We start from the raw sequence: 72,089 nt of genomic DNA on the forward strand, positions 1-72,089 counted from the left end.
ATCTTAGCTTAACATTATCCCAACCTCAAGGATCCTTTAAATCTACTTTAACATATAAAAATTCCTTTGGAAACTTCTTTTATCTTCCTGTTAACTCCCCCAAGATATATGCTGGCAATCATACTCCAAGCTTATGGCCCCTGATATACATCTGAAGGGTCCCATGACTGAGGTTTTACTATACGGTAATAAATGGCATTTCCCTAGCAACAGCTAACCACTTAAGGTCCTGGAAACCTTGCTTCCAAAATACCTTAGAGACTTATTCTATCCCTGACCCCCTCCCAACCTGAGTGCATATAATCAGTTACCTGTGAAGACTCCAGTGCAGCTCTTCCTGCCCACGGGTCCTATCCCCATGCTTTAATAAAATCACCTTTTTCCAATGACATCTTCAAGAATTCTTTCTTGGCCGTCAGCTTCAGACCACCCCACCATCAGCCCAAAATTTCATCATTATCACTAGTAGACACTGGGTTTGTAATTTGCTCTTAACAACTAACGTATATTTTTCTTGTTTGTATAAAAGTACCCGGTAATTACCCGATTGCTTACTAAGCAAAACAGTCTATATGATGGCTAAGTACCACCTGCTAACAGTTAAGGCCTTAAATGACTCTCAAAATAATGTTATTAAATACTCAAATGCATAAAACAGTTCTATAAAATAGAATGGCATTTTTCGCTGCTGTACAAGGTAGAACTTGAGCTCTTATAAAAACAAAATACTGTGTATACATTCCACATTACCACAAAAAAATCTTTGGATTTCTGCCATTTATTCAAATTGGTGCTTTTAAACAATCCCTCTCTTCCCTTTAGTGATTGGTTAAACTCCTAGACTAGAGGATTTTTGTCAACTACCAAGGGACTTTTATTTGGGCTAATCTTTCTAGTTATTCTAATTATCTTTGGCTGTTTTCTCCCATGTCTCTGTCTCTCTGCTCGGTGCCAAGACTCCATCACTGCAGGAACTTCAAGCCAACAGACCATCCTTTCTACTCAAGAAGGTTCATCCACGTTGTCCGCCTTGGATTCTGCTGCCTCCACCTTAACTCCCCTGTATGTTCCCTGACTGATCACTATTGACCTATACAGGTAGAGTCACCTCTACGCCCTTACTCAGCAGAAAGAAACTACAGAATATGAGACCTTCCACCTTCAGCAACCTTAAAGGTTTAAGGGTCAAAATTGTTCAGGGGGGATATGATGAGGGAGCATAAGACAGGGTGAAGGCAAAGCGCAAGTTAGCACACCCGCCCCCCAGGTGGGACATGTGTGATATTCCTTGGACACTCTGGGCTACCTCAAAACAGGAAAAGGACAAAAAAACAAATGGTTAAACTGGTAAGAGTCTCTACCAGTTTACAAGAAAAAGAAAATCCCATCAATAGCCTGAAGTCCAGGAACTCCCTACTATATTGTTAATGCTTCGCTAAAGGGAAAAACCTTAGCTTGACAATACCTGGGCCTCCAGTAATCTAGGAGTCTTTAGCATATGAAAATCTCTTCGGAAACTTCCCTTTTGACTTTACCTACCCCAGCCACATACTATATAACCAGTCACTCTTCACAAACCCAGTGCAGCTCTTCCTGCCCATGGGGTTTTGCACCAGAAAACAACAAAATGAAAGAAAAAGAACTGCATGCTCTACTCAGACAGCCAGGCACCCCAATAGTTTGATCCTTTAAATTGCTGAGTGGTTGTAGTATTCCACTGCATGTATGTACCAAATAATTGTTTTTTTCACCAGCTGAAGGGAAGTGTGGTTGTTTCAAGTTTTTGGCCATTATAAATAAAACTACTGCATTTACCTACAGGCATTTGTGTGAATGTAAGTTTTCATTCATCTTGGGTAGATTAGGAATGGGATTTCTAGGTATTCTTAATTTTAAGCATACTAAAGAGTCCAAGGTTAATATCTTTATCCTTCTTCTGAACAGTGACCCAAATACACTTATATTCCAAACTCCTTCCATCTTCCATGTTAGCTTGTTTGGCAGTTTAGTGCCAATCTTATTTTTACCTTACCCAACAAAATTAGTTATTTTTACTTTTAGTCCATGCTTAAATATATGAACATTTCAACAATTAATTGGGTCACCATTCCTTCTTGCATCCCACTCATTTCTTCTAAAAAGAACATTTTAATGGTCTGCTTTGGAATGATAAATTGGAAACTAAGTGCACAGAATGTTCTAGTATAATAGAACCTGATATACCCAAAATACATATTCTTGGATGACAGAACCTGACGATCTATTTTATGTAGGATATTACACATTGGTTCGGAACTATCAACTTTTCTAGTTCACTTTAATTATAAGGAAATGACCCTCTACTTATTACTGCCTACATAAGAGTAGAGTGAGAAGGCTAACATGGGGCCCGTGGGGGCCTCATTTCAAGAGACTTGAAAACTTTCATGCTATTCTGGTCTTTTGTTAAAACATTTGGCCCATGTAGATCTAATTTCCTTTTAATCAAATACATGTTAAGCACAATATTTAATATTCCTAAACATATATTTTAAGTTTATGAAAGTCAAACAAAAGGGAAAAATGTTTGTATAATACCTATGTCATAATCAAAGCTCCTTAACTCAAAGAGTAATTAGACCCAAATCTTTGAAAAATGCCCACTCCAGGACTGAATTCCAACTAGTGCTTTAGAATATCATGTACATCTGATACTAGGAAAATTTGCTTTTGCTTTTTTGGTGTGTTATCTTTTTAAAATATAGCAAATTCCATGTTGCCCTTTTAGGTATGTTAACCACCGTGAAGAATTTCCAATTATCTTTTAAAAATGTTTTCACAAGGGGCACCTGGGTGGCTCAGCTGGTTAAACATCCAACTTTGGCTCAGGTAATTATCTCATGGTTCAAGAGTTTGAGCCCAGCATCGGCTCTGTGTGGACAGCTCAGAGCCTGGAGCCTGCTTCAGATTCTGTGTCTCCCTCTCTGACCTTCCCCCGTTCATGCTCTGTCTGTCTCAAAAAATAAATAAACGTTAAAAAAAAAAAATTTTAGGGGCGCCTGGGTGGCTCGGTCGGTTAAGCGTCCGACTTCGGCTCAGGTCATGATCCCACGGTCCGTGAGTTCAAGCCCCGCGTCGGGCTCTGTGCTGGCCGCTCAGAGCCTGGAGCCTGTTTCAGATTCTGTGTCTCCCTCTCTCTCTGCCCCTCCCTTGTTCATGCTCTGTCTCTGTCTCAAAAATACATAAATGTTAAAAAAAAATTAAATGCTTTTAGTTAAAAAATAAAAATCTTTGGGGCACCTGGGTGGCTCAGTTGGTTAAGCGTCTGGCTTTGGCTCAGGTCATGATCTCGCTGTGCCTGAGTTTGACCGCCACATTGGACTCTGAGCTCAGAGCCTGGACCCTGCTTTGGATTCTGTCTCCCTCTCTCACTGCTCCTCCCCCACTCGTGCTTTCAAAAACATTAAAAAAATAAAAAATAAAAATCCTTTCACAAGATGTTAATACACCAGTGATTTAAATAAATCAACAATGAGGAGGAATTAAGATGGCAGAGAAGTAGGGGGACCAGGATTTCCCTTGTCCCTCAAACACAGCTGTATTGAGGCCAGAACACTTGGAATACCCATAAAATCAATCCGCAGGATGAAAGTCTCCACAGGTGGAGGGAGACAGCTTGGTGGGACAGAGGTGCATGTGTATGATTTGGGGGACATAAAACAGTGTGGCCATGGAGGTGATGGAACCCTTTCTGTGGAGAGACAAAAGGGAAAGAAAGAGAGGCTGTGGACTGCAGAACTGTATTAGTGACGAGGGAAACAAAGGCAAGAGAAATGTAGCTTAAATTAAATCTCCTTATAGCTTGCAGCCCAATGATAGACACCTGAAACAGAGTGTGACCTTACTCAAGGAACTCATGGCTACCTCACTTCCTTGATGTTTTTTTTTGGTTTGTTTTATTAAAGACTAAAAGTAACCTTATCTTAGTGTTAGCTAGCCCCAAGGTCCTGAAAACCTTACTTTCAAATTCCTTGGACTTATACTCTCCCTAACCTGCACTAACTAGAAGTATATAGTTACTCCTCACAACCCCAGTGCAGCTCTTTTTGCCCATGGGTCCTGTCTCAGCGCTTTAATAAAATCATTTTCTACCAAAGATGTCTCAAGAATGCTTTCTTAGCTGTTTGCTCACAAACCCCATCATTAAGAGAAAAACTTCTCTGGACCACGGACTGAGGAATGAGAAAGAGGAACTGTTCATTTCTTCTTTGTAAACAGCCTTAGGAGCCAAAGATCGGTTTTCAAAAGTGTACAACTTTCTCTTGATGGAAGCGGCCACTGTGTGCATGTGCCTCGGGGGAGGGAAGCTGGCCTCAGGGCACTGTAGGCATCTCAGGGCTGCACTGAGAGAGAATAGTCCCCGCTCTTGAGTACTGTGTGAAGAGGGTAGAGCGTTTATCGTCCTCCACCGAAGGAAAAAGACCCTGCAGGCACCAGCCAGAGGCCCTCTGTCGCTGGGCGTAGTGACACCACCCAGAACCAGGTGGGCGCGGGCAGGATCCTTAAGACGTCAGGTTTTGAATCCCAGCCGAGGAGCAGGAGACTGACTGTGGAGCAGGACAAGCTGACCGCCCGCGCTGCTCTGTGAGGGCTGCCTGAACAGGGTGGTTCGAGACACTGGGTCTGGGGAGGAGAGACTGGGGTGTCACCATTTTTCTCCCCGACACCAACACGCTGGGGCTTCAGGGAGCAGCACAACGGCCCCCAGGGGAGGCAAGACCTGCTTACACCAAACTCCACCCCTCTGTGTCTGGTGACTGCTTATCTACTGGAGGAACACTGACACTGGGTGAACCAGAGGGCCTCTCTTCCAGGCCATCATAGCCACTGGTCCCAGGCACCAACAGACAACTGTCCTGTGGTTTTGTAGGTTAGTATGTTTTTTCTTTTCTTTCTACCCTCTTCTTTTTTTCCTTTTAGAATCAGGATAATTTCTGATTTGATTTTTATATATAAAAAATTACATACACACACTTTTTTTCTTCTGTTTTGTTTGGTTAGCCATTTTTATTCTATTCTTTTTACACCTTTCCTGTATCTCCTTCTTTATTTCCATTCTCTCTGGAGTAAGCCAGAGTAGTTTCTTTGATTCTCTGCTTGGTCTTTTTTTTTTGCCCCTTTCAACTTTCTCTTTGTATGGGATTAGCTTCCCTACCCTATCCCTTTTTCCAGGGTTACTTAAACAAATCAAAGCACACCTGGTGGAAGGTCCAAACATTCCACCACTACAAGCAAGGAGGATTTTTGCAGAGGACTGACCAGTGGGACAGAGTAGCCAAATACACAACAACAGAGTGCATACAACACTTTCTGAAATGCCAGGCCCTGGACAGTGTATGAACCACCCCCCTTTTTTTAATGTTTATTTATTTTTGAGACAGAGCATGTACAGGGAAGGGGCACAGAGTGAGGGAGACACAGAATCCGAAGCAGGCTCCAGGCTCCGAGCTGTCAGCAGAGAGCCTGACGCAGGGCTCGAACTATCAACCACGAGATGATGACCTGAGCCGAAGTTGGACGCTCAACTGACTCAGCTACCCAGTGCTCCAGTAGGACTCCTTCTTAATATAGTAGTTCTCGCAGGTGTAGTACACATAACAAGCTATTAAAACATGTAAAACACAGAAACCTAGCCAAAATGACAAAACTGAAGAATTCTCAAAAGAAATTCCAGGAAGAAATGACAGCCAGATAATTGCTCAAATAGATATAAACAATATATGTGAACAAAACAATAGATCTGAAGAAGAATTTAGAATAACAGTCATGAGACTAATAGCTGGGCTTGAAAAAAGCATAGAAAACAGAGAATCTTTTGCTGCAGAGACCAGACCTAAGAAATAGTCACATTGAACTAAGAAATGCTATATATGAAATGTAAAATAAACCAGATACAGTGACAGCCAGGATGGAAGAAACAGAGGAGAGAATAGGTGAAATAGAAGATAAAATTATGGAAAATGACAAAGTTGGAATTAAGAGCGAAAGGAAATGAAATTACTAGACCACAAGTGGAGAATTAGAAACCTAAGTGATTCAATGAACTCAAAATAATATCCATATGATAGGAGTTCCAGAAGAAGAGCAAGAGAAAGGGGCAGAGGGTCTACTGAACAAATTACAGCTGAGAACTTCCCTAATCTGGAGAGGGAAACAGGCATCCAAGTCCAAAAGGCACAGAGAACTCCCTTCAAAATCAACAAAAACAAGTCAACACCATGGCATCATAGTTAAACTGGCAATAAAAAGATAATTATGAAAGCAGCTAGAGACAAATGGGCCTTGACCTACAAGGGTAGACGCATTAAGGGTAGTAGCAGACCTATGCACTGAAACTTGGCAGGCCAGAAGGGAGTGTAGTAGGGTCCCCTCCCTATAAAGAAAGAAAAAAACAAAACTTCAAGGCAACCTGGCTATACGTGTGTGACAACATCCCTCACGACCTTGTAACATGAGACCACTTAGACTACATGTTTGTATGTTACCATATATGGGAGACAAAGAAGTAAAAAAATACATAAAAAACTACGCCAGTTGGTGTTCAGGGGTCAGTTCTTCAGGTACGAACCCAACTGAGCAGTGCCGGCATGAATAAAGTTGCTTCCTGGAAAGAAAAGCCTTGGTGTCAAAACTCTGTGCAAGAATCTTGCTACAAGAGTGGCAGGAGATATTAAATGTGCTGAATAGGAAAAATATGCAGCCAAGAATCCTTTATCCAGCAAGCCTCTCTTCAGAATAGAAGGAGAGACAAAGGCTTTCCCAGACAAAAACTAAAGGAGTTCATGACCACTAAACCAGCCCTGCAGGAGACTGTAAGGGGGACTCTGTGAGTGGAAAGCAGCAAAGACCACAGAGGACCACAGGCATCACCATAAGCATGAAACCTACAGATAACACAAAAGATAACAAATCCATCTTTTTTCTTTGAAAGTTTTTTTGTTAACGTTTATTGATTTTTGAGAGAGCGTGAGCAGGGGAGGGGCAGAAAGAGAGGGAGACAGAACCCAAAGCAAGCTCCAGGCTCAGCACAGAGCCTGACGTGGGGCTCAAACCCACAAAACTGTGAGATCATGACCTGGGCTGAAGTCAGATGCTTAACCAACTGAGCTACCCAGGTGCTCCTCTAGATCCATCTTTCAATAATCACTCTGAATGTAAATGGACTATATGCCCCAATCAAAAGACCCAGGCTATCAGAATGCATAAAAAAACAAGATCCATCTAGATGCTGTTTATGAGGGAGGGATTCATTTTAGATCTGAGGATACCTGCAGATTGAAAGTGAGAGGCTAGAGAACCATCTATCATGCTATTGGACTTCTCAGAAAGCTGGAGTAGCCATTCTTATATCAGACAAAGTAGATTTTAAAACAAAGACTGTTAACAACAGATGAAGAAGGGCACTGTATCATAATGAAGGGGTCTATTCATCAAGAAGATCTAACACTTGTAAATGTTTATGCCCCCAACGTGCAAGCACCCAAATATATAAATCAATCACAAATATAAATTAAATGTATAGATAATAATACTGTGATTGTAAGGTACTTTAACACTCCACTTGCAACAATGGACAGATCATCTAGGCAGAAAACCAATAAGGAAACAATGGTTCTGAATGACACATTGGACCAGATGGACTTACCAAATATATTCAGAACTTTTCAAAGCAGAATACACATTCTTCTCGAGGGCACATGGAACATTCTCCAGGATAAATCACATACTGGGTCACAAAACAGCCCTCAATAAATATAAAAGAACTGAGATCATGCCATCACATTTTCATATCACAATGCTATGAAACTTGAAGTCGACCACAGGAAAAAATATGGGAAGCCCCCAAATACGTGGAGGTTAAAGAACATCCTACTAAAGAATGAATGGGTCGACCAGGAAATTACAGAAGCTATTAAAAAATATATTGAAGCAAATGAAACTGAAAACACAACAATCCAAACTCTCTGGGATGCAGCAATGGTGGTATCAAGAGGAAAATACATTTGCAATTCAGGTCTATCTCAAGAAGCAAGAAAGGTCCCAAATTCATAACCTAACCTCACACCTAAAGGAACTAAAAGGCAACAGCAAAGAAAGCCCAAAGCTAGCAGAAAAAGAAATAATAGAGTAGAAATAAGCAATATACAATAAAAAACCGGAACAGATCAAGGAGTCTAAGAGCTATTTTTTGAAAGAATAAACAAAATTGATCAACTCCCAGCCAGACTTCTCAAAAAGAAAAGAGAGGAACCAAAAGATAAGATCATGAATGAAAGAGGAGAGATCACAACCAACACCACAGAAATACAATTAGAGAATGCTATGAAAAATTATATGCCAACAAACTGGACAATCTGGAAGAAATGGACAAATTCCTGGACACACACTACCAAAACTCAAACAGGAAGAAACAGAAAATTTGGACAGACCCATAAACAGTGAAGAAATTGAATCTGTTATCAAAAATCTCCCAACAAGTAAAAGTCATGAGCCAGATGGCTTCCCAGGGGAATTCTATCATATAAGCAGAGTTAATACCTACTCTGAAGCTGTTCCTAAAAACAGAAGGAAAGCTCCCAGACTCATTCTGTGAAGCCAGCATTACCTTGATTCCCAAACAACACAGAGACCCCATTAAAAGGAGAATTCAGGCCAATATCCCTGATGATTATGGATGCAAAAATCCTCAACAAGATACTAGCAAATCAAATTCAACAGTATATTAAAAGAATTTTTCACTATGCTCAAGTGGGATTCATTCCTGGGCTGCAGGGCTAGTTCAATATTCTCAAATCAATCAATGTGATACATCACGTTAATAAAAAAAAAAAAGGGTAAGAATCATATGATCTTGTCAACAGATACAGAAAAAGCATCTGACAAAATACAGCATCCCTTTTTTTTTTTAATTTTTTTTTAACGTTTATTTTTGAGACAGAGAGAGACAGAGCATGAACGGGGGAGGGGCAGAGAGAGAGGGAGACACAGAATCAGAAGCAGGCTCCAGGCTCTGAGCCATCAGCCCAGAGCCTGACGCGGGGCTCGAACCCACGGACCGCGAGATCGTGACCTGAGCTGAAGTCGGACGCTTAACCGACTGAGCCACCCAGGCGCCCCACAGCATCCTTTCTTAATACAAACCCTCAAGAAAGCCAGGATAGAAGGAAAATACTTTAACATCATAAAAGCCATATATGAAAGGCCCATGGCTAATATCCTCCTGAATGGGGAAAAAGTGAGAGCATTCCCCCCGAGATCAGGAACAATGACAGGGATGTCTGCTCTCACCACTGTTGTTTAACATAGTGTTAGAAGTCCTGGCATCAGCAATCAGACAACAAAATGAAATAAAAGGCATCAAAATTGGCAAACAAGTAGTCGAACTTTCACTCTTCGCAGATGACGTGATACTCTACATGCAGAACCCAAAAGACTCCACCAAAAAACTGCCAGAGCTGATACATGAATTCAGCAATGTCGCAGGATATAAAATCAAAGTACAGAAATCGACTGCATTTCTATATACCAATAATGAAGCAATACAAAGAGATAGAAAGGAATTGATCCCATTTACAATTTCCCCAAGAACCATAAAATACCTAAGAATATACCTTACCAAAGAGGTAAAACATCTGTATGCTGAAAACTATAGAAAGCTTAAGAACGTGAAGACAACCCAAAGAAATGGAGAAACATCCCATGCTCATAGATTGGAAGAACAAATATGGTTAAAATGTCAATACTACACAAAGCAATCTACATATTCAGTGCAACCCCAATCAACATAACACCAGCATTCTTCACAGAGCTAGAACAAACAATCCTAAAATTTGTATGGAACCACAGAAGACCATGAATAGCTGAAGTAACCAAAGCGAGAGTCATCACAATCCCAGACTTTAGCCTCTACCAGGAAGCTGTAATCGTCAAGACAGTATGGTATTGGCACAAAAACAGACACATAGACCAATGGAATAGAATAGAGATTCCAGAAATGGACTCACAAATGTATGGCCAACTAATCTTCAACAAACCATGGAAGAGTATCCAATGATAAAAGACAGTCTCTAGCAAATGGTGCTGGGAGAACTGGACAGCAACATGCAAAAGTATGAACTGGACCACTTTCTTACACCACACAAAAATAAATCCAAAATGGATTAAAGACCTCAATGTGAGATAGGAAACCATCAAATCCTACAGGAGAAAACAGGCAGCAACCTCTTTAACCTTGCTGCAGCAGCTTCTTACTTGACATGTCACCAAAGGCAAGGGAAATAAAAGCAAAAATGAACTACTGGGACCTCATCAAGATAAAAAGCTTCTGCACAGTGAAGGAAACAGTCAACAAAATTAAAAGGCAATCAATGGAATGGGAGAAGATATTTGCAAATGACATATCAGATAAAGGGTTAGTATCCAAAATCTATAAAGAACTTACTAAACTTCTTCTAAAAAAGGTATCCAGATGGCTAACAGACACATGAAAAAATGCCCAACATTGCTCATCATCAAGGAAATACAAATCAAAACCACATGGAGATACCACCTCACACCAGTCAGACCAGCTAAAATTAACAACTCAGGAAACAACAGATGCTGGCATGGATGTGGAGAAATGGGAACCCTCTTGCACTGTTGGTGGAATGCAAACTGGTGCAGTCATTCTGGAAAACAGTGTGGAGGTTCCTCAAAAAATTAACAATAGAATAACCTTATGACCCAGCCATCGCACTACTAGGAATTTATCCAAAGCATAACAGGAGTACTGCTTCCAAGGGACACGTGCACCCCGATGTTTATAGCAGCGTTATCAACAATAGCCCAATTAGGAAGGGGCCAAATGTCCATCAACTGATGAATGGATAAAGATGTGCTACATATACACAATGGAAAACTCAGCGACAATAAAGAATGAAATCTTTATCTAACAATGTGGATAGAACTGGAGGGTTATTATGCTAAGCGAAGTAAGTCAGGCGGAGAAAGACAGGTATCATATAATTTCACTCAATGTGGAATTTGAGAAACTTAACAGATGACCACAAGGGAAGCGAAGGAAAAATCAGATACAAAGAGGGAGGCAAACCATAATAGATTCTTAAATACAGAGAACTGAGGGTTGATGGGAGTGGGGGTTGGGGGGATGGGGAAAATGGGTGATGGGCATTGAGGAGGACACTTGTTGGGATGAGCACTGGGTAGCGTATGTAAGGGATGAATCATGGGAATCTACTCCTGAAGCCAAGACTACACTCATTAGCTAGCTTGACAATAAATAAAAAATAAACAAACAATGAAATAGATATACATAATATTAAAAATTGTCTGGAAAATGTCTTAAAAAATAACTTCTATTACATAGTAATTAACAGCAAGAAAATACTTTTATGTACAGCAGGGACTTTTAATTACCACAAAATACTTAAATACGTGAAACAACTCACTCCTTGATAATTATTTTCAACTTCATGCCTAACTGGCTACTTAAGACTGATTTAAGAAACATGAAAAGGATTTTACCTCTATGTTAGTGGACGTACAACGTATAAAGATATAATTTGTGACAATAACTACACAAAGGAGGAGGGCAGAGTTGTATACATACAGTTTTTGTATACTATTGCAGCTAAGTTTGTATTAATTCACACTAGACCGTCGTAAATTTAAGATGTCAATTGCAAACCCCTAACCACCAAGAAAATAACTAGAATGACGGAGAAAAGGAATGAGAAGGGAATCGATCCAGTATACTACAAAAAAAAAAATCAAACACAAAAAACAGTAATAAAGGTGTTGACAGAAGTATAAGATATATAGCAAACAGCAAAATGGCAGTTTTATCAGTCATGTAAAAAAATTAAAAAAAATTTTTTTAATGTTTATTTTTGAGAGAGAGGGAGAGCGTGATCAGGAGAGAGGAAGAAGAGTGAGTGAGTGGAGAGAGAGAGAATCCAAAGCGGGCTCTGCGCTGACAGCAGAGACCCCTATGGGGGCTGGAACTCACAAACTGTGAGATTATGATCTGAGCTGAAGTTGGAAGCTTAACTGACCGAGCCACCCAGGCACCCCTAAAAAAATTTTTAATGTTTTATTTACTTTTGAAAGAAACAGACAAGAGTGTGAACATGGGAGTAGCAGAGAGAGACACACACAATCCAAATCAGGCTCCAGGCTGTCAGCAGAGCTTGGTGCAGGGCTCAAACTCAGGAACCATGAGATCATGACCTGAGCTGAGTCAGATGCTTAATGATTGAGCCACCCAGGTGTCCTATCAGTCATTATTTTAAGTATAAATGGCTTAAAGTCTCCAATTGAAAAAGGCAGAGACTGGAAGAATGGATTAAAAACACATTAACTACAGGCTGTCTACAAGAGACTCACTTTAGACCCCAAACACAAAAAAGGTTGTGAGAAAGAATGGAAAAAGATATTGTATGCAAACAGTAACCAAGAGAGAGCTAGAGTGGCTCTATTACTATCAGACAAAATGAACTCTTAAGTAAAAAACTGTACAAGAGACAAGGAACGATAATATATATTAAGGGTCGATATATCAAAAAGAATAATCAGGGGTGCCTGGGTGGCTCAGTGGGTTAAGCACCAACTTCGGCTCAGGTCACGATCTCACAGTATGTGAGTTCAAGCCCCGTGCTGGGCTCTGTGCTGACAGCTCAGAGCCTGGAAGCTGCTTCAGATTCTTTATCTCCCTCTCTCTCTGCCCCTTCCCTGCTCACACTCTACCTCTCAAAAATAAATGAATGTTAAAAAAAGTTTTTAAAAACCACTGTGAACAACTGTACACCAACAAATTGGATAACCAAAATGAAATCAACAAACTCCTAGAGACAAAACACTGTATCTGACTCAAGAAGAAACAGAAAACTTGAACAGATCTATGAGCAAAGAGACTGAATGAATTAAAAATTTCTCCACAGAGAAAAGCCCAGGACCAGATGTCTCCACTGGTGCAAATATTTAAAGAATTAACACCAACCCTTCTCAAAGTTGTCAAAAAACAGAAGAGGAAATAACACTGTGTAACTATTTCAACTGATAGCAAAGTCAAAGACACAAGATTACTACAGACCAATCAATATCCCTTATGAATATATAACGCAAAAATCCTCATCAAAATACTAGCAACCCAAAATGACAACATATTAAAAAGATTATACACCATGATGAAGTGGGATTTATGTCAGGCATGCAAAGGTGGTTCAACATATGAAAACCAATAGACGTAATACACCAATTTAATAGAACAAAGGAAAAAAGTCACAATTGTCTGAGTTGATGCAAAAAAGCATTGGACAAATCTCAACAGTCTTTAATGATAGGAACTCAGAAACCTAAGAATAAAAGACGATAAAGAGCATTTGTGGAGCACCCACAGCTAACATCATACTTAACAGCAAAAGACTGAAAGCTTTCCCCCTAAGATGATGAACAAGACAAGGATGCCTGCTTTAGCCACTTCTATTCAACATCATATTGGGAGCTCCAGACAGAGATAGTAGGTAGGCAAGTAAAAGAAATAAAACACACCCACACTGGAAAGGAAAAAGCAAAAACTTAACTCTATTCACAGACAATAGAAAATCCTTAAAAATCCACAAAAATATATTAGACCCAATAATCAAATTCAGCAAAGTTATAGGGTGTAAGATAAACACACAAAAAAATTGTGTATGGGTCACCTGGCTGGCTCAGTCAGTAGAGCATGCAACTTTTGATCTCAGGGTTGTGAGTTTGAGTCCCATGTTGGGTGTAGAAATTACTTAAAAATAAGATTTAAAAAAATTGTATGTGCTAGCAATGAACAATCTGAAAAATAAAGAAAACAATTCAATTTGCAAGAGCATCAAAAAAAGAACAAAATACATAGAAATACGTTTTAATGTTCGTTTATCCTGATAGAGAGCATGCTAGCGCAAGCGTGAGGGAAGGGCAGAGAGAAGTGGGGGGAGAGAATCCCAAGCAGGTTTCACACTGCCACCATAGAGGCCAATAAGGGGTTTGACCTCACGAACCGTGAGATCATGACCTGAGCCAAAATCAAGAGTCAGACACAACCAAATGAGCCACCCAGGCACCCCTGCTCTTTTCTTTTTAATGGGCAATTTACTTTGGCAATTTTATGTAGATGATGGAACAGAACACATTTATAACACGTCCTGCCATTCACAGCATAAATCAGAATGGTCACTAAAATAAAAAAAAAAAACAGCTAATGTAAAAAAAGATGTATGGATACTAAGATTAAAAAACAAGCTTTTGAGAATCTTGAGACACAGTTGCCTAAACAGCATCAACTAGTTTCCTGAATTGTACACACATGTACAAAGATAAGAATTTTCAAGAGTATGGCAAGACCTCATGTTAAGACTGTTCAGCAGACTCACAAACTGGGTTCAAAAAAGCTTCCTGATTCCTGGCTTGGTAAGGTTCTTGAGGAGCATCTTAACAGTGAGAGTATATGACCTAGAATTCATATGAATAGAAAAGGAAGATCAAGTGCCGTTACTAAAAACGAAAGTATTTTATCTTTTATTCTTCCCTCAATGTAATCTAGTTTCATGGTGACTTTATGAAACTATTAAACTTTTGAGAATTTGAATGAAACCGTGTTTATACTTGCACTTGATTTTTCTACAATACTGATACTTAAGAATAAATACTCACCTTGAGAATTCCTGAGAATCTGACTCACCCTCCTTCACATTCCTATAGCATTATCACCAAACCACCACAAACATAAAAAAGAGAAAATTTTAAATAACAAAATTGACAAATATGAATGCATGAAGTCATTAGGAAGATGCAAAGTTCTGTGGTTTCATAACTTTCTTACAATACTTCATTTTTAAAGATCTTCTCCAGAAACTTTTTTTAAATAAAAGTTTTATTGGAGAAAAATAGAACCACCACGTACACAGGGAAAAGAGCACAAAAATTTAACTGATACAGAACTGAAAGTCACAATTACCCAATGTTTTTTGCAATTACTTGTCAATTTCTTAAACAGCTCCCTTCAACTTTTTTTTTAATAGTCTTGCCAATTTTTCAGTTGAAACAGCATCAAGTTTTCAAAAAATTAAGAGCCTCAGGGAAGGGACCAGCTTTCAAGATAACAAAAGTGACACCAAGAGTCTCCTCCTAACAGGGACCAATTCTACCTAGAAATTCCCTAAGAGTAATTATTGAGTCTTGTGGGATAGTCTGTATATCTCAGAGACCACCTGGGATGAGTTAGAACACTGACAGAGATGGTCCAGTGTGGAGAGAGGACAAACAAAATAACTGCATTTCCTTGTCAGATGAGCTCATGCAAGGAAACCAGGGAGAAGCTGAGAAAATATAGACAATGGCCACACTCAAAAATAATCAGGAAGGCATTCTAAATACCACATATTGTTAACAGTGTGCAAGTTGATGCAATCAGAGAAACAGGCAACTTTTTAGTAACAGCTGGTCACAGGTCTTGAGAACTCAAGAAAACAATAGTAGACACAAGAGCCAAACGTCTCCTCAGTTGATGGTTAGGATCTAGGTATTTTTTCTAATGGCTCCAAATAGTCAAGGAAATCTACTGTTGCCAAAAACATCAAAGCAATTCTGATTTTTAAAAACCCAAACAAATTTTCTGCTTCTCCTCCAAGATCAATTCTCAAGGAAAAACCAACAAGCAAAAAAAAAAAAAAAGAAAAAAAAAAAAAAACAACAAAAACAAAAAAAACCAACCGATGCTACAGAGAAGCCTTTTTACTCACATTACCAATTTGAATAACAATACTTTTGCTATTTTCTATGTATGAACAATCCTAGGACATTCCCCTGAAAAGTAGATGTCCAGTGGCTGGCTATGAGAACTCTTCAAGAAATTTTGAAAGGAGTAAGATGAACATAATACAGATTTTGGAATTCCTGACTAGGAGGTATATAGGGAAAACAAAGGGAGAGGACCTTTATATCTAGGTCTTTAGGAAGTCAGAAGAAGGATGAAAGGTTTATTTAGCAACAAAAAGGAGTTGGGGTGCTTCCCAAAAATACTCTTGTAGAGAAAATAGGAATGCTAAATCCTAGGAAGCCTGTAACAATCTAACAATTGGTCCAAGTTAAAGATAAAACTGTCCAAACAACATTAAAGTCTAAAGGAAGTTGAAAACTAGTTGATGATTTTTGCTTCTGTAAAAATTTACAAAACACATGGGTTTTGGTCTCTTTTGCAATGTTCATATTGTATTCACTTTTCATATGACTAGTTGGATTTTTTTTCTCTCTTACCATATCTTCCAGTACAGCTGATCAGCAATTTTCTATTTCAGCTATTTTTATAAGTACCTGTTAATCAGAACAGTAAACTCAGGGCTAAGCCATATACACACATCCCACAGTCATAGATGGAACACCTTAGGATGTGTACATACAAGAGATTACATAAGCAACTGTCCCTCTACTTGAAAACTTGTTTCCAAATAAGTTTTTTTTAAACATCCCTTTCAGTGTAACAGAACATTACTTAGTAAAATATCAATAGCTACGACAACTTCTTTTTCTTTTCAAGGGAAATCACAAAACATGTGAACAACCAAGTCCAGGGTGGTTTTTCTATTTGATAAATACATCCAGAACTCTGTACAGTAAATAAAGTTTGCATGCAGTTTAAGTATCTTTAAATGACATTTTAAGCAAATAAACCTTTTGCTTCATAATTAATGGTGTATAAGAACCCCGCCCTTTTTTTTTAATAGCCTTAGGGACCTCTTCCCCAGTTCCAAAGAGGAATCATGAAGACCAGGTACTTTCTTAAGAATTTTCTGCACATCATACTAAATAACATGCAAAGAGTTCAACAACATTCTTCTTAAAGGTTAAGTATTAACTCTTTAAATGGGCATGTTAACCACTGAAAAAGTCGACTCAACTATTTCCATTACACTGCTTCATTTGGTCATTGGTAGTATAAAAGAAGTCAAATAATATAGGATCAACAGGTTAGTTTATCCACTGCTACTGTATATGATACCAAATAATCAGAGGCCAATGTTTATGCAATATAATTGTATTGGTTTGGATTTTCTTTATCTCTTTCCATGTAATCCCGATCAATTAAGGATTCTATTCTCTTCTTAAGATCAGCAGGCTGTAAAAGAAGGCAAATTTTCAGTGCAAACCTCATCATCATTGGCTCAAGCCCATGTACCAACACCCCATTAAAAATTTTTTTTGGCTGACTAATTTAATGTATTTTATCTCCTTACTTTTTTAAAGAGAAAAAATATAATGAAAATAAAACCAGATTAAGAAATGTTTTTATACTATACATATACTGTCACATCTTGTCATATCATTATACAATACTGTTACTTTTCTATTTTAAAGATAGCTTTAAAATTTTTTTTAATGTTTATTTTTAATTTTTTGAGAAAGAGAGCTAGAACACGAGTGGGGGAGGGGCAGAGACAGAAAGGGAAACACAGAATCTGAAGCAGGATCCAGGCTCTGAACTGTTAGCACAGAGCCCGACACGGGGCCCAAAAACTATGAGATCATGACCTGAGCTGGAGTCAGACTGAGCTACCCAGGCAACCCAAAGGAAGTCTTTTAAGAACCAGCTATTTTCAGGGAGCCTGGGTGGCTCAATTGGTTAAGTGTCCAACTCTTGATTTTGGCTCAGGTCATGATTTCACGGTTCATGAGTTCAAGCCCTGCATCAGGCTCTGCACTGTCAGCACGGGTTTGGGATTCTCTCTCCCTTCTCTGCCCCTCCCCTGCTTGCATTCTCTCTAAATAAATAAAACATTAAAAAAAAAAAGAACCAGCTCTTCTCTGCACAAATACAAAAGACTAACATCGTAACTTCACAGGAGGAATACATTACAGTTTAGGAAACCAGAATGCTATTTAGTTTTGCTAAGAGAGTCTGAAAAGACTAAGTAGACCTTAAATTTGGGCAAAAGGTAGTTCTCAAAGTCAGGTTGTATTTTTATAAATTAAGATTTAAAAAATGTACTGCAGAAAACACTATTTACAAAAATACTACAACAAATGGTCTGATAAGTAAATTACCATTTCATTATTCAGGTCTCTGTATTTCAGGTTTAAGATTTACCTGTTATCTACTATAAACAATTTGGATATCTGAACTCTACCTATGGTTGAAAAATCAAGAAAGCTTATAACTTGTTCTCATGTTTGCATTCTTAGCTCTTGGATGACAAAAATCTCATTGTCTTTTGTATCTAGCCTATTAAAAAAAAGGTAATCTTGCTAGTAGTTTTTCAGATTGCATAAAATGGCCACTTGAGAAGGCTGAAGAAGGAAAGTGGTCTGATGGGGAAGCCAAAAAACAGTATTACAGAAATCCTTTAATTGCCATAGCACCAGTGATCTCTTTGGCTGGAGGTGAAATGGTTGTAAGGCAGAGCATATGGGTAAGAGTGTGGTAACAAGAAGGCAGTATTAGATTTGGAGAAGAGAGAAAGCCTGTCTTATTAGCATTAATTGCTAATGTGCACTTACTACATGCCAGGCCCAAAGCTAATAAGTTTTGTACATATATCATACCTCATTTAAGCCTCACAATAAACCTACGATTTATTTTTTTTTTATTTTTTTTTAACATTTATTTATTTGTGAGACAGAGAGAGAGAGAGCATGAATGGGGGAGGGTCAGAGAGAGAGGGAGACACAGAACCCGAAACAGGCTCCAGGCTCTGAGTGGTCAGCACAGAGCCCGACGCGGGGCTCGAACTCACAGACCGCAAGATCCTGACCTGAGCCGAAGTCGGACGCCCAACCGACTGAGCCACCCAGGCGCCCCTAAACCTACGATTTAAATAGATTATCCCCATTTTACAAAACAAGACGAAGTGATTTACCTAAGCCTAAAGGTCATGAGAACCTCAAGAGCCAAGAGTTTATCCAAACTCTATGAAGTCTTTATTATAACAAAGGTTTGGAAATCTTCTAAAAAAAAAAATTTGAAAAATAGGCCAGTAAAACACCACATTGTCTAAGCCTCTTTAATATTGAACATCTACACTGGAACATGTCCATTTAATGACCAATTTCAGGTTGCCAGAACTGCTAAACTTTTCAAAAAGATGCCTAATGATGGCTAGTTATCTGTATAGAATTTTTTCTTTAAAGTTTATTAATTTTGAGGTGGGAAGGGGCAGACAAGAGGGAGAGAGAATCCCAAGTATGCTCCCCACTGTTAGCACAGAGCCCAATGCGAGGCTTGAACTCATGAACAGTGAGATCATGACTTGAACTGAAGCCAGGCACTCAACTGACTGAGCCGCCCAGGAACCCCTGTCTCAATAGTTTTTAATGGACACTTACATAAGCTAAATAAAACAAGATATAACTGAAAATAACCAAATCTGTCAAAATATCAAAGTAGTTCAAAAAGAAAATATAAACAAAAATAAAACAAGATCAAAAGAAATAATGTGAATGAACCTGAAAATTATGCATTTAGCAGCTAAACTTTCAGGTATAAGAAGAGCTCTTATAAATAGTTTCCCTGTTGTCACCATTATCCACATATGATAACAAAGGGTTTTTTTGTGGGGGGGAATCACAGATATATGAGCAGGAGAAATCAATCTATGTTTTTAAGATTCATGTCTGGGGACGCCTAGGTGGCTCAGTTGGTTAAGTGTCCAACTCTTGGGTTTCAGCTCAGGTCACGATCTCTGTTAGTTTGAGCCCCACGCTGGGCTCCACACTGACAGCGCAGAGTCTGCTTAGGATTCTCTCTCCCTCTCTCAAAATAAATAAACTTAAAAGAAAAGATTCGTGTCTGAAAATCTAACATGTTCTTTTTATGTAACAAGCTCAATACAAAAATATACAAGTACCTACCTTTACTGGAAATTTCAACTGGTTGTACACTTCTGAAACAAGAAGATTGTGGCTAAGCGTCTTTCTCATCTTCATGATTCGAACAATTGCAGCATCAATTTGGTACTGTCTGTCCTGAAATACTCTTTCTGTAGTGCTTGCTTGTTCTTCAACCTAACAACAAAATTTTTTCAAACTTAGGAACTACACCTGAAGTGAAATTTGCTTACACAAACTGAAAATTTTAGGGCCATGACATACTGTTAATTAATGATTTAAATATATTTAATTATTTACAGAATGCTTATAAATACAGACGATGACAGTAAAAACAATACCTTTCTGTCCTAATTATATTGTCCTGTACCAATGAAGTAATGCCAATATTGGTTAATGTGTCATAAGGGGTTATTGACCAGATTTCTGTATGACATTAGCTTTTCCGTAGAAGTGATGGACTCTGATCTCTGACTTAAAGTATAGTACTAACTGGAGTCAAACTTTTTAAAAATTATTTTATAATACATAAATCAGAAATGCAGTGTTAAGTTATTATAGTGTTCAAAACCACCAGAAATTTAGGTTGTTTATGAGTCAGTTTATCAATTTTAATGCTAAGGCAAAAATGTTCATCTTTAGCACCTAAGAGTTTGGGCTTTTTGCAGCCCATTTCTTTCTGATACAGCATAAATGCTGTAAAAGGACACAGTAATCTTCTAAGGGAATATGACACCTTTGATGTGAATGTGTATAAAACAGGAACTTGTCTGAGATACTGCCCTCTGTCTCACATTAAAATTTTTCCTCATGTACTGCATTAAACCTTTGGAACTGAAACCAAATGATGTCAGGAAATGCCGCAGTTGTTTGTTTCCACAATACAAGTCCCTTACAAATTCAAATAGCAGAAACAAAAACTTCACTGTTAATCAAAGAAATACTAACTAAATCATCCAGAGTTTTCACCCAGCAAATTGGTGCAGATTTAAAAAGTAAAACAATCTTTAGTGCTGCTGGTGAGGGCACCAGTAAGACAGGCATTCTTGTTGCTAGACAGAGTATAAATTAGTCCAGTCTTTCTAGAACACAATACAACATCAGTTTTAAGATTCTTAAACTGTTCATACTCTTTAACCCAAAAAATACGTACCTCCATGAATTTATCATAAAGGAAGTCTCAGAGAGATTAAAGTACAAAGATATTTCTGGCAGTTTTGTTTACAGCACTAAGAAATTAAGAATTTAATCGTCCAGCAGGCATCGGTTGAATAAATTATAATGGCCATGTAAAAGAACACTGTGTAGCCACTTGACATTTTATGAAGATATTTAAGGGCATAGAATATTCTAAAGACTTAATGTTAAGCAAAAAAAGCAGAATACAGAACTATCTTGAGTATCAGGCCCAGTTGTGTGTACTTCCCCCCCCCCACCCCAAAAAACTGCAAGATCAAGTACTGAAATATACTGAGCTAAATATAAGCACAGAAAATGTTAGTGCCAATAGTACAGGTATGAAACCTTCTTTATACATTTTTATTATTAATACATGTAATTCCAGTGCATCAGGACAAGGAGAATGCAAAAGAGATACCGTTTCTTTCATCTGGATTTGATTGATCTTTATCCTGAAAAGTTTGTGTTTGAAATCATCATTACAAATGAACTTGTCACCATCTTCAATATCTTTGCCCTTTGGATTTTTTGCCAGAACTCTAGCTTTGCCACAGGCCAATGACTGCAGTGTTCTCCTTAATTCTCCATCCTCTGAAGAAGAAATAGTGGATTATTTGTTACTAGCTCATCAACATAAACAGCTACGTTCATCTCAATCTAGCTTCTACCCCATCCCTCGATTAAAACGGTTTCCTTTTTTCCCCAAGGTCAAGGTCTTCCTCTTTGCCCTATCCAATGGCCTTTTTCCTGTGGTTCTCTAAAGGCTCCAATTATTCCACGTGAATAACTACCAAATCTTCAGAAATGACATCTCACTTCCTTCTAGTCCCACATTCAAAAGACACCTCCACTTGGCTGTTTATCATCAACTCCAATATGTCTAAAATTTTATTCATAATCTTCCCCATAAAACTGTATATTCTTTCTAATTGTTAGTCCTGAAACTACCAATCCACTCTGGTGAGAAACCCTGGCATCATCTTTTAACTGTCCTTCCCCTTTTTCCTTCATGTACCTAGTAGCTGCTTCCTTAGAGATAGATGCCTCTTCTCCATTCTCGTTGGCCTCATTCAAATCGAAGCCCCTTATCGGTTTAAGCCTGAATTACCCTGACTAGTTTCTGGACTGACATCTCTTCATCCTCCAAGCTGCCCTATTGTCTATTGATTCCAGGTAAGTTGTGTAAATAAGCCACTTTCATGATGTCTCATACTTGAGACCCTACAATGTAGGTTTCATTTGCTAGATCTTCAAGGCTCTCCATGATCAGGCTCTATTCATCTTACCTACCCGTATCTCACTATTCGATGCTGCAGTTACATTCTTCATGAATCCTGCCCACACTGTGCTCATTCTTACCAAGACTTTTCTCACACTATCTCCCCTGGCAGCATATGCCACCTCCCTAACTAAAACTTGAAGGCCACCTCAAATATCACCTCCTTCATGACGGATTTCCCAATTATGCCAGCCCACAGACGTTTCTTGCTTCACTAAACTCTTAACACAGTCCTAGTCAGCCCCACAGATTGATACTTATTGGCTGTGAAATTATTACAAATGTCATTTTTCCCTTTCCCCATGATTATGAGTGCTAAGAGGGATTATTCCTTTGTATCCCCCCAGAGCTCTTAACCTTAGTGGAATGCACACAGCAGACACTGAATAATGCTTGCTAATTGATTGACTCAACACAAACCTATTCCAGTAGCCTGCTTGATCTCTTCTAAACTGAACTCCTCTCCCTCATTAAACATTAGCAGCACCAGGGTTTGAAAGAGAGAGACCTGGAGTTCTTTTTTACCCTGTTGGAGAAACAGCAGAGTTTAGCCATCATTTTTTAAAAAACACATGAAAATTAATCAAATCATCAATAATCTTTAACAGGAAAAGCATTTTTCCTTCAGTGGATTTAGAAACATGGATTAACATTATACAGAAAAGCCAGTACGTTCAGTGTAGGGTTTAGGTGTGATCCTACCTGAAATAGAAAAGAAGGATTGGGTGACCTTTCTATGGGTCTTTTTTAAAATGTCTTGTAATTAAAACAGAACAGCAAAGTAATGAAAATTAATAACTTGGCCTTATTGCCTGGGTGGCTCAGTCAGTTAAGCATCCAACTTCGGTCTAGGTCACGGTCTCACCATTCCCGAGTTTGAGCCCCACGTCAGGCTGTGTACTGACAGCTCAGAGCCTGAAGCCTGTTTCACATTCTGTGTCTCCCTCTCTCTCCCCTTCCCCTGCTCGCACTCTGTCCCTATCTCTCAAAAAAAAAAAAAAAAAAACAAACATTAATAACTTGGCCTTATTGCATCACTACAGATTTTTTTCACAAGCAGCAAGAAATCACTATTTCAAATGCATTTTCAACTTGTTAGATTCAAATTAGTCATGAAAAGTTGCAGGAATTTTTTGAAATTAGATATGGAACTATTCTCCTTTACATCCACTCTATTCCCTAGCTCCCAGCAACAAGAAGATTCCTGTCAAGAAGTGGAAATGGGAATCCTGTATCCACAGGTGGGGAAAGGATGGCAACAAAAGGGTTACTGTTTGTGGTTTTGCAGCAGAGCCAATTCAACCATGAAGATCACATTCTTAATAATATACACAAAGCAGTCACTGTTATATATTTAGGATAAACTTGTAAAACAAATCGTCAAGTTAAAAGGAATGACCTCTGTGGTGAGCATAGTATAATGTATAGAGAAGTTAAATCACTATGTTGTACACCTGAAACTAATGTAACATCGTGTGTCAACTATACTCAAATAAAAAGTGTTTAAAGGAGAAAAAAGGATGACCTCAACAACAAAAATGAAGATGAACACTAAGTTATGGGAACATCTACTTACCTCTTTAAATTCTGCCTTTAGCACACAGTGTCCTAGGGTTGACTGCCACTGAAGTTTCCTGCCGCTATGTTTGCCTAGGTAAAATGTCTTGAAAATCTCCTGAAGTTTTACCATCTACAGTAAATAAAACACAGCTTTATTTAAGCTCTGTATCCAGTATCGCTTTCACCATTCTTTCTATTCACCTCATGTATAATAATTTCTGGAAGCTTTCAGTATCAGTTTTTATACCTGGTAGGTCCACTGATCACTTTGATGTAAAGTAATGATCTGCCAACTACCAAATCTAATAGCATTCATCAGCCTTTATACGCTTCGATCTCTCTGCAACATTTAAACACCCCCCCTTTTGCAACATTCCCCTCCAGTGGCTTTGTGCCTCCATATCATGCTGCTTCCTTTACCTCACGACTGCTTTTTTGTTGGCTTCCTTCCTCTTCCTACCACCTGCCAGATGTGAACCTTTTCCAATGTTCTGTCTCAGCCCTATTTTTTTCTATTTCTACATTCTTTTCCTCTTAATGAGGGAGATCTCGACCCCCTTGGCTTCCATGATCATCTCCATGAAGGATTCTCAATATCTATCTCTAGCTTTAACCCCGCTTCTAAGCTTCAGTCCTGAGTTAAGACATTTCCCCAGAATTTAGGATGGATTTACTCAAGCCCATTGACTCAGCAATCCAACCCCCAGGTGATATATGGGCAAGAATTTTTGAGAGCTGGGCAGAAAGATGGGTGCAATCTGGAAAACTGAAAAAAGAGTCATGAAAATTGGCTCTGGACCCAGAAACTTGACATCATTAACTATGCTCTAACGATGTAAGTACAAGAATAATAAAAGGAAGAGCAAAATATTAAAACAGTTGGCATTTGGTGTTGGCATGCTGACACAAACCTTTAAAAAGTATCTATTTTTCAATGACAAACAAAATAGAAGTGTTATGTATTTCTGTGCTTATAACACAAGTCCTGAACAGCAACTCTTACCTCTGGTGGTAAGTGGACTTCCATAGGCACATATGTTGGCCAATAACCCATTGTCAGGATATTCACAGTTAATTCAATATTCCCAGGTACATTCTGGTTTTGCATATACTACAATAAGATCAACACACACAATGAGGTCTTTAAAAAAGTGCATACATTTCATGTCATAATAATAGCCCATTCAAGAAGTTCCCCATTATAAAATTACATGCCAACACTGACCATCTTTAAAATAAAAGGGAACTGTTATAAAAGGACTATAAACGAAGCCTCTATCAAATGCATTAGCTAACATTTTATTACAAAGGCACACAGGATCATGTGACCTCATTAGAGGCATTATCGACTTCAATAATCTCTCACTTATGGCTAGGCTGTTATAGGTAGAATCTCATGTCCATTCTTTTCCCCCTACCACCTGCAGTCCCCACCTTTGGAGACGCCTAATGTGACCTGAACAACTTGTAGCAACCCCCATTCCTCACCCCACCAGCCAGCCCAAGTATCCACTTTTTCACGTGCTCCACCGCCTGCTTGCAGGGGGTAACGTGAAGTGGTGAAGGAAGAGGAAGGGGAAAGAGCAAAGCAAATAAACCCTATTCTGCCACTACTATGCGAATGTGATCCTGCTGCTCTTTCTCTTGCGTTGTCCACTATCATTTCCCACCATAGCAATATAGTGGTAAAGAAGCCATTACAAAAACCCTGAGAGGAAAATTTAATTTGCTATCACTATTACCTATGCTCTTAAATGTTTCAAAATCATCTTAACCAACATCTACAAAACCGTGGATCTAAGCTTTTCATTCCCAATGGCTCCAAAGGCCTTTTACAACCATTTTATTGAATCTCCTCTCTCCCCATTGCGAGCTTTGAACATATAAATCACTAACAGTGACTGGATGTTAGAGAAAGCCCCATTCTCACGATCTAGCTACAGTTTTTCTTGTCCCGACTTCAGTTCAATGCATTTTATTTGCTTTTGTGTTACCCTGCGTGTATACTGGGAATAAATTCTGAAGTAGGTCAAATATATTCCATTGGTGATTTCTCTAATGTGAACATCATCTAAGCTGCTACGATGTATTTACAACAAATGTAGGTTCCTATTTATCCTCTTCAGTGCAAACCACAGAAAGGAAATAACTAAATACACTTAAGTTTGAGAAATTAAGTAAGAGTTTAACTCACTTTTACCTGTTTGAACTGAATCATGATGTCTTTAGAAAGTTCCATGTCTTTAAACATTCCTTCAAGTTTGCTGGTGAAAGCAGCTCCACATTCTATTAAAGATGTTTATACATTTATAATATTTTAAAGTGGTGAAAACAAACAATTGAAAATTGAAAACATGAAATGTAAAATGTATTTTAGCATGAAATATGATCTGTAACTGTTCATAAGAATGAAAAAATCCTTACCCCAAAGTGTATGCCCCACTAATTCAGAGCCAAACTCTTTAATCCTGTAGTAACCTTATCTACTATTTAGGCATAAGATAAATGGAAAATATTTATACAAATAATAAAAACAAGAACAATGCTTTATTTTCTAAAAAACTGCAACCGCTCTGGATATGTACAATAGGATGGAAACCTCATAAACTTAACTCAATTTACATTTTCATCATCTGAATAATGATTAACGAAAGAGGCAAGTAATTAAATAAAAATTAAGGTAGCATTGTCCCTCAGAAATCAAAGAAAAGGAATAGAAAGAATGACAATCATACCATGTTTAAGTTTGGACAACATTGATTTTTCAGCATCTACAGATGCACTTTTCCCAACTAACAGGCGCTTGGCTAAATCTTTCTTATAGAAGGCCTCAAAAACATCCTTACCTATGTTAAAAAAAAAATACAGCTAAGTTTCCAATAAAAAGTTCTGACATAATTGCTCCCAAGTGCTTAATAAATCATACCATTACTCCAGGTTATTTAAATGTATACATTTTACCCAAGTTCGTTAAATGCAACAGACATTAAAGGTAGATATTTATGCTGGACATTTCAAATGTTCTTTGCTGTAAAGAAGACTACATTAACTTTTCTTTAAAAAAGTTTTAGTCGACTGGTGGCTTTGGCATTAACAGATTTAAAAAAGTAGCAAAAATCAAGGCTCTTAATAAGTGGAAAAGTCAAAGCACAAGGCAATTAAGTAATATTCCACAAGTACCCCAATGAATTAAATGCAACAAATCTAATACAAATTTAAATATCTAACTCCCAAATAAATACTCCCTCCAGGTTGAGTGCTCTGTTCTAAAAGATAAATTTTAAGGCAAAAACACTTACCATAGATAAATCTAAATATGATCATAATTTTATCCAACATTTTTTCAAGTTCTTCATCTGTAGCTTCTTTGTTGCCTGCGCGAAGCTTTGAATCTACATACTTAGCTAAAATGGGGGGAAAGTTTGTTTAGTGATCATTAGTATCCGTAAGATACTAGGCACTATATACACCCAAATAGGAGTATGATACACTGAATTTTTCAATGCTTCAGAGATATACATGCATTTCTAAAGTCTCCAAAGTCAGGGACATCAGGTGACTTATTCAACATCACAGAGCTAATAAATACCAGAGCCTGAACTCAAACCCAAGTTTTCTGGCTCCATATCTCATGTACTTTCCACTATCCTGATGGTTAGTAAAATGGGGTATATGTATCCTGGGGGAGGTAGTGTATACAGTACCATGCTGGAGTCATCAAAACCATTGACGATGGGGGGGGGGGGTCCAAGATGGCAGCATAACAGCCTAAACTCACTTCCTCCCATGAACAGACCCCAGCTACAGCTCCATGGAGCATTTTGTTTTGAAAAACATCTGAAAACTGGATGAACTGCTCTCTACAACAAAGGATAAAAGGATCACAGCAAGATGGGTAGGAGAGGCAGAGACACGATATTGTAACACACAATAGGGAAAGATTTCACCAGTCAGGTGCTTCTCTTGGAGGAACAAGGGATTGGTGCCTTACTTCGGGCACCCTGGCCTCAGTGATTTGCAGCAGAGAGATGAGCCCCGGGAACATCTGACTTAAAAAACCAACAGATTTTGTGGCACCTGGGTGGCTCAGTTGGGTTAAGCGACTGACTTCGGCTCAGGTCATGATCTCACAGTTTGTGGCTTCGAGCCACACGTTGGGATCTGTGCTGACGGCTCAGAGCCTAGAGCCTGCTTCAGATCCTGTCTCTCTCTCCCTCTACCCCTCCCCCGCTTGTGCTGTCTCTCTTTCAAAAATAAACATTTTAAAAAATTATTAAATAACCAACAGACGTGATTTCTAGGGATCCCAAAGTACTCTAGGAAATGGGGATTCCCCTCTTGGAGGGCTCCCTTGTAGCCTGGCTCACCTCAAGACCCAATGAAAAAACAGCCTTTTGAAAAGCACCTAGACTATACGTGGAAGATATGTTTGCTGATCTGGGGGCAAAGAGATACAGGTAATATACTCCCTGAAGATCAAGGTGCTAGAATCATCACTGCACTTTCCACATAGCTCACTAGTACAGGTAGATGAGCTTGCATGTGTTAACTGAATTCAACAATACACTGAAGGGTGCCTGGGTGGCTCAGTCAGTTAAGAGTCTCGACTTTGGCTCAGGTCATGATCTCACGGTTTGTGAGTTTGAGCCCCATGTCGGGCTCTGTGCTGACAGCTCAAAGCCTGAAGCCCGCTTCAGATTCTGTCTCTCTCTCTCTCCGTCCCTCCCCCACTTGCGCTCTCTCAAAAAATAAACATTAAAAAAATAAAAACTGTTAAAATAAAAAAAAAACCCAATACACTGAAAGGATCATACACAGTGATCAAGTGGGATTTATTTCAGGGATGAAAGGACGGTTCAACATCCACAAACCAATCAACATGATACACCCACATTAACAAAATGAAAGGAGAAATAATATGATCATCATTAGATGTAGAAAAAGCATTTGACAAAATTCAATAGCCATTTATAATAGAAACTCTCAACTAAGTGGGTGTAGGGGGATGTACTTCAACAAAATAAAGGCCATATAGGACATACCCACAGCTAGTATCATACCCAACAGTGAAATGCTGAAAGCTTTTCCTCTGAGATCAGGAGGAACAAGACAAAGATGCCCACTATTCCCAGTCTCATTCAACATCATATTGGAAGTCTGGTCACAGCAATTAGGCAAGGAAAATAAATAAAAGGCATACAAGTGGAAAGGAAGAAGTAAAATGGTCACTGTCTGTACATGACACTGTATATAGAAAACCCTGAAGACTCCACCACAAAGCTATTAAAACAAATGAATTCAGTAAAGTTGCAGGACACAAAATATAGAAAAGTCTCGTGTTTCCATACACTAATACTAAACTATCAGAAAGAGAACTCAAGAAAACAATCCCATTTACAACTGTAACAAAAAGAATAAAATACCTAAAAATAAATTTAACCAAAGAGGTGAAAGACCTGTATGTGGAAAACTGTAAGATACTGATGAAAGAAACTGAAGACGATACAAATAAATGGAAAAATATATTGTGCTCATGGATTGGAAGAATTACTATTGTTAAAACATCCATACTACCCAAAGTAATCTACAGACTCAATGTAATCCCTACCAAAATTCCAATGGCATTTTTCACAGAACTAGAACAAATAATTTAAAAATTTGTATGGAACCACTAAAGATCTCAAATAGCTAATCTAGAGAAAGAACAACAAAGCCACGGGTATCATCATGCTTCCTGATTTTAAACTATACTGCAAAACCATTAATCAGGGGCGCCTGGGTGGCTCAGTTAAGCAACCAACTTCAGCTCAGGTCATATCTCACAGCTCATGAGTTCGAGCCCCACATCCAGCTGTCAGTGCACAACCTGCTTTGGATTCTGTCTCTCTCTGCCCCTCCACCACACGCATATGCCCGTACATTCTCTCTTTTAAAAAATAAACATTAAAAAAAACTACAGTAATCAATGCTCACTTCAGCAGCACATATACTAAAATCAGAAGGATACAGAGATCAGCATGGCCCAAGTATGGCACGCAAATTCGTGAAGCGTTCCATATTTAAAAAAACAAACCAAAAGAATCCCTAATCAAAACAGTATCATGTGGACATAAAAACAAACACACGTATCAATGGGATAGAATAAATAGCCCAGAAATGAACCCATGCTTATGGGGTCAATTAATCCATGCCGAAGGCGGCAAGGACATACAATGGGAAAAAAGGACAGTCTCTTTAATAAATGGTATTAGGAAAACTGGACAGCCACATGCAAAAGAATGAAACTGGACCATGATTTACACCATACAGAAAAACCAATTTCCAACAAGGGGTTAATATCCAAAATAGATAAAGAACTCCTACAACCCAGTTAACAAAAAAAAATCCAATTAAAAAATTGGCAGAGGACCTAAATAGATATTTTTCCAAAGACATACAGATGGCCAAAAAGCACATGAAAAGATGCTCAGTATCACTAATCATCAGGGAAATGCAAATCAAAATCATAATGGGATATCACCTTATATCTGTCAGAATAGCTAGTATCAAAAAGACAAAAAAAAATGTGTTGGTGAGGATTTGGAGAAAAGGTAACCCTCGGGCATTATTGGTGGGAATGTAAACCGGTGCAGCCACCATGGAAAATATTATGGAGGTTCCTCAAAAAATTAATAGAGCTACCATATGATCCAGCAATTCCACCATGAAGAAAATGAACACACTAATTCAAAAACATTCATGTACCCCTATGTTCATTGCAGCATATTTACAACAGCCAAGATAGGGAAACAATCTAAATATCCTATCAATGGATAAATGGATACAGAAGGTTGAGAGAGAGAGCGAGTGAGAGCGAGAGTGTGTGTGTGTGTGTGTGTGTGTGTGTGTGTGTGTGTGTGTGTGTGTGTGTGTGTGATGGAATACTATTTAGCCATAAAAATGAATGAACTCTTGCCATTTGCATAACAGATCTTGAGGGTTGTACACTAAGTGAAATTATGACACAGAAATAAGACACATACCATGGGATTTCACTTATATGTGGAATCTAAAAAACAAAACAAAATTCAGACTCAAATACGAGAACAGGTTGGTGGTTGCCTGAGGAAGGGCGGTTGGGGGTGTCAAAATGAGTAAAGGGGATAAAGATACACAAATTCAGTTATAAAATAAGTCATGGGGATATAAATAATGTCCATAAATATTGTATTGACTTCACAAGGGGACAGATGGTAACTAGGCTTATCGTGGTGACCATTTCACAATGCATACAAATGTTGAATCACTATGCTGTACATCTGAAACTAATAGAACATATGGCAATTACATCTCCAAAAAAAGCCACTTAAAGACCTGGCACATCTTCTGAGTGTCCATTTTATACTGATGTCAAGCAATCTTAAACGCTACTTATGAAAACAAACCAGACACAGAGTAAAAGGCAAAATCTGCCAAAAAATTTAAAGGTAAGTAGTAGATCAACGAAATTTCATCCCTTTGGCAGAGGACCCTAAACCTTCAGAGAGTACCTCTCCTGACACTAAAGGGTAGTTTGGTAGGAAAACCTGAGAAACACTGCCATATATCATATCCTTACACTAAATGGACCCAGATGACCAGATTATTTTTGTCCTGGGCGTTTTTTCTAAGTTTCAGAGAGAGTGCCCGCATGAATGGGGTAGGGGCAGAGAGAGAGGGATAGAGAGCATCTCAAGCAAGCTCCACACTGTCAGCACAGATCCTGACACAGGGCTCAATTTCAGGAAGCACGAGATCATGACCTGAACCAAAATCAAGAGCTGGATGTTAACCAACTGAGCCGCCCAGGTGCCCCTGTTCTGGACATTTTCCTTTCTCACTAGCAACTATAATTTCTTGCTAGACTTTATTGTAGCCCTAAGTGTGGGCCTCTAGAAGCAGCACCCTGTCCCACCTCTAAATTGCTACAGGCTTAAAAAACAGATATCAAGCTTAGTGTAAATAAAAGTAAATAGGGTCCAATGTACGATCTTACCAAGACAGAACATCATGTTTGACATGTGACTTATGTTCTTTACCTCGAAGGACTTATTCCTTAGAATAAGGTTCTTAGAAACTGCCACCTAATCAACCGCAAATAAATGAGGTGTTGAATCAACTACAACCTTGTCAAAGTTTCAAATTAATTGAAATTTTATGAATAAAAGAACATTAAACAGCCAGAAAAAAAATACCGGAAAATACCTATAAGTTCAGCAGGTTTGTTTGGTCTTTTGTTAATGAATGTCTCAAATGCTTCTTTCATGGCATTGATGAATTTTTCATTTTTCAGAAAACAAATATCAATTATATGGTCAACCTTATCTTTAAAATCCAGTAATTCTTGAACCATGGTTTTATCTTTTTCAGGATTAATTACAATAGTGCTGCCAAATGCCTAAAAATAAAAATGACCACTTTTTAGCAGAATTATCTGATGAAAACAATCCACAAATCATATTTTAAGTAGGTACACACATTTTTAAATATCAAAATATTAAAGTAAAGCTGTTTTTGAGGTCAGGAAAAGAAAAAACTAAAGTGATAAAACATGCAGACTGATACAATTCATCTACAGTCACAAAATAAGAAATGACTTACTGGGTATATGGTATCGTAATGGAGTATTACTGTAAGTCTCTGGGCTTTTGTTCCTACTTTTAAAGTCAGGTTTGAATTTTTTTAAAAAATAGCAATCTAGCTTCAGTGTAAAATTGAAGAAAGGAAAGAAATTTTGGATCCAAACAAAAATCCTCTTGCCTGCCCCCACTCCCCACATTCACTATTCTAAGTACTGAAGCTAGAAATCATATCAGACATCAGGAAGATAACTTTTATTGCTGATCTGTTACACAGCTATCATTCTCAGGTTTACCGCCTTCAAAATTCCCATTACTTAAAAAAAATTGGATCTAACAAGAAATACTTGCTGATATGCATTCTGCATAGATTATAATAGCTGAAAAAAACACAGGTTAATTGTTAATACCTTAATGTATTCAATCCACTGTTGCAAGAGAACCTGAACTCCACCTCGAACTCTACTAAAGAGCTGATACAGGAGAGATAAATCTTGAATTCGGTTTTCATCAAGGAGGTTATTTAAACCTGGAATTTCAAATATTTTGGCATTAAAAATAGTTACCAAAAATGTCAGACATTTTAATGAAAATTAAGTTAAATTATTAATGTAATAGTGGTCTAAACTATTACTAGTCTATGAATTTTAACAGACACTTGTTTTCTAGTCAATCCAAATAGATAAATCACCTTTCCAAATGAAACTAAATACAGGGAGCTTTAGTCTATATAAAAACAAAAATAATTATGCAACAGTTTGTTCCATTTAGCATAGATCAGAGGTATAAACCAATTTGTAATAAGTGATTTACTTAAATATACGTTATAAATAACTCGCACATGTGTGTGGAAGCCGTATTATATCTGGCACTAATTAGTATACATATTTTTCAGAGTACTGGATACAGTCTGTGGTGTTTTAAAAACCATGCATTAATAGGCCAAGCTTAAGTGTTTTTTTTAATGTTTATTTATTTTTGAAAGAGAGAGAGACAGAATGCGAGCAGGGGAGGGCAGAGAGAGAAAGGGAGACACAAAATCTGAAGCCAGCTCCAGGCTCTAAGCTGTCAGCACAGAGCCCGACACGGGGCTCGAACTCCCAGACCATGGTATCTTGACCTGAGCCGAAGTTGGATGCTTAACCAACTAAGCTACCCAGGCACCCCTAATAGGCCAAGTTTAAATGAGGTTCTGTATTTGATTTTCAGAATGAAATAATATGTAACTGCTTTGAAGTTCTAAAATATATCCATTTTATACAAAAGGTGGTTGGAGAGAAAGGTAAGACTATTGTGTATTTCTGGCACTGTCAAAATAAAATTCAGGGTATACCCTCAAGATCACCTGGGATTAGAAGTGCTTGGTTTTATATGCTATGAATAAAAACACCTGAGTGTAAAAAGGAATCTTACATAGTCTTACAAATTAAGTCAAGAATTCCCACTGCTTTTTTTTTTTTTTTTTCTGGTGTTAGTGGACCCCTCTCATTCTCAATTCCTGTATCTTTTTTTAATGTTTATTTATTTTTTAGAGAGACAGAGAGAGCAAGCGTGAGTTGGGGAGTGGTGGAGAGCACAGAATCCAAAGCAGGCTCCAGGCCCTGAGCTACAGCACAGAGCCCAACACAGGGCTGGAACCCATGAGCTCGTGAGTCGTGAGATCATGACCTGAGCCGAGGTCAGCTGCTTAACTGACTAAGCTACCCAGGCGCCTCCTCAGTTCCTGTATCTTTAAATTAAGGCAAGAAGCACCTCCTGAAAGTTTACAATGATGAATAGGGAAAAGGGGTTTGTCCATCCTCAGAAAAGCAGCCACACAGCATCAAGCTTTTAAAAGGGTAATCCTTAAAAATTTTTTACTTGTCTGCTTCTAACCATTTAAAATGTAATCTCTTTATTTATAAATTGTCAATTACCTTTCTGAAGAATTGCTGTTAAGTGTTCACCTAGAAGTTGCTTTTCTACAGTAGCAATTAATGACTTCCTACAAGAAAGAAAAAGTTTAGAATTACCGCCAATGGACTTTCCTGAAAATTTAAAACCTTTCTTTGGGTGGAAAAATCACATATAGCTTATTTTATGATAATTTTAATATTCCTATCCTACATTTAAATTTATTGGTGCTCAGAGGCACTCTACTTATGCAAGAAGAAAAAGTGCATTATTTCAGAATTTGATTTACATCACTAAATAAGTATTTCCATGGTCTTGCCGTGGCTGGCTTTTTCCAAGTTTCTCTGCTTTTATTAGGAAGGTAGTTATCTATGCTGTTTACAGGAACTCCTTGGTGGTTAATATTTAGGAAAGCACAGAAACAGTTTCTCCTCCAAACACCTACTGATTTTTTTTAAAGTTTATGTTTGACAGAGAGCGAGCGAGACAGAGCATGCGCACGTGAGCGGCAGAGAGGGGTAGGGACAGAGGATCCCAAGCGGGCTCTGCGCTGACAGCAGAGAGCCCACTGACAGCAGAGAGTCCGACGTGGGGCTTGAATTCACCAACCATGAAATCATGACCTGAGCTTAAGTTGGAAGCTTAACCAATGGAGCCACCCATATGCCCCATACCTACTGAATTTTAATCAGCCTAGTATTTTTTTCATTAAAAAAAAAAATAAGTTCTACGTCCAATGTGGGGCTTGAAACTTATGACCCTGAGATCAAGAGTTGAATGCTCTACCAACTGAGCCAGCCAGGCACCTCTCTAATACTATTTTTAAATTACATCCTTAACACATGCAGACAACCCTTGATTAAATCTAATTAACTACAGAAAAATAACTTGAAGTTTACATTAAGAAAACAATTGTTAAAAATCTCAAATCACACCTGAAAATGGGTACTAACAGGTTTGGGGATGCTTAGTGCCTTAAGTGATTCAACAACACTGGTTAAAGTCTATTAGACTGAGCATATAATACTTACTGGGTGGTCTGATCTAAGTAAGTAATAAGTCTGTCTGCTTCTTCTTCTAGACGTTTGTTAACATGATGAAGATATTCAGGAACCTACAAAGACAGTTTTTCATATTATTGTTTTCCTCCCCATAAATCATTCAGAAAATGTCAAATCCAAAATACCCTGGGGACAGCCCTGAATGACAGGACTGAAACATGTAAAATTATAGGTAGTTTACGATCCAGAATGCTGGCCTTTAAGGAGAGAGAAAAGAAAGGAGAACCTAAGTGAGAGAAAAGCGTCACAATGTTCAGAAGATAAATGCAAAAGGCAGCTTATGCTCTATAAAGTAAGGTCTATTATGAGACACAGTGGATTTATTAATCATGATTTTTAAGTACCTCTCTTTCCTGCATTAATTTTTGGCCTTCAGCTGCATAGAGCCGGTTAGTTTCTTCCAAAAACCGTTGTTCAAAAGAATCCTGATAAATCTGGGGGGGGGGGGGGATCAAAACAAACGAGTTCATTTATTCAATACTTATTAAATGTCCTCTATGTGAATAGCACCATGAATCTGGTTTTCAAACATCAAACTAGGAATAGCAATCAGCTCTGTAAGTGAAGTAAGTTAACTTACTTGCAAGTCAGACAGCATGCTCAAAAGGCTTCGGAGTAAACTTCTATCAATTGCTTCACCATTCCTTTCCCTCTCAATCAAGAGAAGAATGCCATCAATTGTCTTATTCTGGACTTTCTGATCACTTATAATATGAGCCCTAAATAACTCTAGTCCCATGTCCCTAAAATAAAAAACATATATAATTAATTGACAACAATACCACTTCTAGAGAAACCTGCTTAACTTCTCACCACGTTAATGAGGGCCCCAGATTTGAAGCAGCAATTGTGAAAAGATAAAATCCACACATTTAATTTTACATAACATTATTAGAATTAAAGTATACAGGAAAATCATCGCCTTTAATGAGAATTGAAGCTAAATTCCTGTCTTCCTCCGTAACTAAGTTTGGTTGTATTATTTCCTTTGGTGGATTTCTTCCTTGGTCAAATCAAGAGACAAAATTAGTTCAAAGATATAAAATGGTTTTCACTGTACTGGTAATGAAGGCTAATTGGTCATTTGTAATCTGGCTTCAGTACTCAAAAATCAGTAAACTCTCCAGATAATTACTGCAGGCAGATACTAGGCACATGGTGGGGGAAAGAGCTCGTTATACTATTCTATTTTCATATATGGAATTTTCCATAACAATGTTAAAAGATAATGAGCAAACTCTTGATAAGCAACAAAATAATGCACACTCGTAAGATAGTCCAGAGCAAACTTTAATCCCTTGGCTAACAAAAAAACTTTATAAAGTATCATATGCTCAAGGAATGCAAGCTATCTCCAACATAGGCAAAACTAACTAAGAAGGTAAAACTGCTATAAATACAAGTCTAGAAGCCAAATGTGAATTTTTAGGAGAATGTTCACAGAATCACTTACTCTCTTTCCATTAGTGTAATTAAGATTTAACTATCATTTGTAACAAATCTTTTCGTAATTTTTTCTGGCATTCTTACCAAATCGAGGGTAGCATTGAATTCTGAAGAACGTAAGTTCTATCCAGAAACAAAAAAATGCTTCTAATCATGATCTGCCAATGAAAAAGAAAACCAATTTTTATATTTTGTTAAGCTGAAATATTTGCTCTTGATAAAATAAGAATAAAATTGCAGGGTTCACTTTTATACATAAACTACTAGAATCAAACACACAGATAAAGAAATCTACCTGAGAATATGCCCATGCCATTTTTGTTAAACTGTTCTATTGTCTTAATCCTTGTTGTAATTTCTAGAAAAGGGACACTTAGAATGGTCCTATGACTTCTCTGCAACTTGAGAAGTAACCAAAAATAAAAACAGAATCAAGGAGACACACATGCAATTCTTCTTCAGTAACAGTGCCCATTCAGAGTGAAACTGCCTTAAATTGCATGTGTGGGTTTTGGGTACGGGGATTTTAAGATTTTTAATTTGCGATTAAAAGGTATAAAATAAATACGATTAGGGAAAAGGAAAAAGTTCTGATCTGAATAAACTAAAATGCATCAGGCACCTTCACAGGTAATCAAGTAGGTGGGTGAGATATCCATCAAGACTAACAGACAAAAATGTTACTTTTTTTTAGTCATACAAATACTTTTAGTTTACGCATGACAAAAATAAAAATGATCCTAAGGTGCAAATCATTCTAAACTTGTGGTCTTCCTATAACTAGCAGTTTTAAAGTAGAAAACTCAAACAAAATCTGTTTTCAATTCAGAACAAGAGCAGATACTGAGGCTATCCCCCAAACATTGCAAAGCTTTTAAAACATCCATGTATTTGAAAAAATGTATTTAACTACAATATTTTTCCAGCTTACCATTTGTCTGCAGTGGTTTTGCCAGCATCTATCAATCTTCTTTAGAAAAAGAACACTATCCAATGAATCCATGAAATATGTCAAGGATATTTTTAAGTGCTTAGTACAAGTAATAAGCAATAGAAGAGCACATTTGTCTTATTATAGAACAAAATGCTATTAAACTGTAAAAAAGTTTTAGATCCCACTAAAAAAATACCTTTTAGAACAAGTCTTACATATAAGCGAGCATTGTGTTGTTTATGATTTCCCTCAGATTATTTTTTCTTAAAATGGAAATTTGTTAGGACAAGAGTAAACTTATACTACAATGTAAATTTGGAACCTAATTAAAGCTGAAAAGTCAAAAACTTGTTTCTTCTTTCTCTAGAAATGAAATTAACAACAAATCTATAAAACACAGGCATTCCACTTCAAGTTGCGTTAAATAGTGAGGGATGGGAAAAGAGGTCAAAGGTAAAAAAACAGTATTTTTGGTTTTTAAAAGGATATTCTCTGAACTGATGAATTTGTGCTTTGATGTGATCTTCACAAATCTGTCTTAGCTGTTTGTACAAGTTTGCAGAAATCTTGTAGGAACAGAGATTTTCCACAGCCTGCAAGATTAAACACATACTTGTTTAAGGAGAAAAATGGGGTAGGGATTTCTTGATTACTTACATCAAATTCTGAACTTTTTTTAAAGTTTTTTTTATTTTTTTTCATTTTGAAAAAGAGCATGTGTGAATGGGTGAGGGGTGGGAGGGGAGAGAGAATCCCAAGCAAGCTCCTACAGCCAGCACGAGCCCCATGTGAGGCTTGAACTCATGAACCATGAATTCATGACCTGAGCTGAAGTCAAGAGTCAGTTAATTGATTGAGCCACCCAGGAAACCCTCAAATTCTTACTATTTTAATATTTTTACATCAATTTATTTAAAAAAGTTTATTCATCCATTAAAAAAATTTAATGTTTATTTACTTTTTGAGAAAGAGAGATAAACAGAGCATGAGCAGGGGAGGGGCAGAGAGACAGAGGGAGACACAGAATCTGAAGCAGGCTCTAGGCTCTGCACTGTCAGCACAGAGCCCAAAGTGGGGCTTGGGCCCACGAACCATGAAATCATGACCTGAGCTGAAGTCAGACGCTTAACCGATTGAGCTACCCAGGCACCCCATATTCATCCATTTAAAACACAAAGCAAGAGGCCTGGGTGGCTCAGTGGGTTAAGTGTCTGACTTCAGCTCAGGTCATGAACTCTCAGTTCATGAGTTGGGTTCGTGAGTTCGAGCCCCATGTTGCGCTCTATGCTGACAGCTCAAAGCCCGGTGCTGCTTCGGATTTTGTGTCTCCCTCTCTCTCTGTTCATCCCCCGCTTACACTGTCTCTCCTTCTCTCTCAAAAATAAATAAAGATTAAAAAAATAAAGTAAAATAAAATATGAATGCAGGTAAACTTTTTCATAACCAACGTACCACCCTCCCCCCCAAAAAAAATCCCCACCAGTATATTTATTATATTATATACTGTTCAGGTTAAGGACACAGGGAATCAAGTCAAGTTCTCCCCCCACGGAGACATCCAATTTGTAACAACTACTATATATAAATGCTTTCTTGTTTAAAATGTTCATTGTTTTCATAAGCAGAATCCCATTTTGAGATTTTAAAAAAATTTTTTAATTTATTTTTGAGCGAGAGAGACAGAGTACAAGTGACGGATGGACAGAGAGAGAGGGAGATACAGAATCCGAAGCAGGCTCCAGGCTCTGAGCTGTCAGCACAGAGCCTGATGCAGGGCTCAAACTCACAAACCTTGAGATCATGACCTGAACCGAAGTTGGACACTTAAATGACTGAGCCACCAAGGTGCCCTCCATTTTGAGTTTTAAAAACAATTTCACCAGTTGTTTATCAGATGAGTTGGGCACTTTGACCACCAATGAATTAAAACTTAATTGTACTTTCTTTGAAAGTCATCCTAAGCAGAACAATAGAAACATTACTGCTAGCGGTATTATAAGAGTATGAGGTAAATACCAAATACTTTTCTCCAATATTTAAGTCTAAGAATATTTAAATACAGAATTTTTAATTTGCACAACTGAATAAACATTAATTATAACCAAAATGACTGTATTTTTTCTTCATTCTAATAGTTGAATTGGTCTTCCTTTTTTACTCAGATCCCAAAAGGACAAACTTCAGATTTCAATGAGTTTCTTGTTATGTGTATCAAAGGCTTTCAAATTTAAAACAACAGGCATGGTAAAAACTCTCAGGATGAACTCTGATACAATTCCAACTAGTAATAACTTAAACATAACACCAAGATTCCTTCCTCACCACAACAAAAGGCAGAAAATCCATTAAAATTGACTCCAAGTTCTGTAGGTTGGAGTGGAATTTTATAAATACGTAGTTTTAAGTCACATTCCCAGCATGCAGGTCCAGTAAATAAATTAGTAAATGAAAAGAAACCTTAAAGAAAACCACTTATATCATTGGGAGGAAAGTCACTGCACCTCACCAGGAAACAGCAGGCCAATTAGATCCAGTAGCTACGGCTGAATAAGAAGCCTCAGTCTCCCCTGGCCACTTTCCAAGTGGCCTTGGGGTAGGCCACAAATACCTAAAGGGTGTATTTATGCTTATTTCATGAGCCTTTCTGTTCACATTGGTTCTCTATGGATTCTCCCCCTTCCTCCTTTAGTAATCTCATTGTATCTGGTATTCCTCTTGAATGACTCATTTTGTCAGCATTTATTTCCCTGCTTAGATTCTTTGTACTTCATCTTATGCACATTTCCCATTTCCAGTACTTCTCGGACTCCTCCTTCTCCCATTGCCTCCTGCTGTATTTCTCACACAAGATATCATATTCCCTTATGACTTACTAGGTCCCAACTCTTCCAATAAGCTTTCCCTAACTGCCTCACCTGGCACTGTCACCAATCATAACACAGTGATCTATCACTGAGTCAATACTTTACCTTTTCAAGTGTATCTATCCCCTAATTCTCCCTAATGAGAAAAAGAGATCATGTGCTTATGTATCCACATATTCTATTAATGTTTTGGGGGCTCTGAACCAGGCAATACAGTAAATATTCAAAAACCAACATACTTACAACTAGCAATGTGTCTTGCACATAGAAGGGGCTTATAGCATAAGGAGAAAACTGACCAGAAAACATATAATTACAAAACACTGTTAGGTGCTATGGTAAGGATAAGCACAGAGGCAAGGCCCTAACCCAGTCTCCTTAGGATAGGGGCAAGTCAGAAAAGCCTTCCTAAGAGATAAAGAGGTGGAATCCCAAAGACCAAAAGAAAATGAAGAGCTAGTGGGAATAGCGAGAAATAGAGAATTTAGCCAGGCTTTACCATCTCCCCCATATTTAGTTGAAAAGTGACTTAAAATGTTAAGAGGCAAAAAAAAAAAAGGCAGGAAAGGGAGCATCTAAGGATCTAAGGTGAGTCCTGAAGGTCAAATTGAAGAGAACACTCTGCTTCTCTAATTTAGTTAACTTTGACTGTTCAACATATATAGACCAGATCTAGTCGTTTCCCTTCCCTGACAACCTTTCATCAAGCTCTAGTACTGTTCTGGAGAAATTCCATAATAGGTATAAAAAAATACAAAGGGCTGGGGTGCTTGGTTGGTTCAGTCAGTGGAGTATGTGACTCTTGATCTCAGGGTTGTGAGTTCAAGTCCCATGTTGGGTGCAGAGATTACTTAAAAATAAATTCTTAAATAAAAAAAAAAACCTTAGGGGCACCTGGCTGGCTCAGTTGGAAGAAGACTGCGATTCTTGATCTCGGGGTCATGAGTTCAAGCCCCACATTGGGCATGGAGCCTACTTTAAAAAATCTTTGGTGCAGGGCACCTGGGTGGCTCAGTCGGTTGAGCGTCTGACTTAGTTCAGGTCAAGATCTCAGTCTTTGGATTCAAGCCCCGTGTCGGGCTCTGTGCTGACAACTCGGAGCCTGGAGGCTACTTCAGATTCTGGGTCTCCCTCTCTCTCTGCCCCTCCCCCGCTCATGCGCGCTCTCTCTCTCTCCCCCCAAGATAAACATTGAAATAACAAACAAACAAACAAACAATCTATCTATCTTTGGGGCACCGGGGTGGCTCAGTCGGTTGATTTCAGCTCAGGTCATGATCCCAGAGTCACAGGATAGAGTTCTGTGTTGGACTCTGCACTAAGCACGAAGCCTGCTTAGGATTCTCCCCCCTCTCTCCCTCTGCCTCTCTCCCCCCTTGCACGCTCTCTCTCTAAACTAAAAATTTTTTTTAATCTTTAAAAAAATATACAAAGGACTAAACCATGTGGTTCACGGTCTACCATTTACATAAAAAAGACAAAACAAATAAAACACACACACAGTTGTTTTTACATACATGAGACACTGCTGGAAAGATACTCCCCAAACTAATAGTGTTTGTGGAGAGAGGAACTAACTGAGTTGTGGGGGGGGTGGGGGGTGGGTAGAGGATAGGGTAGAAGTGAAACTTTTTACTATATGTTCTGTATTACTTTTTGGATTCTGAACTAGATGAATACATTAAGTCCTCAAAAAATTTAAAATATTTGCCTTACCCAATAAACCCTATCTTCCCCACCACCACTTTTCAGCATGGCATTCAAGGCTCAATTTTACCATTTTAGTCTCATGTCTGTTTATGATCTTCCACACATACTATCATGTAAACACTCTGCTTTCCTTACTTTTTAAAGCAAGGTTTGTTTGGAGCAATCACGTGTGCCTAAAATAGGGACTTCCAAAAATTTTTGACAAGCCACAGTTAAGAAACACATTGTATGTCACAATCCATTATACATAAATTTATGTAACTTAAACAAAATTTTCATGAAACTACACTTATTGTTACTATGTGTGATGTTCTTTGATTATTTTCTATTTCATGTCTTTTAAAAAATGCTGGTCATGGCCAGGGTGGGGGGGCTGGTGCTGGATGGCTCAGTCGGTTAAGCATCCAACTTCAGGTCAGGTCATGATCTCACCATCCAGTCCATGAGTTCCAGCCCCGTGTCGGGCTCTGTGTAGACAAGCTCAGTGCCTGGAACCTGTTTCAGATTCTGTGTCTCCCTCTCTCTCTGCCCCTTCCCCGCTCATGCTGTATCTATCTCTTAAAAATAAACATTAAAAAAATTTTTTTAAATGCTGGTCACAAACTACTCATTTCATGAAGCTACTTAAATATAAGCACCTTAGGAAAAAGGCCTAAGTGATCTTTTTATGTCCATGGCATCTGTCCAGCTTTGCACACAGTAAGCAGTAAGTAATTCAACAAGAACTATTTAACTAAGTGTTCTGTACCCTATTAAGTACTGGGATAGAAACATGAATAGGAAAATGTTAAATAACTACTTAAAGTTTGGGATAAGCTCTATTTTATTCCAGATCTTTGAAATGAACTATTAGAAATGTATTTAGTATTATTTTATGTCTCATTTCACATGCAACTATTTATATCAAGCAGATTCTAGATCATTTTAAAAGTCTCTTAAATAAAATTATCTTTTTACTTAAGCTCCTAATCATTACTGGTAAATATGCTGCCTTAAAAATTCTTTTTCAGGGGCGCCTGGGTGGCTCAGTCGGTTGGGCGTCCGACTTCGGCTCAGGTCACGATCTCGCGGTCCGTGAGTTCGAGCCCCGCGTCGGGGCTCTGTGCTGACACCTCAGAGCCGGGAGCCTGTTTCAGATTCTGTGTCTCCCTCTCTCTCTGACCCTCCCCCGTTCATGCTCTGTCTCTCTGTGTCTCAAAAATAAATAAACGTTAAAAAAAATTTTTTTTAAAAATTCTTTTTCAATGTAGTCAGATATAAAATAGAACATTCTAACAAGTTTCTAACCTTTAGTCCCCAAAACCTCAGCCCCTCCCCTCCAAAATCCATACATATCACATAAAAAACATGTTTGTCTGAAAAAAAAGTGTCTGAAACAAACAAAACCACACACTCCAAAGAAATGTAAACATGTAGCAAACAAAATGTAAAACTATAGTTCCTAAAATTTGATGCTTTGGGGAATACAGGATTTAAGACAGCAAAGGCACATAAGATTGCACAAGGGGCAAGAGAAGGAACAGAAATGAGGGTAAGTAGTAAGACTAGAATAAAAAAATGAAGAGGACTAAAATAAGAATAAAAAATACAAAAACTACAAAAATAAACACAGTAAGGGAGGAAATCTAGAAATTTTTCTCATTTAACAACGATAGACACCAAGAAAGATATTAAATTCCCACAGGGTGCTGAACTCTGGTCGTTGGCCTAATGGGTTGGGTGTTATTTTTCAAACTGTATATTTAAAGAAAGGAAAACACACCACCTAGTTTTCAACAAACGATACAGCAATAAAATCTAATTTATCTTTTTACATTTAGGAAAAATGGCTACAATAAGATACTCAAAATACATCAAAAACTAAGAACTTACAGAAAGGAAGCCAGACATGAAACCTAAATTATTTTTCTTTTTACAGCTAGTAAAAAAGGATTTAAATAAGACTAAAATTATCAAGGACTAAGAATTTGTAGTCGCACTTTAAAAAAAAAATGTTTATTTTTGAGAGAGAGCATGAGGAGGGGAGGGGCACAGAGAGATGGAGACAGAGGATGTGAATCTGAAGCAGGCACCTCACTGTCCGCAGGGGGCCAGACATGGGGCTTGAATCCACAAACCTTGAGATCATGACCTGAGCCAACACCAAGAGTGGTACGCTTAACCAACTGAGCTATCCAGGCGTCCCCCCCGGAATTTTATTAATAATACATAAAATTATTTCCATCAGAATTGAAGTATGGACTAGACTTGCCTTCAAATAAAATAAACATTTATATTAAGAATAAATGTTATATTTTCATATATAAACTACCAGCCAGCTCCAAAAAAGGTAGCTGATTTTAAAAGACTATACAGCTACTTATACAAGGCTGAGTATGTAAGAAAAATAATCCCATTATTTAAAACACCCCAAATTCCAACTATTATAAGATACCACATGTAAAAAACAAGACATATTCTTGAGAAGTAAAAAATACTTGTTCCTAGAGAGTTCCTCTCTTTATTCTTTCAATTTGGCTAATGATGTCTACTGACACGTATCTGGAATGTAATCTATTTATCAGCCAGCTGTTCTGAGTCAGTGTGGATTTAGAATTTTATAACATGTGGCTTTAGAGCTGTACAGTAAAGGGTAATCTAAAAATAAAGATATCTTTTTAAAAGACTCATTTATTATCATCATTATCAGTGATGACACCAACAAACAGTAGACATCGTAACAAGCAGTTTTTCTGCAGTATTTTGTTTACAACTAAACAACCCTAACACAAAGATAATGTTACTCTTCCATTTTGCAAATGAGGAAAACAAGGCTTAGAGAAGTAACTTGCCCAAAGTTATCATGAGTGGCAGATCTCTAATCTAAATCAGGCTGATCAACTCAAAAGTCAGTGCACTTAACCATACTCCTATCTGTAGTCAATCAAAAATAAGCAAACAAGAAAAAAAATCCCCCAAACTAAAATAACATTAACCAACCACTGCCTCACACTTACCAGGATTTCAAGGTTGTCGAGGAAAGATATTTTTAAACTCAAGTACAATTCTCATTTAAAATCACCCTTAAAAGACATTTGTTTCTTGCAAATGCACTCAGAACCACATATTCTGTTCTAGAAACTAAAAACTCAGGGAGGCAGTACATGCCATCCATACTAGGGACTTCTATGATTAAGCTTTAAAACCGTTTGCGTGCAGAGAAAAAAGTTCTGCATAGATATATGCCAAATAAGCGTTTACTTCAGATACAAAGGATAGCATGGGGGAATGAGAGGTTTGGTGAACTTTTGCTTGGTGTAATACTACATACTTCTACAGTTTCAATTTTAGGAGAGTACTTTTTTTTTTTTTAGGAGAGTACTTTTAATTTACATTTCAACCAGTCAAAATTAAACAAGCACCTGAAATCCAGATGGTATGAACTTTACTCCCTTTATCTTTTTATCTTTTTGTGAACTTGAACATCTCAAAATAAACTTTCTGAGAATGATCCAAACGAACATTTATAAAATTAAAGTCAAAAACAAAAACAGTTATAAACAAATGCTTTTCAATTTATTAAAGCAGAAATAGTAAAGAACTATGAAAAATGCAAAGAGTTAAAAAGCTGTATCACTGATTTTAGGCTAAAGAAATGCAATTGAACAATAGCATGTAATAATTCTGAAATACAGGAAAGGAAAAACAGAAAAAATGTAAGCTATGAGCTCCTGAAACAAAGACATTTAACAGAATCAATTTATCAGGAAAAATTTTTTAATGTTTCTTTAATTTTGAGAGAGAGAGAGAGAGAGAGAGAGAGGGAGAACACGCCTGTGCTAGCGGGCAAGGGGCAGAGAGAGGGAGACAGAACCCAAAGCAGGCTCAGCGCAGAGCCCAACACAGAGCTCAAACCCACCAACCTTGAGATCGTGACCTGAGCCAAAGTCAGACGCTTAACTGAGCCACCCAGACGCCCCAGGAGAAATATTTTTGAACCCCAAAACTCTAGAAAAATATTCAAGGTAAAGTAAATAGGCTTCATTAGCAATCACAATCTGCCATAAATACAAAATATATAAAATAACATTATTGAAACTAAAGATGCTGTACACCAGCATATCCAAATAAACACCATATACGTACAGGAATGAAAAAATTACCTTCTTTGATGACAAAGTTTTTTCCCTAAAGTGAAGTATTTATTTGCCTCAAACACTGCACTACAGAGGTATTCAAAGAGCTGTGGTGTATTAGTGAAGCAGCATAGTAGTAAAAATGCACTGGACTTGAAACTTAGGCATCTCATTATTTAACTTCCCTGAGACTCAGTTTCCTCATCAACAGAGGAATAATAAGCACTCCCTTATCCACTTCACAAAAGGTTTCTTCTATAATGCTTAAATGAAATAATAAAAGATGCACCTGCTTTGTAGACTGTCACCTGCACTATATGAAAAAAGCTATTGGACTACATGATCTGATCTCTTAAAGCCCTTCCAACTCCAATTCCGTAATTCTACTTTTAATATTGTACAACTCAGGAGCCACATGTACAATATACCAACAAAGCCAAGTAAGGTGGGCTCATTCTTAAGTAATAACTTACTACTACTACCACCACTATCTGATACTTCCATAGCTTTATAAGGATTAGAATACTGTATAACATTATTACTATGGTTCGGACGTTGTTCTGAGTGTTTTGCATGCACTGACTCATTCAATTTTCAAAGCAACAGAAACTGGTGATCTTAATTGGCTTATTACAAGTGAAAAAGGCACACTGTGACTTATGAAAAAGCTGTACTAGTGATATCATCTTATATTTCTAGATCATAGTGCTTCGAGGTGTTTCTCACATCTTACTAGATTCTTACAAGTAGCTCCATGAGGTAGATAGGACAGTTCTTCTTTCCCTTATTTTACAGAGAAGCAAACTGAAGTCGAGAGAGGTCTAATTTCTTGCTCAAGATCACAAAGGTGATAGCAGCCAAAACCAGATCCCAAATCTGTCCCGACTCCTAACCCAGTGTTTGTCCATTACTACACAGCCTCTGCAACTAAAGTCAATAGATGAAAACTACAAATTCTGATGAGTTGAACCAACTTAACTTCTTACAAGGTATTTATCAATATAAAAGACTCTAAGAGTGCTTGGGTGGCTCATTTGGATAAGCTCCTGACTCTTGGTTTCAGCTCAGGTCATGATCTCATGGTTTGTGAGTTTGAGCCCCAAGTTAGGCTAAACGCTGACAGCAGAGAAACTGCTTGGGATTCTCTTTCTCCCTGTCTCTCACCACATCCCTGTGTGTGCGTGCTCTCTCAAAATAAATAAACTTAAAAAAATTAAAAATAAAAAAAACAATTCAAGCTACTAGATTCTGAAATATTTTTTTATATGCAACTGCTGACGCTATAATGGAAAGTAACTTCTTGAAGTGGTTGTGTCAAAAATACAGTAGGGAAAAATATCTTAGTAGTAAGAAGTCTAAATCAGTAATTGTCCTTAATAGTATATTTAAACCAAACACTTCAAATATAGACCCATCTGTTAAGCAAAAGAAACAAACCTGAACCTCAGAGGAAGTCACTGGACTACAATCAGCTGCTCATTTTTTTGGCTAAGGATGGTCTTGCAGTCCAGAAGATAAGACAAACGTAAAGAGCAAGAAAAAGAAATGGCGGGGCGCCTGGGTGGCTCAGTCAGTTGAGCATCTGACTTCGGCTCAGGTCATGATCTCCCGGCTCTGGAGTTCAAGCCCCATATCAGGATCTGTGCTGACACCTCAGAGCCTGAAGCCCCCTTCTGATTCTGTGTCTCCCTCTCTCTCTGCCCTCCCCCTCTCGCATTCTGTCTCTCTCTCTCTCTCAAAAGAAAAAGAAATGGCAAAAGTCTACTACTACAAAGGAAGAAGGATAAAATACAGAGTATCTGCATTTCTTGAGGCCCTTCCTATAGGCAAATAACACCACTTAGCAAGAAGTGCCACAACAGAATGATGTTACCAGATATCATCTTTGGGATCTAGGCTATAGGATTCCATTATAGGTAAAACCTTGATTATACCAAGGTACTCCTTACTGTAAATCCTAATCGGAAGGGTCCAAAATAAACCCGAAATATACCAATATGACTGTACTCCTAGTTTATGTCAGAATGTCAGAGTATGTCAGAGTATGTGGTTTGATTATAAAAGAATGCATAAGTTAATCAAGAAATTGTAATTAGAAGAGAACCAAAAGTCTACAGAAGGACTCATTTCAAAGTAAAATCCATATACATCCCACCTCAATATATGCTAGCCAAATCTGGCTATCCACATTAACACGTACCTGATAGAGTTCTTCTAAATTGTACTTAATCGAAGTACTATTCTGGATAGCTTCCACCGCTTCTTTCAGTTTCTGCCATGTTTCATCTGTGTAGTTCTCCGGTAATTTAGGCTTATCTAAATAATATGTAGAAAGTTGATGTCAGAATATATAGTATATGGTAACGAAAGGATCCATTAAAAGTGCAATAGTATTACTGCTTTTTAAGAGTAAATTTTGATTTTTATAATTATTACATCTAAATATTAAAGTAACTACTGGAGGCGCCTGGGTGGCTCAGAAGGTTAAACATCCGACTTCGGCTCAGGTCTTATCTTGTAGTTCATGAGTTCGAGCCCCGTGTTGGGCTCTGTGCTGACAGCTCAGAGCCTGGATCCTGCTTCGGATTCTGTGTCTCCCTCTCTCTCTGCCCTTCCCCCAGTCACGCTCTGTCTCTCAAAAATAAATAAACATAAAAAAATAAAAAATAAAGTAACTACTGTATTTAAGCTTAGCATAAAGAATAAAATTTGAAATGCCAGAATATCGTTCGTCATTTTGACTCACCTATTAGAATTCACCTTTAGGTGAAGTTTTTTTTTTTCTATTGACTGTATTGCTTCAAAAAATAAAAATTCAAGAATCACAGATAAAAAAATAACAATCCTGATCTTATTCGAGGACATGTAAAACCTAGCAAGTCAGTTGACATGCATTTTGTACCTGAGATTTGAAATATTGAATGTCTACTATGTACAAGTACTTTATAAATCTCTTAATCTTCCTAACAACGCTCTAAGGAAGGTATTATCACCCCTATTTTGCAACAGAGGAAACTGAGGCCAGAAGACTCGATTTAGTAAGGCTTGCCCAAGGTCATCATAGCTAATCAATGGCAAAACTGGAATTCTAATCCAAGTCTGTTTGACTCTCACATAAATTTATGCAGCATCTACAAATGAAAAGAAACATCTTAACTCAGGTTTTAATTTAAATTCCATCTATGAGCAGAGTAAAATTTTTAAAAATTAAAACATCCAAATGACTCCAGAACCTATGTAGCATTTTCAGAGTGGAAAGGAATATCTTAACCCGGGCCTTAATTTAAACTTCATTGACCAACAAGGAATATTTTTTTAATTAAAACATTCAAATGTCTTAATGTGTTTTTAGTTTAAGAGGGAGAGAAAAAACCCAAACAAAATTTCTGAAACAAGTATGCAAATGAAATTAGGGATAAAGCTCATCTCTTTAAAAATCCTTGGCTATTACATCCATATACTTGGGAGTGGAACAGTGAACACATTAGTCAATTACAATTCACATTCACTTCAGAAAAGTACACTATTAAACCAGAAAGATTACAACACTCTTGAGAACCTGGGGATGGGAGAGGAATGACAGAAAAAAAAGAGAAGGTTAAAAATAAACACTATAACCCTCTGCTTTAGACAAAATAGAGCATATTCTTGATTTTCACACTAATGTTGAAAACACAAGCACCAAGAAGCTAATTTTCTGAATACTAATATTTACCACAAGGCACTTATCTGGTAAATATTACTTAAGTTCATTCATTTACTTCTCCATTTAATAAACCTCTTAGCAGCTATTACCTGCCAGTTAAGGGTGTTGAAAAACTAAGTCAGAAAACTAGAAACACAGTTAACAGAAAAAAGTAATTCAGCTCAAAATCTGTTGATTTTATATACATCAGTGCATTCATAATACTCTCAATCACATATCTCATATGTAAAATGAACAAATTTTCCTAAATTTGAACTGCAGGTCAGTACTTTAAAACCCATTTTAGTGAAAAAAAAAAGATGTAGTAATTGTTCCCATCTTTAAACTAGTGGTACAGAGTTACTACTTATCTGTATACACAGTGTTTTTGACTTCCAAACCCTACCTTTGGAAAGAAATGCAGAGATCATAAATATTTTTCTCCAAATACTGCTTCCACAAGGGGTTTCAAGAATATAATGTTCAACATTACAAATCTAACTATAAATCTTCACTGAGCATGAAAAGATCACCATTGCTACCTGCATTTCTAGGGACTAGAAAATGTGGCCTACTGAAGCATAAAAATAAAAATCACCAGTACGAAAGCTCACTATGCACCTGAAATAAATAAACCTCTTTAGAATACAAATTTCTCACCTGTAAAATCCGGATCAATCATACCGATTCTCAGTATTGTAATGAGTAACAGTAGATAGAAGAAGCTGAGCCAGACCTCAAAATACTGCCCAGAAACACTCGGTGTATGCTTCAGCACAAGGATACTCACCACCCCCGGAAAATGAACCCTCCACCCAAAAAAGGACCTCCCTCCACCTCATTGATTATGCATAAAACATTAGGCCACCTCTATACTGTTTAATATATTAACATAAACAGAGCACGTGACCGCTCAAGTGTCAAATCCTTAGTAGGTGATTATGGATTTTGGCCTTGGTTACCTTTAAAGTTCTTGATCACTAACTTCTTAGCAGAGCCAGGCTTGCTGTTAGCAAAGCTAGAAGTGGTGGTAGAAGATTTGGCTAGGCCGTTTGCATGATGCACCGAAGCCACAGAAGAGATTAATATACTCTTATTTTTAAGTTGCTGCTGCTGAGATGTTGCAGCAGTTGGTGAAGATGAGGAGGAAGAAGAGGAGGATTCCTCAGCCATCTTCGCATCAAACCCTACAAACTCCAGGGTGTCTTCAAAACGCAGCTTCTTCTGTATCGGTACGTGGCTGGAAGTAGCCACTGAAACCCCCAGGCAGAAGGACGAGGTTGAAGGGGATGCCGAATCCCTGGGTTGTAAAGGAGGAGTGGAAGAGGAAGAGGTGGAATCAAAGTCTTCTCTCTCGTTACTACTATTACTGCCGCTACTGCTGCTGCTGTTTAACTTTCTCTTCTTGGCAGAGGTGGGCGGAGTGGTGCTGGTATTACCATCAGTGGCAGATCTGACCTCCTGAGCAGCAGCAGCAGCTGAGGGATTGGGGGAAGAAAAACCTGTTGGAAACATGAAAATAGCGGGGTCAACAGGCAGAGGAGCATCAAAAACCTACGTTTATATGCCTGCGTGCGTGTAGGAGAGAAGGTGGCAATGCTAGAGGGGGAAGGGAAGAAAGAGAGGAGAAACACAGAGGACGAGAAGGAAAGTGAAGGGGGGGCTACACAGGGGGAATGGGAGGGTTTGGGAAGGCGGATAGGCTGACACCAGGAGTGAGCAGAACGAGGGGGGAGAGCGAATGAGGAGGCAGACAGGTAAACGGCGGTGCCGTCCCCCTCCCCTGCTTTTCGGTCTCTCTCCCCCCTTTCTGCTGGAGCGACTCAGTGAGTCTGTGAGGCTGCAGCTCCTCCTCCTGTTCTCCCTCTCTCTGGGAGGGGAGATGCCGTGGTTGGGGGGAGGGGGGAGGGGGAGAGAACCAAGGCTTGTTATTGTCAGTAGCACAAGAGGCTAAAGATGGCGCCACTTCCGGTCACGCGGCGGCGAGGGAGGGGCGGTGTCTGTCCTCGGGAGTGGGGGGTGGAGAGAAGCACTGCAAGGCGCCCGAGGGGCGGGGGTGCTGGCTCCTGGGGAGGCGGCGGGAAAGCGGCAGCTAAGGCGCCCAAGACGCTCGTGCTCCTTCCCTAGCTCTCGCTGTTCCTCCCCCTCCCTCTCCCGCTCCCCTTCCTTGGCAGCACTCTCCTCCCCCGGTCCGCCGGTAACTCCCACCCCCTCCTTAACGGTCCCGCGGGAAGCTTCGCGCTGCAGCGCCCTTACCGGAAGTGACTGGGCAGACACTTTTCATAGCGCCCAGATCCCGAAGCCCCCAGGTCCGCAGGACTTGAGTGGGGGGGGGGGAGGGAGAAAAGGGGGGTAAGAGAAGTGGAAAGGGAGGAGGGGGCGGGCTTTCTAGACACCTCCCGAGCTCCTGATTGGAGCTTTCTGAACGCGAGGCGGGCGGGGTAGGGGGGAAGGTGGCGGGAGAAGCAGCGGGAAGGAGCCTGAAGGGGAGGGAAGGTGGTGACGGTGAGGGGCGGGGTGAGCTAGCTGGGAAAAAAGAGGAGGAGGAAGACAGGAAGGGAGGGAGTAAAAAGTAAGGGAACCGAGAATGGAAACTTTGAAAGAGATAAAGGAATAAGGAGGGGTTGTAAGGCATGGGGAGTAACCCGAAATGAAGGAAAATATGATCATGGCATTATGCCTGCTGCTAAGAAGGAATGTCCTGACGTTAAAATAGGAAAGGAAAAAGATGTTAGATACAAAGAAAATGAGTTTTTGCTTCGATTGAGCTATAAATTGTTTCTCTTATGTCAAGGACACTGCTGACCCAACACTGAATAGGGCCTGAATTTTGATACCTTTTTCAGTAACGTAGCTGTAAAATCTTTTTACCTTCCTACCAGGAGCATTTTCTAAGATGGCTGGCCAGAGTTAGGGTGCATTCTAAGGTCCAAGAAACAAGCAGGTAACACCCCCCCACACACACACACAATACACAACGACCTCCTCAGTCATTAATCCAATAATTTACAGACCAAACAAAGCGACTTTTACCAAATCTCAATTCAGAACTGTTTCAAAGAACACATTTTGGAAGAATGATATTGGCAAAAATCAATGTTTTCTACCGATATATTCCACAAGCCCCAATTCCAAAATAGATTACTCTTAAGAACAAACCTCTAAATGTGGTTAAATTAGCAGCACTAACCTTGTAAATTTCCTGCTGGGAGTTTTTGTTTAACCTGAGGGCATGGGGGGGTGGGGCACAATGTCAAATAAAACTAAATCTGCCAACCTGTTGATCATTCTAACTGCAGAAACATCCAACTGAAAGACTTTATGCCACACATGTTATCAGGTCCCTACCACTGAGAAGCCAGTAGGGGAAAAGGGTTACAAAACTAATTTCCCTGACAGTTGTATAACATATGTACAAAGTGCTCCGGAAACATGTGAATCAAGAAATTCGGAAGAATTTTGGAATAATCGGTTTCACATAGGAATTGTTTCTGCTGGGTGTCAGAGTGGGGACTGCCAAAAAGACGAGAGAGGGGGAAGGTCAAAGGCATTCTGGGCAGTGCAAATGGGCAAAGCAGGGAGTTGTGAAAGGGCCTGGCCTGTTTATGGAAATACGGAAAGTGCAATGAAGCTACCAAGTAAGATGTCGTTAGAAGTAAGGAAAATGAGGCTCAAGAGTGCCTGGGTAGAGGCCAAGAGCAGTCCACCCAAAATGTAACACAATGGCATATTGATTATTTTGAATTGAAGCTACTTGCGAAACCACTGGCACAAGAACACGCAGACCCTGTTCTGTCCCCCTGAAAGCAAGAAACAAATCTCCCATAAGGCAAATATGCTCCCTCCCTGTACTAAGAAAAAGACATCCTTATCACCAGTAAAGCTGAGAAAGCTGCAGAAACCATCGTTTTTCTAATCTACCTCAACCTAAATTCCGCTTAGAATTCCGTAATTTAATTAAAGCTCTCAAACACCTGTTTTCTTTATCCCTTCAATTCCTCACAAATTTACTGTCTCATTGTCTAAAATGTATTAAGAACTGCCTGCCTTGGTCATTTCTCGAGATCTCTGTGCCCACGTAATAAAACTTTGGGGTTTTTTTCCTCCTATTAATCTGTCTCCTGTGAATTTAATTCTTAATCCAGCTGGAAGACCTTGAAGGGTAGAGGAAGAATGTTTCCTTCCCTCCTCTGGCACACAAAGCCAAAAATCTGGTCTACTCTGTGGGCTAGGTTAGACAGCAAGGAAAGGCGGGAGCAAGCTAGGCTTTTAAAAGCAGGGGAGTAACAGGACTGTGGGTGGAGTAAAAGCAGTTTGTATTGAATAGTTTTAGAGAGACAAATCAGAACTCTAAGAATGAATCAATTTTCTAGCTGTCATACAAGCCCACTTTATTTATTTATTTATTTATCTATTTGTTTATTTATTTATTTAATAAATTTAGATCTTCATAAGTCTGTAGTTAAAATGCAAATCCTCCTAGAAGAGGTACCACCTGGAACCACTATCAGCTTTATGCTGTTTGATGACAACTGGCTGAGAGCAAGGCTCTAATGGAACTTAGGCCCTAGGACCATAGAGAACAGAGATGGAGGCCAAAAAGAGGGGGAATGGATTCCTATCTGTTTTGAATGTACCATTCTGTTCTGACTGCCTAAAATGACTGTCAACTCTTAAAGCCAGGAAAGGTATCCTAAAGCATTAAACCTTCCTTTAGTGTGTCTCATATTTCACATGATGCTGAACAACTGTAAATGCAAAGTAAATACTGAAAATTTCATTGAGTGAGAAAATAATGCCGTGTCTTTACATCTTTACAAGGGAAGATTAGCTAATTTTCCGGATTTAATGAACAAGGTTGTTCCAATTTGTGTAGTTATAATTTCTTAGAAGGGTGTGTGGATGGGCCAGCTGATAATGGCCCAAATTGATACATTTTCTAGAAGGATTTGCATTTTAACCAAGTACTTTTCAAGACCAAAAAAATGGGCCTTGTTTTAATTCATGTAATTATATTTCTTAAAGGGTATATGGAAGTGCTGGCTATTTTTAAAATTACAAATATTAGTACAATAGAAAGGGAATGGACATAAAGGTAGAAAACTGCTTTTGCCATACAAAGATAAACTTTGATACTAACATAAAGCATAGCTGAGTCTTGTTAATATTCAACTACACTCTGGTAATAATAGCTCCCAATCTGACAAGATTATCTAAGCCCTTCGGTTTTCCAAGTTACATGTTAGCTCTAAAAGCACAGATCCTTGGCTCTTGAGCACTAGCTCACTTTGAATGACCCAGCAGTCCTACCTACTATTTAAGTTTTCCATGAAATATCCTTAAATGAGTTTTGTGGAAAATATTTTTCTTTTTTATCTTGGTGATTAACACGAATCTTCCTTTTGATATCTTAACAACCTTATTTTGTGCCAGCTCAGTCCTCACATATTTAGCATATCTTAATATGGAGATGTAATTTTAATAATGATTTTTTTTATTTAGCATTTAGATTTTGTGGCACAAACCAACTTATATATTACTATATGATGTGTGAGGACCAGAATTTTGTGTCTTCTTGGACCCTTGAACCAATTTAAAAAGAAAAACCTTCCATATTTCTTTGTAAAACATCTTTTACATCAAGAATCAAGTACACCCAAACATTTGCCAACCGTTGTTAAACACATTCTCAACATTAAAATACATTTCTCAAGGTTGAACTCACTGAAACCACAATAATCAAGACTGCAATGTAGAACACCATACAATTATGGCCATTATCAGACTAAACCAGATTGGGCACTTAACACATATTCCATATATAGAATCTTTCATCTTGTGAGTTCAACTCATACCTTAGAAACATTAATTAAACTTTACAGTGCTGCCAGATGAAGTATAGTTACTACTGGTATTCTTTTAATCAAGCAAATAAATAAACCTGTAGCTTCTTATAAAGGTAAACATGTATAAAGAAAGATATACAAAAACAGAGGACAAGTTTTTCTAATGTCCATTCCCCTATTTTGGCAGGCATGTCTCTAAAAGAGAGGGGTGCTGTGGTGGCTCAGTCGTCAGTTAATCGTCCAACTCTTGGTTTTGGCTCTGGTCACGATCTCACAGTTCGTGAGTTCTAGCCCCACATCAGGCTCTGCAATGATAGTGCAGAGTCTGCTTGGGATTCTTTCTCTCTCTCTCTCCCTCTCTCTGCCCCTCTCCTGCTCATGCTGTCTCTGTGTCTCAAAATAACTAAAATTCTAAAAAACTTTAAAAAAGAGTATAACCTGATTCCCTTTTTTGATCACGGGAATTCCCCAAGTTACTTTGTTTTGTGTCTTCTCCAGACATCTCAGAGCAGCGATTTGTCAGTGATAGACACCCCTGGAAGCCTTGTTGTCCACAGGTGGAATCTCCCTTAAATAGGAGAATACTAAAGATATTTCTGCAGCAAGCATTGTTTAAGAATGTGTCTAGAAAAGACAACTGGTGGGTAAAACGTAGTCCATGCTGCCTATCGGCCTTTCTGAAGGACCATCTTTGAAGCAGGGAAGTACAGAAAAGTTAAACCAGGCAGTGGTGAGGTAGTCAACATGATGTCATAATAAGGGCTCTGCGATGCTCTCAACAGCAAGGGGCTGCTAGGAGACGACTGGGGAGGTCAAAGCTTAAGCAAAGATGATCCAACTACACCCTTTGCCCATCCTAGAGTTGCTTTTTTTTTAATGTTTATTTTTGAGAGAGAGAGAGAGCGTGAGCAGGGGAGGAGCAGAGAGAGAGGGAGACAAAGAATCAGAAGCAGGCTCTAGGCTCTGAGCTGGCAGCAGAGCCTGACGTGGGGCTCAAACCCACGAACCATGGGATCAGGACCTGAGCCAAAGTCAGACGCTTGGGGCGCCTGGGTGGCTCAGTCGGTAAGCGGCCGACTTCGGCTCAGGTCATGATCTCGTGGTCCGTGAGTTCGAGCCCCGCGTCGGGTTCTGTGCTGACAGCTCAGAGCCTGAAGCCTGTTTCAGATTCTGTGTCTCCCTCTCTCTGACCCTCCCCCGTTCATGCTCTGTCTCTCTGTCTCAAAAATAAATAAACGTTAAAAAAAATTAAAAAATAAAATCAGACGCTTAATCGACTGAGCCACTCAGGCACCCCTCCTAGAGTTGCTTTATAAAGCAAGAAACTTGATAAAAAATGCTAAACCTGTGGTGCTCAATGTAAATAAATATAACACAGATCTCATATTTTTAACAAAATCATTTATCTTCTATGTAAAATTATCTCATCAACTTAAGACTTACTGACTTGGGTACATCAAACATTTGAGGACTTAGCCCCTTAGCACAGAGATTTTACCTATAGTCCTACCGTGAACCATCTGGAAGCAGATTTCAGGACTGAAAGTTAGGGCCAGGCCATTTTCCCTGTGGGTTTGGGGTAGGGGACTGGATCAACCACAGATGACTTTTTTCTTTGGTGCTGCCATGCACTTGCTTATTGTGGAGTTGCTGGGCCTATTTTTAACTTTCCCTTCACTTTATCAATGACTATCATAGTCCCCGCCCCCCCCCCCCCATCCCGCTTCAAGGTTTGATATTCCAATAGCATTTGGCTTTTCTTTTTCTCCAGAGCAAGGCCAATTTAGGTTTAAACCAGTGGTTCCCAACTCCAAGTAAACAACAGAATTGCCTGGGGACTTAAAAAAAAACAACACACCTTTGCCCAGGTTTGAAACCAGTCCAACTGAATTAGAATCTCTGTGAGTAGGGCCTCAACTATCATTATTTCTAAGAAGTTCTCAGGGTGAATCTACATACCTCCAAGATTGAGACCACAGCTGTAGATGAACTAAGTACCATCATGATTTGAATGAAGCTGATAAGCCTTTGTACTCTTTAATGCCTGAAATTTCACAATTATTTATTCATTCCTTTTGATAAAAATAGTCTCCTTCTCTAAGAATCCTTTTTTCAAATGCAAATTAGCCAGGGAGACTCAGTTCCTGACCCTTTAAGGTGAATGGTTCTGGGGAACAAAGGATAATACAAAAGTCCTAAATGCCTGGAGGTAAACAGAACAAGGACGAGGCATTGCAATGGGGGATGTGGGGGGGGGGGGGTGGTAAAGTTACCAGCAGGGGAGGAAAGATTTCTGAGAGTACATTTTGCTGACCTCACAGTATTGCCTGGGGCCAGTCCTGCTTTGTGATGACTGCATATTTAAGATCTAGTCAAGTTTATCTCAGCTGCCAAAAGCTTATTCAAAGAAATTTAAATATTTTTTATAAACAAAACAAAGACCAGACATTGAGAATGTAGATTTGGGACTATCTATAAATGCCCAACTCTGAATTATTCACCATATGGATGTTTCTATTGCCAAGTGATCTGTTTTTCCTGATTCCATTAAATGTCCTTTATTCCCACCAATAGCATTATTTTTCTTGCCAATTCATTTGGTCATTCAACAAAAATGTATTGAGCAACTACTCTGGGCAAGGCATGGTGCTAGATGTCATAAGGGAATACAGAACTAATACGAAATTCCATTTGTGGTTGATTTTACAGTTTTTCAAAGCACTTTCACACACAATCTTATTTTATCCTCATAACCACACTGTGAGGTCAGGTGCCATCCCCATTTTACAGATGAGAAACAGACTCAGAGAAGGAGGTTTAAATGACTTGCTAAGGACACGAAGCACACAGACGTAAACCAAACACACTTTTTCTCCAAACCCAAATAAGGTACTTCCTGTAATTTCTAGTTTAGTAAGGAGACATGACAAAATTGTCTCAAGTAATAGACAAGTTAGGAAAAGACGTTCAGGGTCCCACTCACCAGAAGAAAAAAAAGTGAGGAATAAAAAATAACTCCTTTATTGAGATGAGCCAAATCACAGAGCCCAATAGGAGACCAAGCTTGGATTCAGTTTAGGCAGGATCCAGCAGCAAGCAATGCACATTTAAGGAGACAGTAGCAATTTGGTTCTAGAGAATCAGTCCATTCTTTGGCTGGACCCTCAGCCCAATGGCTGATCTTCACTAGAGGTAGAAACCAGTTCCTTCTCCTAGCCAAATCTAGACAAACACTGAACAAGCCTTGCCTAAGGACCTGTCACGGAGTATACAAAGACAACCCTTGCCCTCAAACAGTTCTCAATTGGCCTAGTGGGTGAGGCAGACAATTAGAGAACAGAGTGATAAAAGCTGCTTTAGGAGCACAGAAGAGAGACACCTGCACAGTCTAGGAAGGTGGGGTGGGGTGGGGTGGGGTGGGGTAGAGAAAAGGTGGGCGTGAGGAGTTACAAATAGCTTCCAAAGAAAGTAATTTAATTAAAAATTTTTAACATTTTATTTCATTTTTTGAGTGAGACCATGAGCAGGGGAAGGGCAGAGAGAGAGACACAGAATCTGAAGTAGGCTCCAGGCTCTGAACTGTCAGTACAGAGCCTGACGCAGAACTGGAACTCCTGAATTGCAAGATCATGGCCTGAGCCAAAGTCGGAAGCTCAACCAACTGAGCCACCCAGGTGCCCCGAAAATAATTCAATTTAAATCCATGAGGGTAAGTGGGAATTAACCCGGCAAGGAGAATGGGAGGAGGCAAGGGGCACAAAGAAGGAAACTAGGGTGCATGTTTAAATCCTAAAGGTGAGAAAGACTAAGACATATTCAGGATCAGCAAGTAAACTAGTTGTCAGTGAATAGTTTAGTTTGTCCTAACTGATCCCCCTGGAGTGCTATGGAGGGGAATTAAGGCAGCATCCCAGTCTCATTTATGGTACAGTAATTCCTAGGCTTCTTAGCACCAGGCCTTACTCGTATCCCCTACTTGGAGCTGTGGCTGTTACAGCATATACTTGGCGCCCAGGAAGAGACAAGCCACAGGCACTTGAGGAATCAGAAAAGACAGTTTACTGAGCACCGGTGCCGGCCCAGTGGCGTCACCTCCAAAGCCTGAGCCCCAAACCTTGGCATCAGCCTCCTTTATGGCTGGGATGGTAGGGGGTTGAGAGACAAAAGAAAAAGGGGAAGGGGCCCTTATCAGTGGTGCTAACTGGGCAGTTGGTGGACACAGGAGGCAAACAAGATTACAGAAGCCAAAAGTATGCAAGGGGAGAATCCAGCCTCGGGCATCTGACTGGACCCTTTTATCTTGTTTTTACTAGCAAGCTTTTCTTCTCATTCCCCCCTCTTGATTCTCCAGCTGCGGTAGCACTTAGAGAAAATCAGTTTGTGGGGCCCAGGGAATGAAAGGAGGGGCGAAGACCATTCTGGCTTCCTCCAGTTGGACAGGGACGTCAAAGGAAGGGGTGAGGCAGCTAGGGTTCTTCATCATACAAAGGGGAGTAGCGACAGCTAGAATAGTCCAACTGGAGCATCCATATGGTGCTCCAAGAGTTCCATGAATCTGCTAGTTCCTGTCTTCCTTTGTTGATTCACTCCTTTAACTGCTGGACTGTACCTCAGACTTTCCCTGATTGGATGACACAGAAGCAACAACCTTCATTTCGGAAGAGACACAGTCCTCTCCTTTGGGCAGTTAGCAGGTCCAGCCCTACAGCAAAGAGTATAGCAACGAGTATGGAAAGAGAAATAGGTGGGGATGACAATGAAATCTGAGAGAGAACGATTTGGTATAGTTCATTTAAGTTGCGTGGTGATTTCTTCAAGCTTCTGGTTACAGAGAGAGTTCTCAGGTGTTGGCTGCCAGCCACGTATAGTCTGTTGTTTCCTTAAGGGTGGTCTGTAGAGGATCATTCTGTTAGCAGTTACTTTTCATTCCAAGTTGCTGCCTTTACTCCAGAATGGTGGATCCAAGTTAGTCCTGCACCTTGAGAGCTGTGGGTGTGGTTAGCACAAGAAGGTCCCTTCCAGGTAGGTTTAAGCAGTTCCTTTTTCCAATCTTTTATCCAAACCTGATCCCCAGGTTTGTGGGGGTGCACAGTTATTCCTAGGGAAATAGACATCCTTTCTGTTACCCATCTATGTATCTCAAATACAGTTTTCCCTAGTCCGTTTAGTCGTTTTTGTATTTCTCAATTCCCTAGCTTTCAGGTCCCCCTTGAATTTGACTAGTGGAGGGGGTCTTCCATGTAGGATCTCGAATGGGGAGAATCCTGTTTTTTCCCCAGGGTGTGCAGTGTATTCACAGAAGAGCTAGGGGTAGTGTATCTGGCCAGGGCGAGTTAGTTTCCTGACACAGTTTTGCCATGGCTGATTTAAGGGTCTGGTTCATACGTTCCACTTTCCCTGAACTCTGGGGCTGGTAGGCTGTAAGTTCCATTGGATACCTAGGGTTTTGGCTATTTGTTGTGCCACCTCAGCCATGAAAGCTGGGCCATTGTCTGAGCCTCTGGTTAACTGAGAATGATACCCCTTGGCAAGGCCTTGGTTACTTCTCTTGCTTTTTTGGTGTGTGTGGGATAGGCTTCAACCCAGCCCGAAAACGTGCAGATAAATACCAAAAGATATTTGTATCATCCACTGGGTCTTATTTTGGTAAAGTCTACCTCTAAATCTTCGAAGGGTGCCTGACCACAGCGTTGGATTCCCATGGGCCCACTGGGGCCTTGTTTGGCATTATTCTGAGCACAGAGGAGGCAGTGTTGAGAGTCTGAGGCACAGAGTGATGGGAGTCGAGCAATTACATAGTAACGGCTCAGTAAGGTTTCAAGGGCGGTTTTTCCTAGGTGGGCAAGCTCAGGCTGCTGGAGAACCACCTAGTGGGCTCGCTGCTCTGGTGATATAGACTCTTTGGTCTAGAAGTACCCACCACCCTTCTTTTGTCTGGCCTCCTTTTTCCTGCTGTGCCCATTTTGTTTCTTGGATTGTGTGCCTTGGGGAAGCGGGCAGTTCCGGGGCCAGCATGATTTTTGAGGGTGTTGTTTTCCTGCTGCTTGGTTAGCTGCAGCATCAGCTCGTCTGTTACGTTCCGACACTGAGTCCTTTCCTCTTTGGTGTCCCTTGCAGTGGATGACTTGGTTTCCAGACTGCCCTTAATAGTTTTACGATTTCTTCCCGATTTTTTATTTCTCTTCCTCCTGCACTCAAAAGTCTTCTCTCCTTGTATAGAGCCCCACGTACATGTAGAGTGGCAAAGGCATAGCTCAAGTCCGCGTATACGTTGGCCTGTTTGTCTTTGCAGAGTTCTAGTGCTCTTATTAGGGCCTACAGTTCTGCTCTTTGGGCTGACCATCCTTGTGGAAGGGCCTTTGCTTCTATGACCTCAAAATCAGAGACTACTGCATAACCAGCATATCTTTTGTCTTCGTTCGTGAAGCTGCTGCCGTCGGTGTACAGGATGAGGTCAGGGTTTGTAAGAGCCTAATAGGTCGGGTCAGCTAGAATAGACTTCATCAAGTACCTCTAGAAGATCATGCTCTGGGGTCCCTGCTGCTGTGAGCAAGGAAGTGGCACGGTTTATAGTTGTTATGGCTCCCAATCTTTTTTTTTTTTTTTTTTTTAGATTTACATCCAAATTAGTTAGCATATAGTGCAACAATGATATCAGGAGTAGATTCCTTAGTGCCCCTTTACCCATTTAGCCCACCCCCTTCCCTCAATCCCTCCAGTAACCCTCATTTTGTTCTCCATATTTCTGAGTCTCTTATGTTTTGTCCCCCTCCCTGTTTTTATATTATTTTTGTTTCCCTTCCCTTATATTCATCTGTTTAGTCTCCTAAAGTCCTCATATGTGTGAAGTCATATGATTTTTGTCTTTCTCTAATTTCACTTAGCATTATACCCTCCAGTTCCATCCACATAGTTGCAAATGGCAAGATTTCGTTCTTTTTTGATGGCCAAGTAATACTCCATTGTATATATATACCACATCTTTATCCATTCATCCATCGATGGACATTTGGGCTCTTTCCATACTTTGGCTATTGTTGATAGTGCTGCTATAAACATGGGGGTGCATGTGTCCCTTTGAAACAGCACACCTATATCCCTTGGATAAATGTTATGGCTCCCAATCTTATTCATGGGTTCTCACATAGCAGTCCCTGATATTGTGTCATCTGAGCATGCATTAGCCAGTGTCTCCCTCTGGCATCCATCAAGGTAATAACAGAATGGGGAACCTTAACATTTAGGTTTGCCCCAACATGAGTTTGTCTGCTTCCTTGATTAAAAGTGTGGTGGCTACCAGGGCCCTCAGACAGGGAGGCCACCCTGCCGCAACTGAGTCAATCTGCTTTGAAAGGTATGCCACTGGTCTTTGCCAAGGTCCAAATTCCCCAGTGAGAACCTCCAGGGCCACCCCATTATTCTCATGTACCAACAGGTTGAAATCTCGTGATCTGGGAGTCCCAAGGCTGGTGCCTCCGTGAGTTTTGTTTTTATGGTCTTTATGAAAGCCTTTTCTTATTAGGGCTGCAGAAAAGGGGTGCTCTCTCTTCCCTCTTTAGCGCCTCATATAGAGGTCTGGCCAACTCTGAGAAACCTGGGATCCATATTCAACAAAATCCTGCTGCTCCCAGGAACTCTCGGATCTGCCAATGGGTAGCGGGAACCCGAATGGCACAGATTGCCTGTTACCTTTCGGCTCCCAACTTCTGTTTGCCTTGGGTAATTGTGAAGCCCAAATATTTAACTTCCTGTTGGCCAATCTGTGGCTCCTACAATGGTGACTTCTCAACCTGACAGAGGTGCCACCTTGTGCCACCACAGAGTGTTCAGCCCCAGTGTCGACCATGAAGTCTATTATTTGGCCCCCCACCTTCATTTTGACCATGGGCTCATGGGGGCCTAGTTAGCTAGAGTTCAGTCTTTCCTAGTAAGAGTCCACTCCTGTCAGTCCAATCAGGTCAGCCTTAGGTGGTTCTGGTTGGTAGCATCTGAGTGAAGAGGTTTTTGGTTTCCCTTTTTGGCGGTTGGGCATCCATTTTTCCAGTGTCCACATTCCTTGATCCCGTCCCCGTGGGGCCCTACTTTTTTGTTCTTGCATCCCTCATGGTTTCTGGAGGGGCCCTTCTGGAGGGGGTGGTTGCCTCAAGGCCACAGCCAGAAGAGCTGCCTTTTGTTTCATTCTTCAGTCTGCCTCCTTTCTGGCACCTTGATCCTAGTTTACAGAAATCTTGTTAGCAATTTCCAATAATTCGGTGGGATTTTTTCCAGGGAATCCTTCCAATTTTTTTGCGCTTCTGTCTAATGTCACTTTGGGCCTGTCCCACAAAGGCAGCATTGACCATGCGCTGATGCTTCTAGGTCGAATGGAGTGTAAATTCTGAAGGCTTCACATAATCTTTCATAGAAATCAGCTGGACTCTCTTCTGAAGGCTTTTGTAGGACCTCAGATACCTTTGCCATTTTGGTGGGCTTTTTGGCCCCTGCTTCTACTCCTGGAGGAAGGCGGGTCAGTATCTTCCTAATCTGGCCCTTCCCACCTCTGTGTTAGGGTCCCAGCAGGGCTCCTCTTCGGGCATACCTTCCCATACTCAAGCCTCAACTTCTAATTCCCATCTGGTGCCTGAGTCTGGAGCCATTTTCTGGCTTCAGTGACAATTCATCAGTGCTCTTCCATGTTGAAAAGGGTAAGCAGAAGCTGCTTACAGCCGACCCAGGCAGGGCAGTGAGTCTGGATTATGGATTCTAGGAGATCTATCATCGCCTGTGGCTTCTCAGAGTAGGGTGGCATGTGGTGTTTCCAGTTGAGGAGGTCAGTAGTGGGGAATGGTTGGTAGTAGAAAACCAATCCCCCTCTTGTAGGGTCCCATCGGGGCCTATTCTCTGGGGACCCCTAGTCTCCCACAATGGCATCTGCATTGCCGTTGGGGGCCTTGGACCTTGAGCCACAGACCTAAGACACCTCCCTACCAGTTCAGGTGTCCCAAGTTGGGGCGGGCTGGCTGCTGGCAGAGGCGTGACTGACGGAGGTGGACTATCAGGCAGGCGAGGTTCCCCTCCCTCAATTGATGGGATGCTGGGGCATATGCGGCTGAAATGGAGGGACTTCTGAAGTTTCTTGGGAGAACGGGGGACAGTTTTTTCTGCTGTGAAGTCTTCTTGGCCTGTGCCACTAAGACCCTACATTGTCCCTTATTATTAACACAGAACTGGACCCAAGGAGACTTGATTTGGGCTATTTCCAGCCATTGATCAACGTATGGGAATTGACCTGGGAGGCCAGGGTCTCCACTAACTACTTTATAAATAGCTCAGACTTTGGGGACATCTAGGGTGCCCTCTGGGGGCCAGCCTATACCAAACATGGGCCATTCTAATTCACAGAGGGTGTGTAACTTCCCGGGGGTCAATTTGACCCCATAGTCACCTGAAAATCTCTTTTTAAAATTCTTTTTTTTATAAATTATTTCTGTTATTCTTTTTTTTAACTTTTTTTTTTTACATTTATTTATTTTTGAGACAGAGAGAGACAGAGCATGAACGGGGGAGGGTCAGAGAGAGAGGGAGACACAGAATCCGAAACAGGCTCCGGGCTCTGAGCTGTCAGCACAGAGCCCGATGCTGGGCTTGAACTCACGGACCACGAGATCATGACCTGAGCCGAAGTCAGCCGCTTAACCGACTGAGCCACCCAGGCGCCCCATCTTTTTAAAATTCTTAATCATACATTCAAAAACAGTTGGTTTTGAGGAAATTCTCCCCATCCTGGTATCCTAGATAGATCCCTCCCAATGTATGGTGTCACAGGACAAACACGAGGGAAGAGCTCACTTTGTCCACCTGGCCACTCCCCTCGCGGGGATTTAGACGCCTCTTAGCATTGGCAGGTCAGTATAAACCCCTAACTCGGATCAGGCCTGTGCGGACCTGATTCTGCCTTGAGCCATATGAGGTCGTCACAGAATTGCAGGGTAGGACCCACTCAGGCTCTGTAGCCAAGACCGTGGAGCACGGGCACTCACACACACATTCAGACTGCAGACTTCCACCCAGGACTTCCCTGTCCTATGTGGTGTCTGAGTCGCCTGGGAGGTGATCAGACTACCCTTCCACCTCTAGGGCAGGCCTGAACTTGGTTCTGGATCCCCAGGGACACTTACCCGATCTGATGTCCTATCCTGGCAGAATTTTCTGATTCCCACTAGAGTCTGTCTGAGCACAGCGGGGGCCAACTATTGCCAGGCCCAGTGAGGGTTGGGATCCAGTGAAATCAGTGGTGCTGTACCTTCCTTTCTGTCACAGAGCCCTTGAAGAGTGGCCTCTCCACTAGCCTCCACCAACGGTGGCTCAAGGGGCCAAGGCAGCTATCGAGTTTCCCGGCCAAAGCACCAAATGTTACAGCAAATACTCGGTGCCCAGGAAGAGACAAACCACACGCACTTGGGGAATCAGGAAAACATTGTTTATTGAGCACTGGTGCTGGCCCAGTGGAGTCACCTCCAAAGGCTGAGCCTCAAACCTTGGCATCAGCCTCCTTTTATGGCTAGGATGGTAGGGTGTTGAGAGACAAAAGAAAAGGGGTACAGGGCCCTTAACAGTGGTGCTAACTGGGCAGGTGGTGGACACAGGAGGCAAACAAGATTACAGAAGCCAAAAGTATGCAAGGGGAGAATCCAGGCTCGGGCATCTGGCTGTCCCTGTTATCTCATTTTTACTAGCTTTTCTTCTCATTGCTACTGATAATAATTCATTTAAAAATTTTTTTTAATTTTTATTTTTTTGAGAGAGAGAGAGAGAGAGAGACAGAGGGAAAGAGAATCTGAAGCAGGCTCCAGGCTCTGAGCTGTCAGCACAGAGCCCGATGTGGGGCTGGAACTCATGGACTGCGATCATGACCTGAGCCGAACTCTGATGCTTAATGGACTGAGCCACCCAGGCACCCCATACTGATAATAATTCTTGCTTTGAGCCACACTGGTTCAGTAATCGCAAAGTTGGGGGAGTGCAGGGAAAGATAAGCATGGGAAATAAAGTAATAAGAATGAGATGAGATAATACAGATGCACATGTAACCACAGTACTGGACAATGCTACAAGAATTCAGATGAACTGGAGCAGAGTTTGGGAAAGGAGAGTCAGTCGACTGAACCCAGCCAGCTGCCTATTTTTATAAAGAAAGTTTTATTGGAATACTGCCATACGCATTCATCTACATATTTTTGGTGGTTGCTTTTGTACTAAAACAAGAGTTAAGTAGTTGGGACAGATCATAGAGCCAGCAAGAGCCTAAAATATTTCCTATCTAGTCCTTTACAGAAAAAAGAAATTGCTGACCTTTTGCCCTAAGTGCTAAAAATAAATATATGGAGACTGTCTAGTGGTGGCACAAGAGGGAAGTGATTTAACACATGCTAAAGAAAGGAAAGAACATGCTAAGGATTTTCTGTTCCTAGTCTGCATCAACCTTTGATACAGACTTCAAAAAATGGCAAAGGGGTGGCTGGGGGGCTCACTCAGTTAAGCGTCTGACCTTGGCTCAGGTCATGATCTCACAGTTCATAGGTTTGAGCCCTGTGTCAGGCTCTGTGCTGACAGCTCACAGCCTAGAGCCTGCTTCAGATTCTGTGTCTCCCTCTCTCTGCCCTCCCCTGCTCACACTGTCTCTCTCTCAAAAATAAACCTTAAAAAAAATGGCAAGAGAATATTCTTTGACAGAATGACTAAATAAACTGTGGCATATTCAGATAATGAAATACTACATGACACTGAAAAATTAATTACAGCTTACATGCATAAATCACAAAAAATGTTACATGGAAAAAGCAAATCACAGAACACACGCAACTGATACGTTTTTTGTAAAGCTCAAAAATAAGGAAGACTCAATGGACAGAAAATGTGGTAAAAATCATTAAAAGATAGAAGGGAAAAAATAAACACAAAACCCAGGATAGGGGATTGCTCTGGGGGAAACGGGGAAGAATTTAAGTAGATTCAAAAGCATTGATAATGTTCTAGTTCTTAGATTGATAAATGGTTTCATGGGTGTGTGTTTTCTTAGTATGCTCCATAATTTACATGTCCCACACATTTTTCTGTATGTATTAAAATTATATAATAAAAAGGTTTTTTTTAAATTTTTTTACATTTATTTATTTTTGAGAGACAGAGACACAGAGCACAAGTGGGGAGGGGCAAAGAGAGAAGGAGACAGAATCTGAAGCAGGCTCCAGGCTCTGAGCTGTCAGCACAGAGCCCGACACAGGGCTCGAACTCACAAACTGTGAGATCATGACCCGAGCCGAAGTCGGACGCTCAACCAACTGAGCCACCCAGGCGCCCCTATAACAAAAAGTTTAAAAAAAATTTTTTAATGTTTATTTTTTTAATTTTTGAGAGAGAAACAGACCATGAGTGGGGGGAGGGGCAGAGAGAGAGGGAGACACAGGATCCAAAGCAGGCTCCAGGCTCTGAGCTGTTAGCACAGTTCGAGCAGGGCTCGAACTCACAGACTGCAAGATCATGACCCGAGCCGAAGTCAGACACTCAACCGACTGAGCCACCCAGGCGCCCCTAATAAAAAGTTTTTTAAAGTATAAAGACTGGGGTGCCTGGGGGCTCAGTCAATACAGCATGCGAGTCTTTATTTCAGGGTGTGAGTTCAAGCCCCACGTTGGGCATAAAGATTTCTTTTAAAAAACTGGAAAAAAAGTTTTTCTTTTTAAATATTAATGAATAAATTATAAAAGGCTAAGTGGTGCCTTGTTGAACACTAGTGCATAACAGTTTGGAGAAAGAATAGCTGGCAGAGATGGTAAATGACAACTAGGACTGATTTCTGGAACATTTAGGCATTTCTCATGGATTCTTTCAAGTTACTTGGGGGCTGGGGGAATCACCCTCAAGCTGATGGAAGAATAGACTTTTCATGGTCCACAAGATGGGGACTTAAGAGTTGCTGTAATTGTGTATTAATTATACAAATCTGAATGTAATTTGTAGTATCAGGATGGTGAGATCTGGAAACCTAGGGGTTACTTGAAAAAGGGAATAGTGTATACAAACACGTGGAAATACGAGAAAAATGATGGCCCATTTACGCAAATGCAAGTATTATTATGCTGTGTGACTAATGTGCAGTAGGTTTGAGAGGGGGATGGTAGGAGAGGAAGACAGAGAGGCAGGCAGGGTTCAGATCATGGGTAACATTCTGTGCCATGCTATAGAGTTTAGATTTGATTCCCCAGGTCATGGGTAACCACTGAAGGGCTTCAAGCAGGGAAGGGAATAATCTGATCAGCTGTGCATTTAGAGATGTCCAGGTCTCAACAACTTTTAACTACAAAATAAGGTGACACCTCCCCCTAACTCTCTGCTCCCCAACAAAAACCACTCCCTAAACATAACCTCAGTTCACAGTTTACTAATTAACGATCTTTCTGTACACCTTTAGCAACATATAGTTGTTGCTTTTAAAAAAAATAGATCATACATGAATTGTTCTGTGAGTTTATTTTGCTTACTATTATATCATGGACATCTTTCCTAGTCAGTATACATAGATCTACCCCACCACTTTTAAGGGTAGCATAGCATACTGTATGAATATACATTCCCCTCTCACTTTAAAAAATTCTAATTATTGCATTATTGTTTGTTTTTCCCCTCTCCTTACTGGATTGACTGAATTGACTGAATTTCCCTTTTTCTCAACTATTAGTGGTTGGCAAGTTCTACACACTAAATTCTATTACTGGTTGTCTTTCAGTTTTGTTAACTTACACGAATGACACACACATTCTTGTAGAAAAACATATAGAAAAATATAAAACAAAAAATCCCTTCACTGGTAGGTTTGGTGCATAGCCTTCCTCAGTATTTATATACATATATTTGTATATCTACAAATAGGCAGCTTTGGTATTTTTTAATAGTATCATTTCTGTAAATTTGGCTCTACAATTTGCTTTTTAAACTCAATATACTTCGGACATCTTTCCATACCAGTGCATAGAGATTTCATTCTTTTTAGGGGCTGCATACTATTTCATAGTACAGCCATCCCTTGTTTTATTTAACCACTCCCTTATTTTTGGATATTTGGCTATTTCTAATTTTTTTCTACTACAAATATGCAGCAATGAACATCCTGTGATGTAAATCTTTATGCAGGCATAAAAGTAGTTCTGAGGATATATTTGAAGAAGCAGAATCAAGGAAAAAGTATATTTAAAATGTTGATAGATTGCCATCTTACTCTTCAGAAAGGTGGTACATACACAGTCACCTTCAGAATGACTGCTGATTGCCCACACCATTAGCAACACTAAGAATTATCAAACTTTAATTCTTTTGCCAAAATATACATGAATTCATTCTCACTGTAAAACAACCACAACAAAGCATAAGTTCCCTCTACCACCATCCTCTCTCCAGAAATTTATTTGCACCTTGCTATTAATTTTTATATGAACAGTTTCATGCTTGATTTTTTTTTTACTAAGTAAGCTCTATGCCCAATGTGGGGCTCAACCTCACCACTCCAAGATCCCCAAGTCCCATGCCCTACCAACTTGAACCAGACAGGCACCATTTCCTAGACATATTCTTAACAATTATTTGTATTTAACTCTGAATTTAGCTTTTACTACTTCATTTGTTCACCATTATCTTCTGAATTGAGGGCACCATACCTCCCTTTCCCTGATCCAGGTAACAGTGACATATTCTGTCTTTGAAGGGCTGCATTAGAAAACAGAATTCATGTTTGCAGCAGTCCTCTCCCGTATCTGTATAGTGTTCTGGATTCTCGGACTCTGGCTTCTCAACCAAGTGTATCCTATTTTTACGGCTCTATCCTTTTTTTTTTTTTAACGTCTTTATTCTTATATTTATTTTCCATCTTTAATGCTATTTTGTGGAGAAAAAGCACAATTGTTCAGACTAACATCTTAATCTGCCATGCCCTTTTAAATTACGAAGGCTTGTGCCCCCCACTCGCCCCCCGCCCAGTTGCTTAACCGGCAACAGACAGACTCTGGACATCCCCCAGCTATTCCGGAGGGTCTCAAAGTACGACCTCACTGCGATCTGAACCAGGTCTCTAATTATTTTCTATTTTGGCCTCTTCGTCAGGCTACAGAGCCGCGGTTGTTGGGGGTCCTCCCACGTGGTCACCACCTTTAAGAAGATTTTCTCCACAGATAACTATGGCTCTAACATGATTTTGCCTAAATTCATATCGCAGGTGAGTAAAGGCTATAACTTCTAACATACCTTTTAAATGTTTGCGAATAACGAAAAGAAATACAACAAAGAGAATAACTTAAAATTGCCAGAAGCGGAGCCTTGGCTTATCGTCTCTCTGCCCGAAGTCAGGTCCAAACTCAGTAAGCCCCCAGAAGATACCCCCTCCGCTTTCCCCAGTCTCTAAGGGGCTGTTTAACTCACCGTCCCAAGAGGACCAACGGGATTTGTTGTGGTTACCGGCGTTTTAGCTATCGATTCGGATCTCCAAACCAACGTCTCGAAATTCGAACCACAGCCGCCAACGAAGGACCGTCAGTCACGCTAGCAACACGCGTGTTCTTAAAGCTAGGTCCTGCCCACTGAAGCTGGAGTTCCGGCGTATCTAATAGGTCAAGGATGGTTGATTGACAGCGGATCTGACCAATCCCTTCAGGGAAAACCCCACTCGTCTAACAGATGCCTGGTTGGCGCCAAGGCAAAAACCAAAAACTCAAAATGTATCTGATTTTGATCCCACCCCCCCTTTTTTTTTTTTTAAAGAGAAAGGGGGAGCCCGAACGGGGTCGGCGGGGGAGGGGGGGAGAGAGAGAGAGAGAGAGAGAATGAATCTCAAGTTGGCTCCATTCTCAGCACGGAGCCGACTTGGGCCTGGATTCCACGAACCTGAGATCAGGACCCTAACCGATGTCAACAGTCAGATGCTCAACCGACTGAGCAACCCAGGTGCCCCGAAAAATAAAATGTTTAAAGAATAAAAGAAGAAAAGAAAAATAATTTTGTGGGA

General features: G+C 39.7%; 1 protein-coding gene and 1 pseudogene across 5 annotated transcripts; one reads left to right on the forward strand and one right to left on the reverse strand.

The window, feature by feature from the left end:
- Positions 1-12,561: 12,561 nt before the first annotated feature.
- On the reverse strand, positions 12,562-56,608 carry CUL4B (cullin 4B). 5 transcript variants are annotated; one of them, XM_027054363.2, is made up of 21 exons: positions 56,498-56,608; positions 51,176-51,715; positions 48,729-48,844; positions 38,329-38,432; positions 37,837-37,906; positions 36,990-37,063; positions 36,040-36,202; positions 35,804-35,893; positions 35,430-35,512; positions 34,422-34,489; positions 32,916-33,034; positions 32,132-32,324; positions 27,208-27,312; positions 26,644-26,754; positions 26,103-26,194; positions 24,912-25,019; positions 23,925-24,038; positions 22,769-22,874; positions 21,488-21,660; positions 19,915-20,067; positions 12,562-17,185 (listed from the first exon to the last, which is right to left on the reverse strand). In XM_027054363.2, the coding sequence occupies exons 1-21, from the start codon at positions 56,559-56,561 to the stop codon at positions 17,090-17,092; spliced, it is 2,742 nt and encodes a 913-aa protein (XP_026910164.1). In that variant the 5' UTR covers positions 56,562-56,608; the 3' UTR covers positions 12,562-17,089. The 5 variants fall into 5 exon arrangements, with proteins under 5 accessions (XP_026910164.1, XP_026910166.1, XP_026910163.1 ...); XM_027054365.2 differs by having other exon boundaries at positions 56,537-56,576; XM_027054362.2 differs by lacking the exon at positions 56,498-56,608 and adding an exon at positions 52,470-52,616 and having other exon boundaries at positions 26,109-26,194.
- Positions 29,874-29,971, forward strand: LOC113597672 (uncharacterized; annotated as a pseudogene).
- Positions 56,609-72,089: the final 15,481 nt, after the last annotated feature.

The sequence above is a fragment of the Acinonyx jubatus genome, chromosome X, assembly GCF_027475565.1.
Source record: "Acinonyx jubatus isolate Ajub_Pintada_27869175 chromosome X, VMU_Ajub_asm_v1.0, whole genome shotgun sequence".
NCBI classification, from domain to species: Eukaryota; Metazoa; Chordata; class Mammalia; order Carnivora; family Felidae; genus Acinonyx; species Acinonyx jubatus.

Bases quoted from the DNA above. Each gene is read 5' to 3' on its own strand.
- CUL4B (XM_027054363.2), bottom strand. From the start codon at position 56,561: ATGTCTGGAGAAGACACAAAACAAAGTAACTTGGGGAATTCCCGTGAT. The intron at 36,203-36,989 runs GTAAGAATGCCA...TTTTTATTTTAG, and splicing joins TCAATGCTACCCTCGATTTG to GGACATGGGACTAGAGTTAT. The intron at 33,035-34,421 runs GTAATTGACAAT...TTGAAATTCCAG, and splicing joins AACAGCAATTCTTCAGAAAG to GTTTAAATAACCTCCTTGAT.